Below are 53,472 nucleotides of genomic sequence, written 5' to 3' on the forward strand. Positions count from 1 at the left end.
CTTATCTTTAGATGCAGTCTCATGCCTGAAATGCAAACTGATGAGTGAACAGATGTGACAAATAACGGGTGTATAATTGGTGTAACTTGTCAGAGGCATTCTGCTGCGCTCCTGCTTGTGTGTGCTGCAGTCATGCTGCATTTTAGACTACCCTGATCTCTGACTTCTGTCTCTGTAGAATATACAGTGAGGATCTGAGCGCACGTCCGCATGCAACTGCATGGAGAAAGAGAGTGAGAGCTCACACTTGTCTTTCAGCTCCTAATCAGGATGTGCTATCCCCCTGCCAGCTGAAGTTTGGGACAACATGACAGAACGCACCCATACAACATCATTTAAAGGCATCCTGCTGAGTTTCGATTTGATGCCCACTGTTTGCTGGAATGTGATCCAATATTTGGTGTAAAGCTTGCAGATTAGATGCTATCCGAAAGCAAATGATTCACAATAGCTCCCTGAAAATCACTATTTAAAGTGGATCTGGGGAGGGAACACCAGTGCCTGCAGGGGTCTCCTGGTCCTTGAACCACACACCCAGCCCTGCCCAGGGCTCCCATCTCTCTCCTCTCTTTGGCACAAACCCATTACTGCCTGTGATATATTTTGGTCAACCTCAGGGAAGTTTTCCCCTTTGCCTTTATTTTACATTCTCTGCAGGATTTCACGAGCTTCAGAGTATTTGGCTTTTTTTCCCCTCTATGATGAGCTTTATGAGATTTTAATTATTATTGTTTATTATTATTGTGTTTTAATTGTCTGCTTGGGCCCCTCCAGGCCCTTGAGTGAGCAATTTATAAAGAGCATTATTTTTATTATTACTATTACTTGTACAGCTTTCTCACATCCTTCTCATCTCCCCTCTGCCCCTTTCCTCTTTTACAGTCCTAGATGACATCCCTTTACATCTCCTCATAAGTCAGACCTCCTGAACCCTCTTCTCTGTGTTCCCACAAGATTTTAATGCTCTTCTGTTCTTCTTTTAGGGAAGAGCTGCAGGGCCAGGCTGGACAAGGAGCAGAGCCCTGCACACAGGTGGGTGCACAGGCAGCACAAAGAAATTGGGAGCAGCTGTGGGTGATGAGTGAGTTGTGAGCAGAGGGGTCATCCTGGTGATAAATAGGAGCTTGAGGGCCTTTCTCCTCTTGGTTTGTTCTTGCTGCAGTTGTTGCTGAGTGACTCCAGGAGCAAGCAGAGCTGCCAGGTAGGGAAGGGGAGCAGGGTTGGGGGCACAAAGGGGGGATGTGCTGCTCTTTACAGAGGGTTGGTACTTACCAGGAGGTACTGAGCTTCTTGGCAGTGTGGTCAGGCTGCTTCAGAAACTTGTGGCTTGGTGGTGTAGAGCTGTGCTGCTCTGGTATCAGCATTCCCCAAGCTGGGCAACACATACAGTGTATGTTATGTGCTTTGCTCCTCTTCCTTGGGCTCTGTGAGAACAAATGTCCACCTACAGGTATGGTTCGGGTGCACCTTTGTGCTGGATGCTGTCTCAGGTGAGCAGTGCTATTGGATCCCTATGGCCAGAGGCTCTCCAGCCTGGGTTACAGCACTGTGAAATCACAGCTTTGTTTGCCCTAACTAAAAGAAGTACATTTGGAAAGGGTGCAAGGAGTCTATGGAGGTGCATGTGGGTTGATGTGCAGTAGGAGTGTGTGCATTTAACTGCCCTCTGGCTGGGGAGCAGCAGCCAGCAGAGCCTGAGTTCATTCCTCCTTTGTGCTCTCTCAATGAATATCTCTGCTAATGAGTTTGTTGGCAGGAACAACTGCATGGGCAGCAGTTCTGATGTCAGTGCCTGCTAGAAATGAATTTGAAGCTCAGAAAGGGAAAAGGGCTTTGACCACAGCTGGAGGTGCGCCCAGGAGTGCTGTGGTACCCACTGCTGAAATCCCCACCCAGGGTCAGCTGTGCCACCAATGGGGGCCAAACACACCAGGGAAAATGATCTAGTTTTGCTTACTGACAACTGGAAAAGGAAAATAGCAGGGGGAAAGCGCGCGTTATTGTTTGCTAGATATCGTTTGCTGAGCTCTACTTTTGTTCTTTTATCGGAGGGCTAACCTGTGATAAGCATGCACTCCCTCTGCTATCTCCAGCAGCCAGAGCAGATTCATTTCCCTCCAAGCACAGGGCTTGGTGCTGGTAGCTCTAATGAGGAGGAAGGCAAATCCAGCCGGGTGAGCAGGCATCTATTACACCTCTCTCAAAGAGAAGGTTTTTAGAGCTGGATTAAAAGGGTTTGGGGGAGGGGGTGGAAAAAGGAGGCTTTGGGATTGGAGCTATGAATGGCTTTTTGAGCAAAACAAAAGCATTCATTTCTAAACCCCAAACTGTTTCATTAAACATGTTTGGGCTTTGTTTGTTGGTGTCGCAAGCGAGAGGTTTGTATGGGCCTGAAAATTGGAAACTTTTAAGTGTTCCATCTTGGACTTCCAATGAAAAAGCAAATCCTATTCAAAGGTGATATGGAAGAATAAGAGCAATTAAACATTTATTTCCTCGGAGGAAAAAGAAATATTAGGACTATTGAAGATAGAAGTTCATGTGTATATTTGGAGGTAAACTCCTCTCTTCTTTCAAGGCTCAAGATCTCTTCTAGTCTGAATAGAATAGCACAGGGGTCCTCTTGTGCCATTTGAAGCTGGGGAGGGAAGTCTGTCTGGGGAAGGAGCAATGCTTTGCTAACTCCTGACATTTGAGGCAATCTGCCCTTTTCCAAAGGCAAACTCCTTAGAAGTATTTTCATGAGCGATAGAGATAATCAGGCTGAAATCCCAGCTCCCCTGAAATCAATGGACTCTCTTTCAGCGACCTTAATGGGGACAGTGCTTCTCTCCTAATCTCTGCCAGCAATGAATTAGCGGCAATGCAGGGCAGAGCTGCCAGGGGATGGGATCATGGCAATGCCACCGCTGTTTGTCCTCAGCCCATCTGCAAGGAGCATAAGGGGGAAAAGTGGGGAGAGGGGAAGTTGGGGATGGAACAGAACACACTGAGTTGTGTATAGATGATGGCTAACCACCTACATAGCTCTGTAGTTCTGTGGGGCTGCACTGTAGCCATGAATGCATGCAGGTGGATCTGCCTCCAGGGATGCTTACAGCTGCCTTATGTCCATCATTAATTAGGGACCCGAACCCTTGGTGTCCTGGCTGGACCTGGGGGGCTGGCAGTGCCCCCACCCAGCTGCAATGCTCTGCCTGGGGAGGGATGAGCCAGCATGCTCTGGCTGCTCACAGAGCCTTTGTAGCTGCCTGGTGGGGACGTGTAAGCAGAGAGCTCTCCTGTGGCCCATTCCTAGGGGGGGATTTTGAGCTCTGTTGATAAAAAAGCAAAGTCTTTCATCCACACAGGCAGTGATTATGCTCCAGCTGCTGAGAATCCCCTTGCCAAGGGGAGCAGGATCCCTGCCCCACTGCGGCCAGGCAGAAATCTTTCTTCTATGGCACATCCTCTGGTTTTCATCCCGTTTCCAAGGGACAATAGTCTGCAGAGCGTAAGGTCACTCTCAGCTCCCATTCAGAGAGGGATGAAGAGGAAATGTATAGTGGTGCTGTGCTTTGTTGTCCTCCAAGCCCAGGCTGGAGTCCAGGCTGCCTTGGCTGCTGCCATGTAAAGCCTGCAGCTACCGCTGCTTCCTGCACCCAGAGCTCAATGCAGCAGAGAGCAGTGCTGGGGTCTGGGGCCCAGTTTATGCAGCACGGCCAGAGTGTGCATTGATCCTGCTAACAAAGGGAACACATTTAGAGCAAGGCAAAACTAAGCAGCCCTTTGTAAAGCGAAAGCAGCTGGCTCAACTAATTAAATGTTAAAAATACCAGCAAGATGAGCACACCAGAAAATAAACAGGCGTTGCAGCCAGGACAGAAAGTGTTGGAAATGATCTATGTGTTTTGCTGTCCCTCTGTGTGCATGTTTATAGGGATGCTGGCACTGGTGTGGCCACGTGCTCGTGTGTCCGTGTTTGTGTGCATATGAGCTTCTGTATTGATCTCTGCAGGGTTGTGCATGTAGACTCAGAATGGTTTGAGTTGGAAGGGACCCTGAAAGGCCTCATGGTGCCACTCCGTGCAGTGCACAGGGACACCCACAGCTCCAGCAGTGCTCAGAGCCCCGTCCAGCCTGACCTTGGCTGTGTGCAGGGACGGGGCACCACCGCCTCTCTGGGCAACCTGTGCCAGTGCCTCATGTCATCTGATGTCTTCTGTGTCTCTGTTTGCTTATGCATCTGTCTATAGGGATGCACAGTGCTTGCTTCCTGAGCCCACTGTGGCTGCTGTGCCCCCCATGTGCCCTTGCTCATGGCACTGCTGCCCACAGGCACGTTTGTCCTGGCTGCATCTGCCAGAAGGCATTTCCATTAGGCTTTGTTTAATGGCCTGGAGTGAGGGGGGGGGTAAATATTTGCTGGCAGTGGTTTTGCAAATCGCCACTTTGCAGGGAGGAAATAAGAGCCATCCATTTGTGCTAGCACTATTAAAGATTTTCTATAAAGTGCCTACATTTCCAGTACAGCTGAATGGATTTCATTGCAGAAAACTGTTAGGGCAGAGAAGCACAGTGGAGGAAAATATCATATACAATGATTCACAAACACATAAAAATACCCTTCCCAGCTTGTCTGTTTCTCCACCACACAGCAAACACCTTATGACTCATTCTCAAACGTATGGGTGCATTTGGAAATGAAAGTTGGATTAGAACATTATTTGTTAAGACCTGGGATTAGTTCACTTGTCTACTTAGCTCCTAAAAGCCAGCATGCCAAGTCAGCCTAAAACACATTTTGAGGCTGTCTTGGTCACTAGACATCTCTTAACAGACATGATGTTTTTCAACCTCAATGTTTCAGTGTTCAGCTTGCAAATAAATAAAAGAAGCAAAGCTAAATTTCTTGTATTAGGTTTACCAGATACCTGAATGTTGATGGGGAGAGGAAGTCAATGTTGGTCTTGGCAGGCATGTTTAACTTCCAGGGTTATAGCTCTTCCTGCATGCAATGAGATGATAGTGTTTGGGTGTGGAAGTGAAGGGATGGAGGGTATCCATGGTGTGAATGCAGTGGGAATGCCATCAGCTGGGAATGGTGACCATCAAGGCATCAGAGCTATAACTCTAGGATGGTCTGCAACCAGGCACTGCTGTGGTCGTATAACCACATCACTCCCACCTTGGGAGGGTTGTTAATGGGAAGTTGTATCAGCTGTCACACATGAAGGCAATATTGTGTAATGATGGCTGCAAACCTGTAATGTAACTAATGTGTTAGTTGGACAGGAACGCACTGATCTGCCCCCATAGCAAGTCATTTTCAGCAAACTTTGAAGCTGGTTTTTCCCAAAGCTGGGGATTATGCAGTTGTTCGTGTTGCTGGATGCTCTTTAGCCCTTTCCTTGCAGTTGTAGCCTTGGCACTGTTAGGCTCAATCCCTGCCAGGAGCTGTGCTTGGATGCATGGGGGAGAGACACGGTGAGGTGGCACAAGGAGACCTGCATAGGGAACCAGCTCCAACAGATGCCATTTAATTCACAGCCTCAACATAAGTTCAGGAAAGCTTGCTAACTGGCACTGCAACTACGTGCGAGGCTGCAGCATCATTTCCTTGTGCTGCCAATGGGTAAAAGCAGCACAGCTGTGCTTACTGCTGCTCTTGTGTGTGTTTAGTCTCATTTAATGACAGTGTGGGGCATTTTAGTACAAACATATGGATGACGTGACCACGTTTCCATGATTACTCAGCTAACCAGTTGTTGTACTTAACGCAGCATGATGCCTGGAAATGCTGTCCTGGGCATCCAGGTATGGCTTCTATTAATGCTTTGATGCCCTCTGAGGTTGGTTTTGTCCCAGACCATAAGCAGAGATGGCAGGTAATGGAGGCACCTCTCTGGCATAACCAACAGCCAGCACTGCAATGCTGGGGGGTCAGAGAGAGCTGTAGGCCAGGGCAGCTCTTCCTCTGAATAATTTCACAGGACCTTTGTGAGAAGCACAAGCAGCTTGTGGGCAAAGAATCAAAATTCATAGAATAAATTATACGCGTTGAATTATTTGCCCAGCTTTGCTGATTATCTGCAGTTTAAAAAAAAAGTTGGAGAGAGCTGAACCTCCTCTGCGTATAAACAACATACGGGAGCCTTCAGTTGGATGAACCGCTTGGTTTTTGGAGGAGAGAAGCTGCAGCCCTGGGGAGATGGGCTTTGTTTGGGCCCCACAGGACGGGATCAGTCACGTGCTCCCTCCTCAGGCTGTAGTGTGTGTTCATAGGGGTGAAATCTTCCCCATCCCAACATTAAGGCTGAGTGCCGCCTTGTATATGTGAACATAAAGCTGTAGTTAACAGCTCAGTATGGTTTACCGTGACGTTATTTGTCTCTCTGAAAGTGTGGTGGTCTTTCCACGTGCAAAATGGATTTGCTGTTTGTTAAATGAATGAAATGAGGTTTATGATGCTATTTATACTGTTATGGAGCACTTAATGTCATAAATAGGGCTCAGCATCTGAGCAGGCACTCCAATCACTGAGTGCTGCCTTGCAGCCCCGATGACCAGCAGGTGTTGTTCCCAGCTCCATACGAGACACTTAATGTGCTTTGAGTCTGGATAGGAATGTGGCCAGGGTTTTCAGCCTTGTGATACCAAGAGATCAGGTGGTATTCGTCGTGTGTTTGAGCAAACTTTAACTCATACTGAAGAAGAGCAGCATGTGGTGGGTCAGCTTATTGAGGGTGTTTTATCGAACCTGGTGATGAATCGCAACTTGATGACTTCCTCTACATCAATGGAGCTGAACTGGCTTGGGGAAACTGTTTGATTTAAGAAGAATAGGCCTAATTTTGGAAGTGCTTCACACCCATCAATCTAAGTGAAATTCATTTGTCTGAGGCACAGCTGATATGTCTCCCATTTACATAGTATTAAGTGCCTCAAAGTCCTTGATATATTGGAACTCACAGCAGGAGAAAGGGCTAGCATTGCTATCCGCCTTTCACAGATGGAGAAGCGAATTCACAGTGTAATCAGATAAGTCACCAAGCAGGAGCCCACCCCAAACCCAAAGGGTTCACAGCGCAGCTCTGGAAGCTTTAACAGGGAAATCACACACGTGGAATCCTGAAAGATGTATTTGTGGAGAGCCCGAGCAGACAAAGCAGCTGAGCGTATGTGTGGGCACGGCATAGAGCAGGAGAATGGACAGAAGGAGGCCTGAAAGTATTTTCTGTCTCTGATTTAATGTGATTTTATGAAGTGCTTGGAATCGTGTCTGAAAGGCAGGGTTGGAAGGCAGACTGGGAATCACAGCGGTGTCTGATGGAAGAGATATTTAGAGGGAAGAGACATATGGCATCTTAAATAAAAAGAACCTACTCAGTGGTTAATCTCCACTTGAAAAACATCCAGGACAGACTCGTCCATCTAGCATCGCACACCCTGCCATGCAGCCTGCTGTCCAATGATGCAGGCACTGCAGTTAATGCCGTGGCTTTCCTCTGCCCCTTCTTGGCCAGCTCCTTCCATCGGATACACCGGTGTGAAGCCTCACTGCTGCTCTCTATATGCAGCAGGTTTTGGTCCAGCATGAGACAATGCTGTGGCTCAGTGGTGAGGTGGGGCTTGGATTTTACATTTCCCCCCACCAAAGAGCTGAAATATTGAGTGATGAGTATTGATGAATGTGCAGTGGGGGTCTGGGGGTGTTTGCTAATGGGGGTGAGCATGTTTGCTAATGGTGCCTGGGCTGTGAGCAGGAGGGGGCAGGAAGGCATGTACCCACAGGGAGCAGTGCTTGGGTAGAGGAAGAAGAAGGAGGTGATGAAGCAACAGCAGCGTTCTGGGGTTTGCAAAGCATTCTGACTTCTGACAAGCTGCTGTTTTGTAAAGATAAAGCAAGGTCACTGCAAGGAGGAATTCCTAGCTGGGCTTTGAGGAGCAGCGTTGGGGATCTTGTGAACTGGGGCTCCCTACCTCCCTCTGTTCTTGCAGAGAACCCATGGCAGGGGGTGAAAATGGGGAGGGGGATGCTCAGCCAACAACCTCAGCCTCCTTCACAGCCCTGAAAGCTGAAGTAGTCTGGAAAAGCAAGAGCCTCCTTCCCGCAACCCTCTGTGGGCACTTAGGACAATGATGAAATATTCTAGCAATCACTTAATGTTTATTTAATGCCAAAACTATCCCAGCCACTTTATAAACAAGCATGAGTAATGGGAGAGAGAGAAGGGAGCAGAAGTTTCTCGCTCTTCCTCTCAGATCTTCTGAGTATGCAGTTCTGCCTTGATTTATCCTTGTTGCAACCTTATTGACTTACTGGGGATGTAAATCAAGCAAACCAACACTTTACCCGGAATTCCAGTTATTTATACAGAGATTGAAAGGATATAATTACAGCTGCTAAATACAGCCAGGCAGAGAAGAGAGACACAGGTGTCCATCGTCTTGGAGATTAGGGATGGAAAAGTCCACTCTGGCACCCTGCCCGTCTCTGCGGATTAGAGCATCGCTTCTGCTCTGCAAGTGAGGATGTGGGAGCAGCCACCCTGGGCTGACAACAGAGCCTGGAAACATCAGAGCTTGGCAGTCCGTCCATCAGGCTTCTGGAAAGGGTCTCTATCGTTCTCCATCTTGTACGCTGAGTCGGCTCTGGGATGAGCTGAAGAGAGGCAAGAGATAACTCCTTCATGTGGCTCCTATCACCTCTCAGCTGGTGTTTCTTGTCTGGGATGTAAGCACCCTGCTCTTGCTATTGCTGTGTGTTGTGATATGCTGGCACTGATGGCTGCATGTCCTGTCAGTGAGGTGCTGGTGTTAAGCAAGACATTGCTGCTAATGCAGCACCTCTACAGCTCAGGGTCTGCCCCAGGTCACCTCACCTTAAGGTAACATGTCTGTAAATCCTGCTCCTCCTACACACATCCTCATGGCATTAAGTGGTGACAGATGATGGCATTGCCTCTCTGATGTGATCTCAGGTCACTGCAGGTTGCTCCTGTAGTGGGAGCAGGAAAGGAAAGGTGGGCCACAGTGATGATCAGAAGGCTGGAGCACCTCTCCTGTGAAGACAGGCTGAATGGGGCTGGGCTTGTTTTGTTTGGAGAAGGCTGCAGGGAGTGTGTTGTGGCATTCCAGTGCTTGAAGGGAGCTTATAAGCAGGAGGAAGACTAAATACATGGTCTGATAGTGACAGAACAAGAGAGAATGGATTTAAACTGCAAGAGGGGCGATGCTGATTGGATGTGAGGAGGCATTCTTTTCATCTAAGGGCGGTGAGGTGCTGGCACTGCTGCCCAGGGATCTGTGGGTGCCCCATCCCTGCAGGCACTCAAGGCCAGGTGGGATGGGGCCCTGGGCAGCCTGAGCTGGTGGGGGTGGCACTGTGTGATCCTTTAGATCCCCTCCAACCAGTCAATATCATATCAATGATATGATACAGTCTCACCTTCCAGAGGAGGATACGAGGAGTTAGGGATGTGGCAGCAGCTGTGGATGGGCCATTGGAGCGCCTGCAAGATCCATGGCATCATCTTCATTAGCTGATTCACTGTGGCCACCTGGGAACAGCTCCTGACAAGTGATTCAGGGCCCCAGTGAAAGCATGGCGTGGTCGGAGATGTCTCTGGCCACTGGCATCGTGCTGCCAGCAAACTTTCTTTGCTTCTCTTCGGGTGCTAAATTAGTCTCTCTCCACAGAACAGCAATCTGCTGTTAATTAAAGAATATCCACAGAGGTGACAACAGCAGCCTGGATGCAGAGTACAACACAGGAACGCTTCTCCCTTGTTGTGGCTCTCCCCAAGCAGAGCCAATGGTTGGGGCTGTGCAGGGACAAGCAGGCAGCCACGCATCCTGCCCACGCTGCTGCTGCCCACGTCACTAGGATGGCACATTAAAATAAAACTGTTACATGCTCGAAGGGATTTCAGCTATGGATGAGATGGTGGGAAAGAGATTAACGGCGCTCCTTCCCCCCCTGGTACCGGCTTGACTGGCAGCTTGGGTAAAGAAGAGCCCACTCTAAATGCTCCCAGGGGCCCCAGGAGGAACTCATTACGTCTAGACTGGCAGTGGCAGGCAGTTCTGCCTTGTGAGCTGTGAAACTAATGTTTATCCACCACTCAGTTAGTGCCATTTAAGGAGTTGGGGGGTATTAAGTGGGAGGTATGAGAAGGATCTGGCCCTGCATGCAGCTAAGGTGGACCTCTGGGTAGAGTGCAGAGTGGGACCTGTGTGAGCAGCAGTGGGGGGAGATGGGCTGGGACTGATGCCATCCATGCCCTTGCTGTGCCCCATGGCCCCTCTTACTACAACAAGGTTTGTCTGCCTCTGGTGATGCCCCTGTGCAACTTCACTGCTAAATTGGCCTTTGGTCAGGGCAGTCAGTGATGGTTTCATGTGTAAGTTGCCACCTACTTTAAGAACATCCTCCTGATCTCTTGGAATCTAGTCTTTTTTTTCCCCCCACCATTTCCAGTCATTTCTGTGTGTCTCTCTCTGGCAACTGCAGAGGCAGCAGCAGCCCTGTGCACCCCAAAGCATTGCAGTGGGGCTGAGCAGTGATCTGACAGAAGCTGAAGCCAAATCCCCGGGATGCAATGGGACATGTGGACACAGCATGAAGGGGATCTCATGGTGAGGTGAGCTGGGTGTGATTTCAGGGGGTACAATGTTCCCATATGCCATGACACAGACCTCCAAAATGCCCTTCAGAGACCCAAGGAGGAAAAACATCCAAAATTCATAAATGTCAAGAGGGAAAGGAAGTGAGGATAACTAAATAGAAAGAGCATAACATCACCTTTAAGGCTACAATGCAGGGTGCTGGATGCAGCCTGAAACTGTCCCATGGATATAACCTTCCCACTCCTCAAGGAGGACTCTGCAGCTGTGATTAATGGCTGTTAATGAGGCATCACCCTGCAGGGTGGGGGTTAGAGCAGGTTTCCAGAGGTGACTGCAGCTTGTGGGGATGGGAGCTGTGATGGGAAATGGCAGAAGAGCCAAGCTGTGCACCTGAGCATGGGATTTTAGGTTATATCTAAATGTTTTAAATAAGAATATATATATATATTGGCCCCCTACTGGCTTCTTTCTTAATCATCCTCAGCTGGCAAATACAAAGAGATGTTCCCGTTGTTACAGTTTTAGAAGCAGTAGGGAGAGGGTTGCTGCGTGCCATACATCCTGGGTAATTACAGGGGCTGGCTGGAAATCTTCCACCTAAACGTTTTCTCACTATAGAAAAGGGGTATCATCAAAAGTGCAAGTCTGCATGGGAAAGTAGAGGTGAACAAACCTGACATTTCCAAGACACAAATGTCTTCCCATTCCATTCCATGGGAAATGTCACTGCTTAGTTTTCCATTGTACTTCATAGGGGGAGGGGGAAAGATGGGGGGGGGAGGAGAAAAAAACCCAGATACTGAAATATCTGCATCTGCTATGGGAAGGAGATGCTGATTTTTCAAAAGGAAATTGCATTGCAGAAATAGCTTAAAACCAAAAATAAATCCAGGGTTGTCAGAGTCTTCAGTATCTGTTTTAATTATTACCCTAGTGGGATTTTCTCAGAGATTATATTTCCACAGCGGTAACTGCTCTCGCTTTATTTTATAGCCCGGGCTATTTGTTAGTTGTGAACGAGCAGGATCGTTGTCAAGAGGAGTTCCTGTGTTCAGAAGCAGAGATGCTGGCTTTCATCTGCCCCTTTGGGTCCTGCAAAACCCGTGGGTGTGCTGATGTCAGCAGCTCCTGTGCACAGCATAGAGGTGCTGGAGTGCTGTGCTGCAGCAGAGCATGCAGGCTGCAGGATTTGGCCCTTGTAAGTAACAACGCATGGACAGAGGGATGGAAATGGGATGGCAGGGAACTGCAACGCATCACCCGCGTCTCTCTGGCCCCATAATTTTTGTTGGGAAGTTTTATCTTTTTAATTTGTTGCGTATCATGCATCGTCTGATTAATTATTGCCTCTCTGCGGGGAGGACTAGAGTTTATAGAGCACTATAGCACCAGTGTTAGCTTTATACACCCTCAAAGCCCAGAGGATGTTCAGCAGAGTACTTAAGCGATGTTCTGTCGATAATAATGACTCAGCACTTGGCTGGTTTGGGGGTTTATCAGGGCTGCTACATGCACCGAGCACCAATGCAGTGTGTGTGGGGCAAGCTCAGATTGCCAACATGTCCTTCAGCACCGGGGATGCAGGAATAGCCACAATAAAATTCCCTTTACAGCCACATCTCTCAGTCAGCTGTGAGAGCCCTCTCCCTGAAGAAGTGTTCCCTTACAGCAAACGATATTAGGAAGGTTGTAGAAGTGATTGGGGAAGGTACTGCAGCAGGACTAACAGCAATGAAATGCAGTTGAACATTTCCAGCGCTGAGTAAACCATATGTCTTCATAATTTGATTGTGCCCCGGTCCCTTAGGTGCCTCCCAGCTCTATTGAACACCGATGGAGTTATTTAGAATCATAAATAATATTATCAAAGAGGGTCTACTGGGTAAACAGAGTCAGTGTATAAATTGTCGGAGTGTGCTATTGATTGCTCTTAGCTGACTAATGAATTATTCTGTTTAAGGACCCATGGAAATAATGTTCAACATTTTTGAGGCGAGGGCCCTTTGAAGCATTTCTTCCCAGTGCTGCTCAGCTTTGCTGCTTTGACCACTGCAGCCCTCCCAGTTGGCAGCCTAGGACTGCACTGAGCCCATGCAGTACTGTGGCCAGGGCTGGGGTAAGCAGGGAGATGTTTATTGGAGGTGGCAGCTTGTCCTGGGCAATTCACCAAAAGATTTCCTGACCTTTGATCATACTGCCTTCATCTTTTCCTCTTTGTTTTTCACCTGCATCCCTCCTCTGCTTCCCTCCATCTTGCTGTGCAAGTGTTGGTATACAGTGGTGCAGGAGACCCTCCCATGGGTGTTCACCTGGAGCTGCCTTTGGACATTGCTGTTGCACTGAGAGCCAAGCACAGGTCTCCTATAGAGGTGAGAGGGGCTGAGCTTGCTCCAGGAGCCTCCCTCCAACCTACAGGCATTGATAAAGTCCCCCCTGAGCCTCTTCTTCACCTGACTGGCTACCTGAGGTTCCACACTCCCTGCTAATATGGGCTTCCCCATTTACACTGAACCTGGGGACCTCTCCCACCTGTTGCTGTTCCCACAGTCTTGCAGCTATTTGCATGGCAGCAGACTGGAGCTCTTCCCCAGAGACACATTAGCTGCCTTAAGCCCTGCCCCAGAACCAGGTGAAAAGAGTTCTCCTTTTTAACAGAATTTCCATTTTTTCCCCCCACCTGCATAATACATTCTGGTAAATTTACAGTTTTTCAGTCCCTTTGATGTAAGGCACTCAGAAGGCTTCCCAGTTAATCTTCCACAGCGGTGCCTGAATTGCTAACAGCGATGGTTTGGAATATGGCAAGGAACCAGGAAACAATTATCAGCATTTTGAAGGGAGGGGCAGCATTAAGGAAGAGCTAATTTTAAAAGGAATTAAGCCATTAAAATGTTTTTCTTCCTTTTGTCTGCTTTTTCAGCGACAAACTCATCAGAAAAGAGGCTATGCTGGCGCATCCCTCCCTCTAGGTGAGCTGTCCTATATTGGAGAGAAGCGATCCTACCTGGGGAGAGAAACAGCTGCTTGTGGTTCCCTTGTATTCTTAAATACGATGTAATGCAAACTGTACCTCCATGGCTGACCACAGCACAGCGGTCCCCAACCCACGTTGGAGCCCATCTGAGCCCGTTGTGATGTGAGATGCCAGCATCCCTGCATCACAGAGCTCGGAATCCTACAGAGTTCCTTTTCTCACCTCCCCCCATCACTGTTTGATTGGTAGAAAATGAAAATATGACTTAAAAGTTTCTAATTTCGGGCAATTTTCCCTTTGTGTTTTTTTTCTCTGCGGTTTTAGAGCCTTTCAATTCTGTCTTCTCAGAAGCGCCTGTGAAATGACCACTCTGGCACACAAAGCTCCAATGTGGCTGATAGCTTTGGGGGCATAGTTTCCTTTATTTGGAAACAAGCCCTCTGCACTCCAGGACTGCACTTGTCTGCTAATCATACCGAATATTTGCACAGAGATTGACCCATTCAGCAGCTTGTAATGAAAACTTCCATCTCAACTTGCTTTTCCATTTAGGAACCGATAATTTACGCGTTTCAAACCTTGTTTCCATCTTATGTTTGGTATTGAAATGTCATAAGTTATTTAAAGTTGAAAGTAAAGCAAAGCAATACTGTAATTCTGACTGCCACAAATGCAAAGGTTGGGGGCTTTTGCTTGAGGAAAACGAGTGACACAAATGTGCATTATGTGCTGCCCCGTGCTGCAGAGCTCTTGGTGATGCGCTGCACCCTGAATGCATTGGGAGCTTACAAGTAGGCTTCACATAGAGCGTAATTTACTGCTATTAAAAAGCTGAACCACTGGGATAGCATTCCCTTGCACCATCCCTCCCCAGGTTAGTGCCTGGATCCGTGCTGTGTGGTTTGCTGTTATTTAGTGCCCACCCAGGGGCACTATGTGGGACGTGTGCCTTCCATGAGAGCCATGTGCTGCTGCTACCGGGGGACACGTTTGGGCTCCCATGATTGGTGCTGCTCTTATCACAGCACCATAGTTTCAGTGCATTGCTTTTCCTTCCCCCTGCCCTCTCCCAGCTATGCTTGCTTCTTTGCTTTATGAAGAAGGCAATGCTGTTTTCCTTCATTGCATCCATTTTCACAGCCCTTTTACAAGTCTGATAGGCACTACTGAATCTGCCTTTTTTCTCTGATACAACAGCACTTGTTTCTCCTCCTGCTTTTCCTTCCTTAGTAAAGTCCATGAGGATGCTTGGTCATAGCTACTGGTTGAGCATCAGTACAAGAAATCCGAGCATTAGCTTGAATTTGAGCACTATCAAGTCTTTACCAACAGACAGGGTCAGCCAGGGCCTCAGCTTGGTGTCTCAGAATTAGAGAGGGGGGTTGGTTTTTAGAGGCAATTTATTTAGTTTAGTTAATGGAAGGTCTTGGAGGTTCCTTGGGGCCGCTCCCCCACCACTCCTCATGGGGATGCTTGAGTGGTCCATGGGCTCAAGGACAGGAAGGGGTTAATCCAAGCCACCCAGGACCTTAATGTCCAGCATAATTCAGACCATTTAATTAGTGTCCCATGCTCGGCATGTTCGATAGTGTTTTCCCCCCAGGGAGAAGCGTACTGGCTCACATATATTGCCTGTTATCTTTCAAGTACTCAGAGCAGAATGCTTTTTCTGTAACCTCATCAAAGGATAAGCTCGGATTCAGATAAGCTTTTCAAGGAGGAAGTCAGGGTTATAATTTTCAGAGACTTCTGAATGTCACCTCCAATTTTCAGCTCCTTGATTGGAGCGGCCGTTTTGGGAAGGCACCCCGCTTCAGATATTGAAATGGGTGACCTGTGGGCTCGGGCCGTCTCAATTCCTGGTCATCCTCAGTCTGGCAGATCCAGAGTTGAAAGTGCTTGAGATTTCTGACTTTATAATAACACGGTTTCTCAGAAGTGCAAATTACAGAGGAATTGGTGCTAAACTCCCTATTAACTATCGAGTCCAAGAAATCCTCAGTGTCCCAAATTACCTGTCACTTTCTCTCTAACACGGCATAATTCTATCGCTTAGAAAAACAGCCATAATTTGAAATTTCAGTGAAATTTCTAATTGAAGCCGTGGTTGGCATTGCAGACATGCTGTTCCTGCTCAGCACGCCCGGGGTGGGCTCCCCCCCAATCTGGCCCCCAGCCCCCAGGGCCAGCAGCTCATCAGGAGGGGTTGGGAAGGTCAGGCCTTCTCAAAAGTCACTTATAAATATTTAGATCTGGGTAGAGGAAAACACAGAGCTGCCTCTGCTGCTGCTTTTCTTCTGTGAAAGCCTTCAAATGCAAGCCTTTCTGCACCGGCTTTTATTTTCCCTTTATAGACTCACTGCTTTGTGTTTGGCAGCAGGCACAGAGACAGGTCAGTGCCTATAGGAGTGAGGGAGGAAAGCATAGGTTGAAAGTTGGGCACCTAGATGCATAGACAGGCAGGGGATGCAATTAAAAGAAGAGTTTATAATGATGCGTGGGAGACACAGACCTCAGCTCCCAGTCAAGTGGCACTGGGGAATGGTTGTCCCATCTGGCATATCCCATCTCATCACCCTGCCCCCCTGTGAGATTGCATTTTTGCTCAGGATCATGTCACCCAGGAGAAAGTGACTTAATGTAAAGGGTTGGAATATGGGAAGACGAGCAGTTTTCCAGTCTTGAAGATACAGGCAATGACAGACTTGTAGGAAACTGGGTTCTGATGTTTGTGGGGAGACATTTTGTTGTGAGCAAGAAATGAGTTTTAGCAGCGCTTTCAAGAATGTGTTTTTGCTTGTGTCCAAATACAAAGACAAAAAGCAATGACCAAAATGATTTCTTCCTCAAAAAACGCCCACTGGAAGGAACAGCAAGTGTGTTAGTTTGCTTTAGATGTGGGATTTCAGCCTATTTTTGGTTTTATTTGCTCCTCTCTGTGTTCATCTCCAGCTGCCGCCGTCCTTTCCCTTCCTTCTATGTAATTCCCACAACTTTGAAACTGCTGCTTTGGACTTATCACAGCAGGGGAGGAAAACCAGGTTCCCTCCAGTCTGCTCACACACACACCACGACTTAAGTTTTTCTCCCCATGAATGGCATTGCTGCTCAGCTGCCTTGTCTGGTGGGCTTTCAGCCACGTGTAAGCACACCAGTCTGGTTCATACACACTTAAAAACACTCCTTCCACAGCGAGTGGCACTGCTCCCAAGCCTAATTGCTCTCTCTGGCCTTAACCCACCATTGATTTCCTATTTTCTGTTCCTCTCCTTTGCTGTCCAAAGCTGTTTCCCTGCCGGTGCCCCTAACACAGGTGTGCTCTGTTTGCTCCTTATCATGATGGGAATGGTATAAATGATGTTACCCAGCAGCTGAGCTGCTTGGTCCTGCTGCATGTGAGAGCTGCAATGGCGATGGGAATGCTGGCAAGGATGGAGGCAGCTTGGGTGAGTCATTTCTAATCTCATATCTTGTTGCGTGCAGGAGAGCTGGGGTGGTCGGTAAGGTAAAGTCTGAGGTGGGAATTCCTGGGGAAGGATACTGGCAGGAGCTGTGGTTTTTATTGAATTGTGTTATCTGGTTTCTGGCTGCTGAGGGGGCTGTGGAGAGAAGGGGGAAGTGACTCTATGCAGAGCGATGCTCCCTGTGAAGGAGATGGGCTCTGGCCTTTTGTGAGGTGTGCCACCTGTTGAGCTGGCTGCAAAGAAAAAGGCCTTCAAAAATTCTAAGCTAAAACTTCTGCAAGAATATCTGCCTGTATCCGCATGCGTGTGCTCTGCCCTCCCCTGAGAGCTGACTGGGTTCACAACAGCAGCTCTGTGCCTTTCTTTCCCCTCTCCTTTCTTTCTATTTTTTCCCCCTCTTGGCCGAATCAATAATTAAGTGTATTCTAAGTACTGCAGTTTTGCTTGAATTTTTCCATTTGGCTTGTGCATTAGTTGGGAATGAAATATTCAGAGGACAGAATATAGTAATAAAGCCAAGACACGTTTTCTGCCGGTATATTTTATTTATTTTGTTTAATAATGAGGTTCTGTATCCATCTCTACCCCCTTTCTGTATCAGTGGCTTTTCCCTCTTCCTCTTTCCTTTGGAGGCAAGAGATAATATCCCCCTTTTAAAAAAATAATAAAGTCAGGCTTGTCTGACAAATCAGGTCCTGTGCTCTGATGTTGTAAGTGTTCAAAGGAGCTTCCCAGAAGGCTCAGGGAGAGCATTTAACCCAGTATCTCCCACTAACCAGTGACTTGTTTGCAAGGGGAGAGCGATAGGGGCAATACCGATCCCCACAGCCCCTCCTTTATTGCTGCTGCCCTATGAAGGTGTGATTAAATGTGGAATAAAATGCCTCCAACCTTCTGTTTCAGGTGTGAAAGAGCTCGGGATAACTAATTATTTGCACAGCTTGCCTCTCGATTTCTCCTATGCTTCAGATAAGCACTCTGTATGCGTTTGAACATGGAAAGGAGGAGGGAAAAAAGGAGTCGTACTGTGTTGGTCTGTTCTGGGTCTGGCTGTGTTTGAGAAGTCGGTGCCGTCGTCTCTAGCAAAGTGAAGGTGCCAAACACTGACCTTTGTCTGCTACTTGTTCAGCCCGTTGCCTGTTGCTGCATACTTGGCAGAGGAAAGGCTTCCACTGGCTTTTAGATGTGCTTGGCTTGGTGGCTCTGGAGCACACAGTGTAGTGCATGTATTGCAAATGCTTGTAGGGCCCAGTTCTCGCATAGCTCAAAGCAGGGGTGGTGGGGACAATGCTGGTGAATCAATGTCCATCACCATTCCAGTTATTGCTTGGGTTTTGCATGGATCATAGTCAGAAGCATCTTGAAATCAGCTGGGCTGTTGCTTGGAGCTGTTCCCATTAGGTCTTGGGGGCTTAATGCCTCCGTACCCTCCTGGCTTTGGGGCAGCAAAGGGATGCTCACAGGGGATGCTGTGCTGAGTACACTTGAGTGATGCTTGCTTGCAGAAGCACTGCCTATACCTGTCCACACACTGTGCATCCCCCTGCTCCTGTGGATGCAGCAAGGGCTCAAAGCCCAGCACTGAGCTGGGGGCAGCCCTGGGATCTCCCCACCCTCTTCTTGGTTCTGCACTGCCACGTGTGGAACATGGAAGGGACCAGTGGAGCATCAGGCTGCTTCTGGAGCATGCCTGCGGTCCCTGGCAGCCTTAGCTTGTAATTTCCTTGTATCTGCTGGCTTGAATCTTGATCCTATTCTGAGCAGCACAGGGGGAGCTTGTTTCCCTTCTATTACCAATACCACGGACAAAAGCATCGCTGTTAACTCTCCGAGCAAGTTCGGAGGCAATGCTGAGTTAAGCAAGGCTGAGGATAGAAGCAGGGCTTGGCGCTAATAGGTCTCACTGGCAGGCAGGAGGAACTCCTCCTCGTCGGCTCTTTGTAGTTAATTCTTGATAATAGTCCTCCCATTGTTAATATTGTTGTTAAACTCCTGCATTCTCGCCGAGTGAAAGCTAATTATAATAATTAACAGGGAACTCGTGAACTTGTCAAACTGGTAATTATAAACCACGGGGACTTTTATCATTAAGAGATGCCATTCAGGAGTCGGGAGGGGGAGGGAAGGAATGGTGATTCTGTTTGTGCCCAAGATGAGTCACAGCGCTACCCAGCTCTATGCAGGCCAACATTGCTGTCCTCTAGAGATGACCCATCCCGTGCCCTGGCTGAGCAGGGATTTGATGTAGCAGCTCCAAAATAACCAAATATTGAAGGCAATTGCTGCCCTGCAGATCTGCCAGCACCCCGGGGCGACTGCTGTCCCTTTGGCACTCCCTGCACAGTGCTTTGCCCATATAGCTGCCTCCGCTCTTTCCACCCCTCTATCCCACCTCCCACTGTAACCACAGGTTCTTCCTGAGGGTCCAGAGTGCATCATTCAGTAACAGAAGCCATTTGCTTGGAGGGAGTGTTTATAGAGTTGCCAGAATAAATTATATGTTTCACTCTGCACACACTATATTTTAGCTATGCGTGCACATTCATATGTGTACAGTTTCAAATGGAACAAGAATAAGAGAGCATTCTTGCTTTGACTCGATCCGAGCACAAAGGCTTGGAGCAGAGCAGAGCTCAGGAGGCCTGGCTCACCCCAGGACGTGGCTGCAGCAGAGCCTGCAGTTTGGGGACAGGCAGGGAGGAAGGTAGGAGCTGATTTCCATATTAACCCACATGCCTCTGCCAGGCTGTGCTGAGGGCTGGATACTTCTCACTAGCAGCAGTGTGGGCACTAGGGGAGAAGTATCCATCATCTTGCAGATTGTAGTGGTGCCCATCTTCAGGCTGAGCAAAACTGGTGAGAAAGCAGACAGATACTTGAACCATTCAGCTCACAGTTAGGCACGTTTGGGCTGGCTTTTCTTTGAGAGATGCTTACTACAGGATCTCCTGCTTCTTCCTTGCTGGGCACTCACATGGGATGCCCATGGGGTGCTCAGATGTGTTTCTGGGAGCTGCCCATGCTGTGTTTGCTAGGGAAGCATCCCCTCTTGTGCTGAGCCTGGGTTCCAGCCCTGCCCTGCTTGGCAGCATTACTTCTTGCCCTCCAGCATTGCAGCTCACTTGGCAAGTTTTTGCTCCGTTATTCTCCAAGTTTCCTCTCGTGTCTATTGTGATTTTTCTCTCCTGGACAGTAAACAACAAATGGTCCTTTTCACCCAAGAGATAAGATTGTTCATCTTCCAAAGTCACCGGCACTTGTGCGTCGGGTCTAGAGCAGTTTGAATAATGAGCCTTCGGGAGAACTCGTGTTTCTCTCCGTGTCCTTTTCTTAACAAAGACCTGAGACTCCCCAGGCAGCGGTGGCTCCGCCAGGCGCAGAATGCGACAGGAGCTGCTTCTGAAGGGCACAAGTTACAGAGAAGATTTTCTTCTTTTCTCCTCCACTTCTCCAATTGTACTTTTGTCAGGCGCAGTCACCAAACAATTGCTCCTTTACAGAGAAATTCCCACCAGGAGCGACGCCAACGTTGCTGAGCGGATCCCCCTCCTCCCTTACAAGCTGCTATCTCGCAGTGCCTCAAGTTTACTTTTCAATCAGAAAGAAAAAGCAAAGCAGACCTTTCTTGTGTCCTGACAGCCTTGCTTTTGTGGCTTTTCAATGTTGCGTTTCCTCATCTGTTTTTTAGCATGTCCCAGCTTTTGCACCCTGCTCCATTCCCCTCAGCAACGCTTGTTGCTGCACTCCTGCATCCTCTCACAGCATCCCAGGGAAAGGATGCTTTTCTCTCCTGTCTCAGTGAAGGCCCTAAAAGAGGTCTTTATGACCAGACAAACCCTGTGGCAGGCAGAAGGGTGGCTGTTAGCAGCCACTCCATCACTTTCCCTTACTGTGTTGAGAGCCCATTGACATACTGCAAGCACAGTAACCTAGCACCATGCTGGGAGCAGTGGTTGTTGGGAAAGCACTTCTATTCATGCTTAAGATCATCCACTGCCGGGCTCTGTTTAAGCACCTGCTTAAACATCCACACTTCCGTGGCTGATAAGATGTGCTGTAAGTCTCACCTCACCTCCACCAGTTCTGGCTCCGTGCAGACATTTGCAGTATTACAGTGTGGTGGCCTTTGCCAGGAGCAGGACAATGAGCTGCTTTCCTGATTGCAAAACTTCCCTGGCTTGGCTGAAAAGACGGCTGGAAAAAAAACCCCCTCTGAGAGTTACAGCTGCCTGCAACTGGAGCCCTGAAAATAGTCACAAAATATGGAGGTTATAAAATAACAGAAGGCTCTTGCTCAGAAGTAAAGTAGTAAGAATGCAATTCATTCTCCCTACTTTGGGGTGCAGCCACAGAAAAAGGAAGAAGTGTTTTGTTTCCTGGCTGCTGAATGGGCAAAGATGGATCTGAAGAATCAAGATGGGTTTTTCTTCCATGTATGTCCTTTGGAGCCTGTGAACCTGCTGATCATCCCCATTCCTTGTGCAGTGCAGCCTGAGCTGAGATCCCTGCACTGTCCATGGCAGTGCTGAAAGGATGCAGCAATGCAAGAAGGCATTGGGTGCCATGCAGCATTGGAGTCATGGGACAGACAGACTGGAGGAGGAAAGGAGCCTGCTCACATCATTGGATTCCTGTGTCCACAAAAGCTGCTGCAGGAACCCTTCCCTGGCTGAAGTGCAGCACAGTGGCCTGATGCAGAGCCATTGGAACAGCGCATTTGAGCATTTAAAATACATTAAAGGAGCACTCCCTTTGAAGTGGGGAACTATTTCTATTTAATCAGAGAGAAACAACTTCTCAAAAGACTTTTTTCCCCCTCTTCTTTACCTTCAACTGTCTGGCTTCTCCTGTGGATAGTACCATGAATAAAACATGCATATCCCAATTAAATCTTGATTTAATTTCCCTTCTTTGCAAAGCTGATGAACTCCAGCGCTTTCATAAAGACGTGAACATTAGCATTCTTTTGTGATATGCAAGCCAGTCAGAGAAACAAGGGACTCCAATCATCACTCCCATCTCTTGGCCTTGCCGGGCTCTGTGCTGACTTAGGGAAGAAGCCCTCATCTGGAATAATCCTTGGAACAGTGGCCATGCCCAGTCCAAAGACTGGGCACTCATTACTTCTCTGAGTGCCTGAGAAGGTGCAGTGAAACAAACCCACTTGTTCTTCCTTGAGATTTTTGTTGTTTTCATTCTGGCAGATAAGAAATAGCTTCCAAATGTTCGCTTCGCTGCTGCAATGGGGCAGGAGCTGTTATTTAGTGCATTCCTGAAGGCTCCTCAGTTTAAAAGCAGAGAACAAAGGCTGCTCTAATATTTTTACACACGCACACAAAAGTGGCCATAAAAATGCATGAGTCCGAACAGGCTGTTGTTAATGAAAGCCTCTCATACAGAGCAGCTTTAAAAGCTGGAAGCACAGCTGGACAGCATCACGCCCCTCCTGGAGCCTTGCGCACAGCCCTGCACTATGTGATGCCTGTAAAGAGGGACAGTGTGACACCACCAAACTGATTCCAAGTGTGTGTGTGTGTGTGTGTGTGTGTGCTGCTCCATTCCAGTTGGCCCAAAACGGTTTATCTTTCCATGTATGCAACCTCTGAAAGAAATAATGCTGTTTGTGCTGATGGATTTCTACCCATCGTTGGAGTCTCTTGGTGCTAATCAATGCTTTCAAATGTTGGTAGATTTGATACAAAGCTGCAAGTTGACTATCTTGATGGTATGGTGCATTCATGCTTTTCCCTGCTGTCTTTAAGTTGATGATATGAAAATACCCCGATGTTTACTCTTCTATGCCAGAAGCACTTCTGTAGCATCCAGTGACCTCAGATTGCAGCCAAACGTGCAATGATTCTCATGGGAGAACATGGTTTCAATATGAGTTCAACAGAGTTGCATTTCTGCAAGCCATGGGTGCACTAAAAGTCACTTCTGCAGCAGAGACTGTGCTTCCATTAAAGAATAACCCAAAGAAAAGAAACTCTTAAAAACAAAACACTTCAAACTTTCTTTGCTTGGAACAAAAGAAAAAGAAAATAAAAAAGAAAAGCAAAGAACCCTCTCAGAACAAATTTCAACCAGAAAATAGTTTTTGTCATTTCATTTTTAATAGGGATTTTTAAAATTCATTTCCCGCATAGCTCTATACGGAGCTGCTGAAATGTCACCATGGTGACTGTCCTCGTGACATTTCCATTCAGGACTCGAGGCAGGGGGAAACAAACAGGGCTGTGGGGCTGCTGGGTGCTGCTTGGAGCTGCGCTGGTGTTGTGGAGCTCAGCGGATCCTGTGCTTGTGCTTTGGTTTCCCCTTCTTGTGCTGCAGTCGGGTGGGCAGCACGGCTCCCTCGGGTCGCACTCCTGATGGAAAGCAATAGCCCTGCTGCAGCCAAGAGAAAGGCACGCTCAGTGGGAAGCTGTGTGACATGGCCGTTTTCATGGGTCGTTGCAGGAGATTATGGGTTCTGCTTCGACCCATCGTGACTGTGTTCTGGGAGCTGCATGAGCCTGGGGTTGTGCTTTATGAACTTCCCATCCGGCCGTCGGTGCAGCCAATGTCACAGCCAGTATGTGTGTTTTTTGAAACTAGAGAGGAACTAAATTAGAAACAAATCCTTTCTGCTTGCTTTGATTCCTCATCCGTCTCCTGCCAGCTTCCTGGGAGCGCTCCCCGGCTCCTGGCTGTGCTGATTTACCCACCCGTGATCGATGAGTGTACCGGGCACCTAATTTATTTTGTAAAAATAGTGATTGATTTATACAAAAGAAAAAGAAAAAAAAGTTGTGCTAGGAGTTTCTCCTGATTTACGGAGGTGCTGTTGTGTATATATGGCCTTGTAAATATTCAGTTTATCGGCAAAGCTTGCAGGGCTGCTCTGGAGCCCATGAGCTCCGGCCTTGGAGCGTTTTCTGATGCAGTGAGTGGTTCTTGGCTGTGATGGGGGTCTGGAGGCTCCTCTTATTGTAGGATCATAGAATAGTGTGGGTTGCAAAAGTCCACAGTGCTCACCCAGTTCCAACCCCCTGCTGTGTGCAGGGTCACCAACCATCAGACCAGGCTGCCCAGAGCCACATCCAGCCTGGCCTTGAATGCCCGCAGGGATGGGGCATCCACAGCCTCCTTGGGCAACCTGTTCCAGTGCGTCACCACCCTCTGGGTGAAAAACTTCCTCCTAAGATCCAACCCAAACCTCCCCTGTCTCAGTTTAAAACCGTTCCCCCTTTCCAGGATCTTCTCTTTTCTAAGCTAAACAAGCCCAGTTCCCTCAACCTTTCTTCATAGGAGAGGTGCTCCAGTCTTCTTATCGTCTTAGTGGCCCTCTTCATCTTCTGTGCTATAGAACAAGACTCTGAGCAGCCATGTAGTGTCCTACACCCATCTTATCTTCAGCAGCACCCTTTCCTCCTCTTTCACTGTGCAGGAATGCAGCAGGAGGTGGCCATAAGCATTGCTTGCTGAAAAACAAAAAGGTGCAGAGTGTGGCACCATGCTCCCTCGTTAATTGCCAAGCAAAGGTGTTGCGTGCAGGGGGGGGAAGGCAAGGAATAAAGTGCTTTTACCTGCTCAGCTGGATAATTAAAATCTGCCTGAAGCACTGCTAACCCTTTTTCATCACGGCATCATTCATTATAAAGCCAGAAAGAATTAACTATGCTGCATTATCAGATAGAGAAAAATATTAATAGCAAAAAAGGGAAAGGGAAAGGAGGAATTTTGGGTAAGTTAATTAAACTGTGCATCCTCAATGACTTATTAAGTAGCTGGACAGGCTTACGTGGGTTTAGCGTGTCCCCAAGAGTGCGAGATGCTATCTTTGATGAGGAGACATAGCTTGAGCAACTTTTCTGTCTCATGCCCAGTTTGCATATGGCCTTTGTGGTTCTAGAGGTGGCTCTTGTCCTGGAAAGCTCTTATCTGTCTTATGGCTTACTGTGCTCCAGAGCCATCTCCTTGCATGGCTCTGTCTTCTGTGTTGTTACATCTCAGTGCTTTTGTTGGGTTTGGGGACAAGACAGAGCCATGCACTGACCAAAACTTGGCTGCCCTCTGAGTTCTGCCAACATCCCTTTGCTGGCTGGGCTTTGAGCAAACTCATGTGCAGATATTGTTGTGCGCTGTCAGCCTGTGCTCCCACTCTGGGTCTCTACTCACTGTTCCCTCAGCTTGACAGCTACATCCCATAAACAAAAACTGATGAGTTCTGCAGCTCCTCCTCACTCTGCAATGGTACAATTTCATATCCAGCCCTGCTGACTAAAAATGGGGACATTTCTCCCCGTGACAACTGAGCTCTCAAGCCATGATAAATCACGTTGCACAGATATTGGCTCTCAAACTAACCTTTGGGTACGTGTGTAAGTGATGGTAAAACACTCTGCAGCCTGCATGGGGTTAATTAAGAGAGGCACCCTTGTGCTAAGTTGCAGGGCAAAGCTCAATTAAGTTGGGAACTGAAATGGATAATTCCATTAAAATGGATTTATTCACTGTGCTGCTGCTGATATGCGTCATGCTGAGGAATATTTTCAATGAAAGTTTATATTTTACCAACTTTGCTTGTCTGCCTTTATCATCACTGAATGATGGCAGGAAGTGGGGAGACCATCATACAACAGTGGGGCCATTGGTGCAGCTTCTCAGAGTATGGAGGTGGCTGCAGGAACAGGAGGTGTGAGTATAGGAAATGTGGGCTCAGAGTGGGGGCTTTGCAGCCAGGCAGGAGCCAAAGCCAACCCAACTGTGCTGCTTCCTACCCACATTCGTACCCATGCATATGTTGCATTGGTCATCCTCATGTGTGTGTGATAACTCAAGGTTATCAAGGCACATATATGAGTGCCGGAGCCCTGCCCAGCATCCTGCATGGCATGTGGGCAGCAACAGTGTGGTGCTGGCCCAGGCCCTGCTGCCCACCCAGTGGTAATTAATGGGCAATCACAGAGTTAACCAAATGCAGACTGACAGCAGCCCTGCTCGCTGTAACCTGCACCTTCGCTAGCATGAGTTCTCCAGATAGACCTGCTGTCTGTTGACATGTTGCTTCTCCTCATTAATAAATAACTGCCTGAAACAATTATACAGCTAGAACCCAGCCTTATTATTTTTTTTTTACCTCTTCATTTATTTGTTTAGCCTGTAAGAAGTTGATGGGAAAAGAAAAGCCCCAGGATACCTCTGTGTGCAGGAGCCTTTCTATGACCCTTTTGTCCCAGGTACAACTCCAGACAATGCCTAGAAATTCTATTTTAGGACTTAATGTACAAATTCCCCCCCTCTGCCCTCCTGCCCAGCTCCCAACTCAGTGCAGAGCAGATCTGAAGGGTTTGCAAACAGCGCCATGGGGATGAGTCCCAACCCCCAACTCTGCTCTGGGAGCACGTCCACCTCTCCAAGCAGCACCCTACTGCTGAGAAGGGAACAGCAAAACAACCCTCAAACATTCAAGAACCGAGATTGTTTCCTTCTTTCCGAAGGTCAGTTGCTTTAAAGTCGGTTCAAGCCACTGGGGCGCCTTTTGGTTTCATTTCTTCTGTTTAATTCTCGCCAGTTCATTAAAGTCTGACCTTCCGTGCTCTTGGCAACTGCTCACGATGGCCGACGAGAGACAGCCCATTCTGTTTTCAAGGCTGTTAAACTGCCAGGGATATTTTAGGTTCCTTTCTTAATATTTTTGATAGCAACTCATAAGTCACTATCAGAAACCTTAGCGCGCAGCACAGAGTAGAAAAGCGAGAGATAATGTGAAAGAATAGAAGAATGAAACCTCTGAATAGTATTTTTTTTGGTGAGCTGAGGAAAGGTCAGGCGAGATTCTGGACAGTTATCTCATTGTGCTCGCTGATAAAGCGGAGGAGAGCTCATAGCCACCAGCGGCTGCCTTCAAACAAAGGGATATTTAATTAAACACCACAAAAAGACAAGGAAGGATAAGTGCTCTGGAGAGCTCCTCCAGCCTTTGCCAAAGCCTCAGCACGCTTTGTATGGGAAGGGGCACCGAGAACTGAGAGTATTTAGACATCAGGCTGTGTTTGTTCCCCTAATTAAAACAGAGGCAGAAGTGGCTCTGCCCTGCCTGGATGTCCAGTGCCGTTTTGCAGGAGGTGTGCGGTGTGTTGGGTCCCATAAGGGCTGCAGTTAAAAACACCGGTGTGATTTATCATCCCCTGTGCTAAGGGAGCAGCATCTCTCTCTCTTTCTCCACGTGAAAAAAAAAAAACACCCTCTGAATCTGTTCTTCTAATTTGCATAGGTAATGGTCATATCATTAACAGCTCATTAGGAAGAGAGCGGTGTGACACAACAAAAATTCAGCAGCACGGAGCTGGAGAGGTGCGCATTCCCGTGCCTCGCTATTTAAAACAGAGGGTTAAAAACGTGAAAGCAGCGTCCGGGAGACAGTAAAATATAAAGGGAAGAATCACGGGTCATTTAGATCTTATGAAATGTAACGTATGAGGAGAGGTTTGCTGAATGAAGGTTAATGTCGCCTTGTTGTGGCTATTGAGAGCCTAAACTGCTTGTTACTGGGGAGCACGCTTGTTGCCTTCAAGGTGAAATGGATGGGGGTAATTGAATTCCAGTGGAGAGTGGAAGGAATGGGGCACAGTGGTCCCCCCAGTGCTGCTATGGGGCTGAGGGCAGGTTGTCCCCAGTTGTGTCCCACTAGGGCGCTGTTGGTGCCTCACTCAACAACACACCCTATGAATTACTTTAGTAATTTCAAGAGTGGGGGAAAAGTAATAAGCTGAATACGAGGCGGTCCTGTCCAGCAGGTGCTTTAGTTGAGAGAGAAAGCCCTGGAGCCCTTGGATGAAGGAGAGAAAAAAACAGATGGAAAGGAAAAAAAAAAAAAAAACCAACTGGATAACATATAAATTAAAAAAAGAATAGGGCTGGTTTCAATCAATAACCCTTGAATTATTGACTGCTTGTATCATTACAGCCTCATACCCTGGTAATCTTATGGGGGACTCCAGGCAGAGCGCAGGCGGGGAGGCGAGATGGTCATTGTCAGCTGCCGTAATTCATTCCAGCTCCGAGTGATAGGCACAGCATGTGGTTTTGTTGTTTTTTTTTCTTCCAGAAGTGATCCAGTGTCATTGCGAATAATGTGACATCATTATATCGAAGCCATATTAAATATTATCAAAAGAGCTATCTCACATGCCTGGCAAGCTGTCACTGCAGACAGGAGAACTTGTTTGAGCAGGGACGTTTGCTTTCCCTTTTGTCAGCTCATGTTAGACAGCTTTCTGTCTTTCCAAACTTGCCAAGGCACTGAAGTGATTTTTTTTTCTGTTGCTTGAAAAGTGTGTTAAGAGAACAGAATGCATTTGGATTAAAAAAGAAAAAAAAAAACCACTTTTCCAATGAGTGATATGTAGTAAATTACACGTTCTGTGTTGAGGTGCTTTGGAATTGTGCTCCCCTACAAAGGGCCTCTGTGCTCACCAAAGCAGCCTGTGGTATTGATCAGGAAATTCATCTTTCTGCTCATAAAAAGTGAGAAAAACCTTGGTTTGGAAAGAGTGTTTTGGAAAGGGTGTGTGTATCTGTCTATCTCTCCATCCATATCTATATGTATGGGTTTTCTTGGTATTTTTTCTCCCAAATCCTAATGAAGAGATATTTGGGTTTAAATAAAACTAAATAGAAATGATAAAAGATAGGAAGTACACTCTAGCTGCTTTTTATGGGGGATTTCTCTCCATTTCATAGAGGCACGTGCATCTGGTCGTTAATATGTTTGGTCATTGCTGCCTTAGGAGAGATGCAAACTTGTGAGATGCCAGTAAAAGCTTCTGTCCTGTAATTTGTAAAGAAAACAGTGATTTTGAGAGTCTCTGGTTTTTGGATGGCCAAATGGGAGCGCTTCAGAAGCAGTAATTTTCAGAAAGGATTGATCCACCACTCCCTTGGAGATGGGAAGAGGAAGAAAAACATCTTCCTGCTGCATTTCATCCTCAAAATGTACAGGAGAGAGGGATGGTGAAGGGGAAGGTGCCCCATTGCTCTGGGTTCCAGTTCTCTGTATGCCACTGTAACACACAGGTCCATAAATCCCTGACAGCAGTGGGGCCCCCATGTCCCTGTGGCATCCTTGCAATGTTCTTCTCTCTAAAACTGCATTTGATTTTTGGAGCAGAGAGGGAAGAAAAGGACGAGAGCGCTGGGGAAGGCATACAGTACGTGGCTTTCTCTAGGGCATTGTGTCCAAATAGAAAAGCAAAGGTCCGCTGATTTTTATTATTAAGATTTACAGCTAGGAGTTATTTTCCTTGGCAGTACTGTCCGCTGCCTTTATGAACAGCAATTACAAAGCATTTGGTATCTTGGTAAGCAACAGGCTCGAAAGAAACTCTCGGAGTGCAGCGCTCTGAGGAGCAAATGTGGTTGGTAATAGATGTCTGAGATCGTTAGGGTGCAGCCCTTCCTTGGATCACAGAATAGAACCATTAAGGTTGGAAAAGGCTTCTCAGATCCCCGAGTCCATCCCCACTGTGTCCCCTAATGCCACATCTCTGTGTTTCTTGAACCCCTGCAGGGATGATGACCTCACCACCTCCCTGGGCAGCCCTTGCCAGTGCCTGACAGCCCATTTGGAGAAGAGATTTCTCCCTAACACACAACCTCTGTGAGTCCTTCTGGCCCTGCAGTTGTGACATGGGGCTGTGGGCTGTCACCTCTCTTTTTGGGACACCATACTTCTTCCCAAAGCAGCCCTGAGCATCTCGCAGTGTCTTCTTGGGAGTGAGCTAAAGGGAAGCTCTCCCCATCACTTGCCTGGCCCTATGTGGTGGCTGCTCTGCCCTCAGGCATAACAGTATCCCGGGGCTTCCTCTACCAGAAACCTGACCCTGATGCTGCTCATTTTGAAAAGAAAGGGAGACCGTGCCTTAAAATAATGACAGACAGAGGCAGTTCTAGAAAGTCAAGGAGTTATTGTAGGAATGCAATATTGATGATCAAGACTGCCATTATTTTTAAAGTGGTCATCCCAAAAGCAGCTGTTCCTATTGCCACGCTGGTCTCCCAGAGCGTTTTATTAAGGTAATACTTTACCATGAATTCTGGTAGCCGAGGGGCTGCTTTCTTAATGGATTGTCTAAAGATTTCTCCTATTTATAAGCAATAATTCCTTTCCTTCACTGAACCACAGGCAGAGCCGGGAAAATAATCAACAAAGTCAGAAGCAACATGTTTGTTATGTCTTTTACAAATGAAAAAAGGAATTAGACTGAGAAATAAAAGATCTTGGGAGCCCTGTAATTTTTAAAGCTTGTATTTAAAAATAACCCTGTCAGCGTGCTGCTGCTGTCATTGCTCCTCTGTATGGAGCATTTGCTTCAGCCTCCACACAACTCAATATTTATACACGAGGAAGTAAATGTTCAGAAGATAAAAAATAAATCAGGTTAAAGTCCTGCTGTGGTAGCAGAGGGAGTGAGCTGTGGAGCAGTGCTGGGGAGGATGAGGGTGAAATGGAACCTCTGGCATGTGGAAGAGGAGAGACCTGAGATTTCTCCATTGCTTTCATGAACTCATTCTTTTCCATTCTCCCCCTCTCCAAATTTTTAAGCCCAGCATCCACGGCCACGTTCCTGTGCAGGATCCTGAAGTGATGCCTCAACTCCTTGAGAGCTCTCTCATCCCACAGTACCCCCCTTGCTACCCACATGCATCTTCCCCATGAGGAGCCAGAGTTCAGACCCAGGGGCTGAGACAACCTCGCTCATCCCAACTGCTTGGATGTGGCTGAGAGAGGTCTTTCTGTTGCTTGTTTCCACCAGATCTGAAACAGAAATGAGCTATAATTCTTCTTGATGGTTGTTTATGCTGGAGAAAAATAATAGACATGCTTTGCCTATCCCCTTTTCTCCACATTCAACCCTGTGTAGAGCCAGGATTTGGGCTGTGATCTTTGTGTATCCCTTCCAACATGAGATACTCCATCATTCTATGCTAGGAAGGCACTAGGAACACCACACTGGCTGTGTCTCTTAGGAGGATAAGCAGAGCTGGCGTCTGACTTGCAAAACGCTCACGGATCCTTTGGGAAGAAAGGCTGAACATAAATGCAGAGCTCGGTGTTTATTATCTCCCCGTCCCCCTGCCTGGGAGCGAGTGCTTGCAGCCCTGTTTGTTTTGCTGCGGCGGGAGCGCCTGCCTGTAACCAACAGCAATTCACAGCAGCCGCCAGTTTGGTTCACCCTATTCCGCTCTCCTAAATTAATCTCCCAGGATTAGACTCTGTGCGCTGGTAACACTCCTGGGGCACTTTATTTACACATTAATAATAATAAGAATAATAAGAAGAGAAAAACGGGACAAGTTCTGGCAACTTCCAATAACGGTCTGAAATAAAAGCAGGAGGCAGCTCCTCGGTGTCTGGAGGTAATTCTGTCCACTCGTGTCGGGGTTCAGCCTCTCCTTTCCCAGGTACTTTTCGAGACACCATTTTCTTACTTTAAAGCAATGTCACCCAGGAGGATGTCTGGCTGAGCAACCTGTGTCGATGCTTTGATTTACTTCTGTTTGTTGTCACTACTGCTACTCTTTTCTTTAATTGTTGTGTTATTTTAGGACAGAAGTGCAGTTGGGGGATTTATTATTTATTGCTGTGTTGCCTATCAGGCAATTCTCTCAAGCTGTTAAGCGTAAACCCAATTCTATGTTGAGGAGATATGTTGCAAACGTAATATTGAGCTGCTATGCTGTCAAAATTGAATTGCTCCCCAGTCCTTGCCCCATAAAATTGGAGACATTGCCTCACTCTGCTCTTCCTCCCAGGGACAGGCGAGGGACTTGCTTCTGCAGTATGCCCTGGGAATCTGCTGGGGATTTATGCTCTTGCATTGGTACAAGGGTTGAATGTTTTTCAATATCCTGGGCTGTGTCTAATGAATCAAATTGAGTCCATTGGGAGCCATCTTTTGGAGCACCATGGAGATGGGCAATGATGCCCTGTGTGCCGTGCCCCATAGAAGGGCTGAGTCAGAGCGTGGTGGAACCCAGGGAAGTCACCATCAGCACTGGAGAGGTCTGTCTTTGATGATGAAATCTGCATCAGGTGGGCAAACCCCAGCGTGGGGATTTTCAGCTGGTTGGTACCTATATGGTGCATGGCTCCCCGGTCTCTCTGTCCTCCTCCTGGAGCCCTTCTGCTTCCTCATAGGCAAAGAAGGCGGCACCATTGGCACTGAGTGATGCACTCAAACAACCAGCAAAACACTGACAGCTGCCACCACCATTTGGAAGTGTTTGGGAGATCTGGCAGTGGCAAACAGGTGCCCAGCCAACATCTTTGTTTGTTCTTTCTGCATGTGTGTATTTCCTCCCAGAGCGGGAACATTTGAACATCTCCAAATGCAGAGGAATAATGAAAGGCAGGGAAGTCGTACTCCATTGACTGGGTTGCATAAAAACCCAGGACTATTAATGCTAAGCTTCAGCCTGTGGAACACAGAAAATGGTATTAAAGGATTTGCTTTTCATGACCATAATTCAGAGTTAATGTACATTTGATGTTTAATGTATGAACCACAGGTGATTTCAAACTGGAACGGCCTTTTCTAAATAGTGTTTTAATCTCAGGGTGATTTTTTTTTCCAGTTTTTTAAGGTTCAGATACTCAGCCTGTCAGACAAGAGGAGGAAAAAAATAAGGCAAAGCTAGGTATGAGAATCCAATGTGGGCAAAGGCTTTTGTTCAGTCTTTTATTGAGGTTTTACCTCTAATCTCTGCCTTTTTGATGCAATTTAAGATTAAGGAAATGAAAGGCAAGGCTGTCTGTGAATGGTTATACAAACAGGACAGCTGAGGGGCGCTTAGAAGTCAGTTTTGTAAGAGGCTTTGGGTTGCTTTCCCTGGGAAAGGGGAAGCCGGAGGCTTGGCTTGCTTGGGGGAGAAGTGGGTAGGAGGTTACAAGTAGGTGCTGGGACAGGGCTTATGGCAGGATGGGGAACAGGAAGGAGAGCTGGGAGTGATCATTGAATCATAGAATGGCTTGAGTTGGAAGGGGCCTTGAAGACCATTCAGTTCCAATCTGGGACGTTAGTTCAGTGCATGCATCCTGCAGTGGCAACTGGGTGGGTGCTGAGGCTGCTCAGTTGTCTGGACAGGCTAGAGAAATACCCACATTTGCAGGCATGAGTCCAGCACATGTGGGCAGCGATTGTATTTGTAGCCACAGAAGATGAATCCCTTGAAACACTTGGAAAATGGGGAAAAACAAGTTCCTGCCAGGAAAAACATCTCAGATAATCAACCCCCTTCACATGGCGCTGGTGATGAATTGGCAATACTTATCCTGACGAGCTGAAAGGTCAAGAACAGACCTTACAAAATAATTATTAAATAACTTTGCCATTTGTTCAGGATCAGTTGCAACCTCATTACTGGGATGGAGAGATGATATCTCTGCATCCTGGGCATGGATCCAAAGAGGTCATTAGTAACAATTGTCCCAAATTTTGCAAGGAGAGGAAAGATTTATCTTCAATTAACACATGTAACTTTCCAGGCTTTTGTCTTTCTGGTAAACAATATGTGAGGAGTCTGGAGATGCATCTTTTACTGTTATATATATTTCAGTAGCCTTGAAGGGGGCGAAGGGCAGAGTTGGAAAGAAATGTTCTGTCATTGCAAAGCTTTAAGCTCAGCAAAGAATAAAGAGCCATCAATTAAAACCTCCTTGGTCCGTAGGACTGCTAGTGAAGTGCATTGATCAGGGATGCTCATTTATACCCACATCAGGTCTTTGGGTTCATGTAACTGCATCCCATGGAGCCAAGCTGCACTGCTGCTCTTCTATTTCATGATCTGCAGCTCCTTGGGGTTACCATGAGGATTGAGGTGTCCCTGGTGCCATTGAGTGTTATCAGCCAAAGACAGAATATTTCTTTCAACTTAAAATGAGTTTGTTGATCAGAAATTGGCAAATGGGAACAAGGGTGAGTTGCTGCAAGTTAAACAAAGATTTCTACACCCAAGTTGTTGAACGTTTCCAGTCAAATTAAACACTATTTGAGTTTTTGGCACAAAAATAGGCAGAACTTTGATCAAGGCTGTCCCCCAGCATGTCAACTACCCCTAATTATTCAGGCAACCACGGGTAAAACCCAACAGGTTCATCCTTTCTTCTTGGCTGTACCTAGTCAGAATTAAGCGGACTGAGCCCTGCGCCCATGGGATGTTGCAGAACAGGATTTGTGCTTTTCTGAGCCGCTCTCCCACTGGCAGATTTCTCCAGTGCTCTGCTAGAATTACAGGCTTGCTGTCTGTAAACCATGCTGAATTAGCAACTTTAAAGAAATCTGTGAGTGATAAGCACACAAAGGCTGTAAGTTCAGGCTCCACTTAAAGGAGGATTCAGGGCTCAATGAGTGAGTATTAATAATCAAGCGCGTGTGCTGCTCTGGGGCTGACTTTGAGCTCAATTCCCCTGACTTTATCAGGCCTCTCTGATGCTCCTTCATTGTCTTGGGTTTCGTTGTGTTCACCCGTCGGAGCCCCGGCAACCACATGGCACCAGCACTGGGAGTGGAGCGTAGTGTCGGAGTAATGGGATCAGCCAGCAAGATCCATTAGTTGAACAGTTTGCTTTTTGCTTTTGTTGTGTTGAAAATTTAATTGGCTGCTGATTCAAAGAAGAAAAACCCTTCCTCTTCACTTTAATCTAGCAGTCGCTTTTGTCCTCTCGAGATTTCAGCGCTGGCCACTGATTCCTTGAGGACCATCATAACGGACTTAGAGGAAAGATGAATTTCCAATGCTTTATGTGTCTGATTCAGTTTATTAGAAAGCATGTGTCATGCTACAGCTTGCAGACAGTGGGACTCGCGTCCCAGAGGAGTGAAGAACTGCTTTGTAACTCAGCATTAGAGTTGCTGGGGGTGAATTGCAAGCAGATGGGCAACATGCATTGCTGCAGCCAGCCTGAGCTCTGCCCAGTCAGGGCTGGAGGAACTCCTCCTCCTTCAGCTTCCTGGAAATCGGACCCCAAAGAGGGATAAGTAGTTAGGAGGGATGCAGGATGTGCCAAACCAGACATGTTCCATGTACCCGCCGCTGTTCTGGTGCCTGAAGGAGTAAGGGAGGGAGAAGGTGCTGCATCTGTCACTCTGTAGCATCAGGGTTCAGATCTGACCCAGCTCAAGGAACGGAGGGCATCTATTATTTAATGCCCATATGGTGTCCTGTGCAAAATATTTGGATGCCCTGAGTCTATTTCTCATATGAGAGTAATTGTAAGCAAGAAGATGCGTCTCCTCTCAGCAATTCTGGAGGAAACAAGAGTGGAATCACTCAGTTTAACACCAAGTTTTCAACCCATTCCCGAGTGCCCCAGGCTAATGCATCTCCCATCACTGCACCCTGACTGCATTCAGGATGGAGCTGCAACCAAAATGACATCACAAAAATACAGGGTTGGATGCTCTTCCCAAGGGGTCATCCGATCTGCCCCTGGGCTGCAGGGCATGACCAACCCACCTAAACTCCTTCTGACAGATGCTCCTCCAATCTGTTCCCCAGAAAGGGAATTTTCCACGCTGTCCTCAGGCCATCCATCCCAAGACTTAACTAACCACGCCACTAGAGGCGTGAACTGGGTGCTTGCTCCTTTCAAAGCTTTTACTAGCTGTGCCATTAGAAGTGTGTTTCTGATGTCTAACATGAATGCTCCTTGCTGCAGTTTATGTTTATCTTGTCATCCTCGTAGCAAACATGAAAAACTGTTTATTCTCTTCCTTTTCAGAGCTTTCCTTTAAATGTTTGAAGTTTTCATGTCTCCCCTCATCTTCTACAGAATAAGCAAACCAAATTTTTTCTCACCTTTCATCGTGTATCAGTGTTTTAAAATCTCTGATTGCTCTTGTTGCTATTCCCTGAACCTTCTCCAGCTGGCTCACACCTCCCCTGACGTGTGAAGCCTGAAATTGGACACAGTGTTTGTAGCTGAGCTTGAACAGAAGCACGGCTTCGTGTGCCTTGCAGGAAGCTCTCCTGCGCACGCAGGCAGCACCAATCCCTTAATGCTCTCCTTCCAAAGCCGGGATGGCGGGGCAGGTGGTGGACATGGTTGCTGAGCTGCTGCTCTCACCCAGGCAGCGCTAATCCGCGGCCTTTCCTCGCTTTTCTGCTCTCCTTCAGCCACCCCGTGAGCTGGAGCAGGACAGGGAAGTTTCCGCATACCCTGAGCCCTGCCAGCAGCACGCAGCACTCACGCTGACTGTGCCTTTCTATTTTTTCGCCTAATTGACAGAAAAAGCAGCGGTGGCCCCTCCTTTTTGTTCATGTCAACAGCCACACGGCAATGGTTTATCGCGCTTTCCTTGCAAAGCTGCTTGCCTCGCAAGCTGGAGGGGAACGTGAAGTCGTGGGTAGGAAAGCAAATGAAACCTCTCCCAATCGTTGGCAATAGGGGAGAAAAGCTGATGTTTAACTTTCTGGTGCTTTTCCCCTGGAGCAGCTCAGCATGTGAGCAGAGAGAAGGTGGGAGCGGGGAGGAAGAGTGAGAGATGCAGAGAAGTGGCAGAAGCAACACGCCACCAGAGCTTTCATTTAAACAAAGAGCAAAGTAACACTGTGCTCCATTGATTACGCAGTTTTTTTCTGACTGTTGTGACATTTGCAGGAAGGCTAATTTATTCAAGCATGGAAATCTTTAAAAACTTAATTAAGTTATTTCTGCTATTTCCCGTGCCTTATTGTTTCGACTTCACATTTAACTTTTATTTCTGGGTTGTTGGTTTTTTTTTTGTCGTAGTTGTTTTGGTTGGAAAGAAAGAAGGAAATGAAATAGGAGGAAAGAGATCCAGCAGTAACCCTGCTTTGTGCTTTTGCTGTGTGCTTTAGGGGGGCATGTCCTGCAGGAGAGGAGCTCTGGCTTTGGTGGTGTGCAGATGGGTGTCTGATTTAAGGGATGCTGTTTGAAATGGGGTGTGGCGAGCAGTGTGTCCCATATCCCAGCTCTCCAAAATGCCCCAGATAGGCAAGTGCTCACCCAACCCTTTAGCTTCCATTGGGACAGGAGTGGGAGCTGCTGCTGCCATCTGCTCCTTGCTGCCATGGGCAGGAGCGATGTCACCCCAGGCATGCTGTCTGCAGCCCTTCAGTAGCTCTAGGAGGGCGTGGGACACTGCCAGCAAACCCCACTGCTGCATTAATGAAGTTTCTGTCAGTAAATCCACTAATTAAGACTCGCAGATGGAGCTGTAATAAATGCTTGCGGTGAAACCCAGGAAGTGTGAAATTTGCCCACTTCTGGAGGCACACAGCGGGTCTGTAAAAAAGATGGGGGGAAAACCTTCAGGAGTTTGGTTGAGCATCGCTTGCATCTCAGGACTGGGGTGAGAGCAAAGGTCAGGTGGGACTTGCTGGCAGTGCTATTGCTCCTCATTGAACTGGTGCCTGGCCAGGAGATACAGATGTGATCTCAGAGGGGAGCTACGGAGGAGCAAGGCTTGAACCAAGGCCTGTTTTTGAGGCTTCAGGTTAGAACCCTAATCACCAGGTCTCCTTGTCCATGACAGCAAGGCTGTATGCAAGGAGGAATTGCTATTGCTATTAAAAACACCAGAGCCATAAAGATCTCCAGCTGTAAAAGACAAAGTACTATAAAGCATCCCAGCAGCAGCTACTGGGGCTTTGGGAACAGAGTGATCCCCTTACTGTCCAACGTTTGCCAGGTATTAGCCTAATTTCCCTGGGGCTTGCAGATGAGACATTCCGTATTCTTGCTATACCTCTGTGTATTATTTTTAAGCCATTAATAGCAGCCTGATATTCTGTCTCAAGAACCTCTGCGGGAGAAATATATGGCATGCCTTCTGTAGCAATGCAGCAGCTCCTGGCAGTGCTGGCTGCCCAATGGGTGTTGCTTCAATCTGTGTTTTTTCTCATGCATTCTGGCGGGCATTAGTGAGAGGCTGGTTAGGGAGATGTGCATGTCCCTTATGCCCATGGATGCTGTGTGCTTTTGGGACAGCCAGGAGGGACAGGTTCCCCAGTGCACATGGCACAGCCCTGCATCCCAGCGCTGCAGAGATCTCTCTTGCAGGCCAAGGGGAGCCACAGGTTGCAGGGAGCTGTGCTGCACTCAGCAGGAAGCAAATCTACTTTCTTCTCTGCCGTAGCATTTCTTTATTTCCTCCCTCTGTAGCTAAGGCAACATTTGTATTTGTCAGCCTATGGCTATCCTTTGCATATGGAATACATTTGCTTTGGGTGTTTGCCATTAACATTTTCATTTCTGTTTAGTGTCAGGAGTTTTCGATTACTGGCTGTGCGGAGCAGCGAGCTTTTTGTTTTCATGCTCTCTTTGTTTTCATTTCCACGTACTATCCGAGTAAATTACAGGACAGGAGCCCTGCCCTGGGGAACGAGGGGAGAAATCGAGTTACCCAACTATATTTGGATTTGGCTGTTCTCAGGCGGTCGCTGGCTTATAGGATCTGTGTTTGTCCAGACCCATTTCATACCAAGCACAAAAGCAGAGAATGGAGAAACGTCCTGTCCCATGTGTCACCCTGTACTCCTCTCCTTGGTGGCCTGGGAGGCTGAGAGCTACACCATGCTTGGAAGTTGGGCACTACAGGCAACTCCAGGTCAGGGCCTTCTCCTCTTCTTTATTCCAGTCCTACTCTACCTCTCCTTTGCTTTATGTCTTCGCTTTATAACTTAACTCCATGAAGTCGAGTACAGATAAAATTGCTTTATCCAGTAAAGAAATGAGGGCCGAGTAAATGCACATCCTGAGCGAAACAGCAAGCTCCATATTTCTGAAGTGCTGCTTCCCTAAAATATAATTAAGCCATAATGTTTAGAAGCGAGCAGTTGAAAGAGCAATAAATGGCTGCCAGGTCAGGTAAACACTGGAGCAAAAGCAAAGTGTTTAGCAAAGCTGAAAGCCCTTTATTGTGCGTGGAAGATGTGCTCCTGAGCATTATTGCATTACTCAGGCTGTCACCAGAAAGCCAGCAGTGAACAGGGGGGAGTGAAGGTCTCTGGGGTGTAGGGCTGGTGATGCATAGGGGTTGATGGAGCAGCAAGAGGGTGATGCAGTGATGGGTGCTGGCAAGAAGGCACAGGGCATGGCTGCTGCAGTGCCCCCATGGGTGGCACATCTGTTCATTCCCTGCCCATCACTTTGCCTTAGTGTTTCTCCTACTTAACCCTCTCCCTGAGGAGTAGGTATCCTCGTTAATAACTCACTTGGAGCACGTAACCCATAGGCAAAACCTTCACGCTGCTTTAGTGGAGTTATGAAATTAATTTGTCTCAGCGCAGCACCCCAATGCAGAACCTCAGAGCCTGAGAGTGTTTACCCACAGGGTTGGGCTTCCTCGGGGATTAAGGATGGGGAAAACCATGTCTGAAAACGGGCTTTGTGCTCTGAAACACCACGCTTTGAAAAACACGCTGGTAATAATCACCAGCTGCAGGAATGTGCGCTGCGGTTGCGTTGGTAGCTTACAGCCCTCCAACCGTGCTGCTGAGGTCGGGGCAGCACCTCTAGAAAGCACAGGGGGAAGGCACAGGGCCTGAGGGAGGGATAGATAAGCTCGGAATGTTTAGAGAGCTCTCCTGGTCATCGTGCAGTAATTAATTCCCCCGTGATCAAGGAGGCTTTTTCCTTTCCCCTTTCCCTTCCTCATTGTGCCACTTCTAACCAGCAGCTCTCAATGCCTGCCAGCCCCCTCCAGCTCTGTCCGTGTCGCATGCCCCTGTGCCTGCAGTGCATCTGCAGTGCAAGGTCTGAAGTGCAGTTTGTGGTGTTAAGGATGCAAAAATGAACAGAGTGTCAGAATCTGCTCTGAGAAAGGGTTTAATTGATTGGGAGCCGGTCTGTATCCGACAGAATATATTAAAGTACATCATTGATTTCGAATGACTGGTTTCATATAGGGCTAAATATTTTCTAAGTAATGCAACATCTCTTTTTAAATCAGCGTGACAAGCATTTTATAGCATACGTAATACAGGCGTGAGGAAATATACTGTCCTTTCTTGGAGCTAAATTTCAGAAGGCGCTGGGCAAACTCCAGCTCAGCCATGAGAAATGAGGCGGATAAATTCTGTAGCAGCTGAATAACTGCACACACCTCTCCTGGAACAGGTGGACAGCTTGATACCAGTGCTGCCCTTCCTCTGTGGGGTAGTCCCATAGCCAGCACTCGTGTGCCCAGCCCCATGCCCAACACCTTAGCACTCTGTATGCTACCAAGAGTATTTGTGCACCTTGCTCTCACCTACAGAGCATCCCTCCATTCCAAGCACATGGCATGCCAGCAGGACTAAGCAACCTATAAGGGTCCCTTCCAACTCCAAGTGATCCTTAGCATACCCCAGGTCACAGTAATGGGGTGAGGAGTGGGCAGGGTCTTCTCAGGAGCCATATTACCAAGGCATAAAGGTCATCCAGTGGTGATTCTAAGCACACGCAGCACAAGGAAGAACTTGCAAAGTCGCAATACTGTCAAGTTTTGCAGCTATACCAAGTGCTGTTAACCTCTGATTTAAAGTCTGGGTTTCCTCTGATTTAAAATGATTTTAAAGGTTTCTGCACTCTGGCAATCTAATTACCCAAAAGATTTCTGTTAGACTTTTTTTTCCCCTGCCCCTTTATTTCTAAAGAGGTCTTTCTAAGAATGCCACTGGGTTAGAGTCATTATGGCACATAATGCAAACAGGGCCATTTATTGTATTTTTATGAGGGTTGCACTGCACCATCTAATAAATTTTACAGGAAGGGCTCAATACAGAAAATGCTGAGATTCAGCCACAGCAGGGTCAGCCAATGTGAGCTCTAATTTCAGATGAAAGTAGTTAAGGGAGGAAAATATGTATTATTTTTTTCTTCTTCACTCTTACGTGTTGGAAATGGTAGGGAACAATGGAAGCTAACGGTAAGAAAAAAAAAAACAAGAGGAAATAGTAAGTTGAAAGAGCAGATATAAATGGACTGGCTCAAACAGAATGAGAAAGTCCCAAGCTGCCAGTACAAATGCGGTGTCTTAATGGGTTTTGAAAACATTTGCTTTTCTCCTTCATCAGTTGAATTTCTTTATAAAGTCTGAAAACAGCAGCTTGTGTTTGGCCATGGGATAGGGACCTTCTGCCAAGAAGAAATGTATGCTTGGTGGTGGGGAGATGCAAGAATCCCCTTGAAAGCCATGGGAAACCTGCTCCGTGGCCACAGGACTCCTTGGGGTGCCCTGGGAGCCCACACCACCCCAGCACTCTTGTGCACCACTCCCCAAGGGATCCATGCTGCCTTTCTGCCCTCTGGGTAGAGCCGGGCCGATTTGCACTTGGTTTTGCAGCTGTGTTTCTCTTAATCAGTTCATTACAGCAAGTGAGGGAATCAATGAAAACAGGTTATTGATCAGAAATTCATAAGTTAAAATTGTGTTGCTAGTACCAGTCCATTTCTCAATGGCAGAGACAAATCTATATCTCCCCTTCTCTGGAAAAAACCTCAGCCAGCACAATTTCTAATAGCTTTTCTTGGAGGCTGTGAGCACACCCCTGCAATAAGGCAGTGCTGGAGGCAGCCTCAATCTGCAGCCTGTGGGCTCTGAGCTGGGCAGTCCCATGCACGAGGGCTGCCGTTGAGCTCAGTGTCTGCATGCAGGCAGCATCACACATGTGGGCCCACAGGCTTTGGAACCCAAAGACTTTCTCACAGCCAAGACCAAAATTCCCTGTAAATGACCACTTTCATGGGCTGCTTCCTCTGCTGTCGATACCAGAATTGAGAGCTGTCATCACCGTCCCTTCCCATGAAAGAAATAGTTCAATTATTTCTTGCTGCCTCTTAGAGAACTAATTGTACCGCTAATTGTTTTTTTCCTAGGAGCAAAGTTACGTGTGTGGGGTTGTTTTTTTTCTATTCTTCACAGCTTTAGGCTGTTTCAGGGTTTTATAAAGAGTATTTCATCAAACGTGATTCAAGAATGAACTCGCCGCGATGACATTTCCTTTCCAATTTTCTGTTTATATTATCAAAGTGGGGATTGCTGGAAGCCCAGGGCTGTGGCTGCCAACCTGATTCATTCCATACGCACAGACGGGGCTGAACGCAGATGAATTTTGCCAGATTGGCTGGTGTTCATATGTAATGATAACAATAATACGTTTTATCTATCTCCTGTCGAACCGGAGAGGAGTCTTCTCAGTAAGTTTGACAGAAAGAGGATCAAGTTGCCACTTAAATTCTTGCTGGAGAGAACCTCTGATTACTCTTCTTCCCCCATTTCAGGCTCTCTGAGAGCTGAGGGCAGTGTTCTGCTCTTATTTCTCAAATCCATTTCTGCGCATGCTGCAGGGGTGGGAGCAGTAGCGGGACCCCCGAGTTCTGGAAGTATCTTATGCTTTTCTCTCTGAGCTTGAAGCAGTTGTGCTGCTACATGCATGTTCTGTTCTGCAGAGGTCTGTGTGGGTTAGGGCCAGCTTTCCATGTGGGATAGATGTGCTCATGACCTTCATGGCAGAGCTGGTGCAGGATGAGCTCAGTGTTGGAAATGGGGCAGGAGGTGAACGCGGCCCTGGGGTGAGCGTGCAGAGGGATTGCAGCGGGGGATGGTTTTACCACAAGGCTTCCTGCAAGTTGAAAGGAAAGCTAAATTAGAGGGCTTTATTCTTCATGTCTTTTTAACTATTTTGCTCGTGCTACCAGACAGAGAACAAAGGAGCAAGCTGCTGACAGCCTGATCGGCACAGAAAAACCGGCTGCAGTCCTCTTGGCAACAGGGCTCTTGCTCGCCGTGCAGTGAGCAGCATTTCTAAGGCAGAATATAGCCGGCCCCAGTGCAGCTGGGGGCTGTGAGGCATCCTGTAGGGAGAGCTGGGGCTGTGTGTGCAAATGGGGAACACCAAGGAGCCTCTGCTTTGCTTCCCTATGTGCTTCATCCCCACTTATCCTGCACCAGCCTTCCCCTTCTGCCTGGGGCTTTGCCTGTCCAGATGCCCCCAGTGCAAAGCTACCAGTTTCTTTAGCCTGGAAAAGAATGAGGTATGAGGTTCTGCCCTCATTTCCCCGATATCAGGAGCAGAGTGGGAGATTGTGTCAGGCCAATTCTCTTTCCTGATTCTTTACAGTGAAATGCAGCAACAAGGGAAACATAATACTTCATTACGCTACAATACTGCGAGCAATTTACATGCTGCTCCTTTCTTCTTTTAATGGTGCCAGTGCACCTGAAGATTGAAATGAGCTGTAAAAATAAACAAACACATACTTATCCCCAAGTCCTTCTGTTCTGCAGCACCGCAGTTGGTATCTGCATCCCAACTTCTGCTGGGAACCAAACGTGGCTATGGAGCAGGATGAGCCCCAGTGCTCTACCAAGGGCAGCAGGGTGAGGAGAGAGCATTGGGTTGGGCAAAATATGACCCCAGGATCACGTTCTACACCCTGATTCTCTTCTACCCCTTCCTTTCAGTTGGATGCTCCAGTTTGAGCCTGCTGTCTGCTCCTTTCAAGGATAAGACCACGGCCAGTGATGCTACACCAGCAATGTGATTGCCAATCTTGCCATAAATCAATGAAGCTTCCTTGCAATGACAAACCCTCACCACTTAAGCAGATGAGAAACAGGTACAAATGAATGCTGCAGGATCCTCCCTACTGTGAAGCATAAATCTCGAGAGAACAGCGGTAGAAAAGTGAAATAAAGTACCAGGAATGCAGGACAGGAGTCGGGATTTGTTTGGAGCTTCTCTTGTATACATGACTGGAAAAACGATAGCAGCCTTCTTCCTGCCAAGGGTTTGCAATTAGCGCGGCAGCAGGAAAAGGTAATTTAATGGTAAGCTTGGCAAAGACCTCACTACACGTGTCTTGATACCGCACAGCTCTTCTAAAGACAAGGATGTATAAAATCATCTTTGACAACACTTTGCACCCCAGTGATCCTTCAGAGCGCTCTTTGCTTAGGTAAAAGCCAGGCAAGGGTTTGGCTGTGGGAAATAAGGGTGGCGAGGTACTGGCACAGGTTGTCCAGAGAGGTGGTGGTGTCCCATCCCTGCACACAGCCAAGGTCAGGCTGGACGGGGCTCTGAGCACTGCTGGAGCTGTGGGTGTCCCTGTGCACTGCATGGAGTGGCACCAGGCGGCCTTTGATCTCTCTTCCAACCCAATCCATTCCATGTTTGTACAGTCCTATGGAAAGCTGCTGCTGCATGTACTGCTCAGCGAGGAACGCGTGCCACACCAATAAAAAGTTTGTAAGCATTCTTGTGACAGTATAAAAATGGTTGGAGGGCATCAGATGCTAGGATAATGAGCATGGTATAATTAGCCTTGATGGATAGGTAATGAGATAGTGAAGTATAAATGGGAATTAATAGATTAAACAGCCAGATTAACTACTACTATTTAAGTGGCGACTTCGCAGCCCTCCAGCTGCGATGGATCTGCCTCAGCTCGCTCTGCTATAGAGCTGCAAGGCAGTGCACGCAGCCCTTTGCCTGTAAGTTGGTTGTCTTGCTGGAAAAAGGAATGCTGAAGTCATTATGTCCCCTTCCCTCCCGTTCTGAGGGGAGCCAGGCTGTGCTGCTGTGAGTAGAAATGTCATTTCTGAAATGTAATTTGGCTGGAGCACACTGCAGGACAGCAGCAGCTGTAGAGGCAAATCCAAATAATGCTCAGCACTATAATTGCATATGTAAAAAGAAAAAGAAAGGAAAGAGAGAGAGAGAAAGTGGCCTCCTCTCCTCTGCTGGGTATTACAGATGTAGCTGTCATCCTATTTCCTTTGCTGAGTGGTTGTAGGTGTTCGGTACTGATACTCCGCTGGGTGTTGTACAGAGACTGGAATGTAATTTCCAATGCATGGAGGTCAAGCCGCGGGACCATGTGGGCACATTGTGGCTCTGACATGGCTTTAGTGAGCTCAGAGCTGACCCCATGTCTCTCTGCGATGCTGGCGGGGCTCACCAGCCTTGGAGATGCTCTAATCAGCCCCATTTTCTTCCCCAAAGGGAGAAGCAGGTGTGTGTGCAGACCCATATTCAGGTCTGTACTCCCCACCTCTGCCATACAGAGCAGTGACAGCTTCTTGCTGTACGATAACACTCTTAAGTTAAATCCCTTAAGGTGCTATGCAGAAGAAATAGAATATTGTTTTACTGTGCCCTAAATTAGATGGTATGCTTTATATAGACATTAATCAATACGTGAAAGAGACGCCATTAGGGAAGACAGAGTTCTTAGCTTTCAAATGAATTCTTTTGCTGTGTTACATCCCAGATAGTGAAAATTGAAATCAATTCATCAATCTAATTTTCTTTTCACAATTTATGCTTTTATTTTTCAATTCACTCTAATTCCAGGCGGCAGAGCTAAAGAGAGCAGCAGCTTTCTGCACACAGTCAATGTCCTTTTCCAGGTTTTCCTTGAATTCACACTAGGCTGCTCCTACGTGTGGCTGAGGATGCACTCCATTAGATGGGATATAAAGCTGATGTTCCCTTGTGCTGTGTGATGATCGGAGTCCTTGTGTTATCTTTGTTGCAATGATGAGTTTACCCAATCTGGTTACATCCTAAATTATTCATCTCCTCCTATGGGCTATGGGAGTCTTCTGCTTCCTCTCCTCCATTTCTTTGCAGCAATTCAACAGTGGCTGTGGAAGCTGCTGCATTTCAGCAGCACAGGAATGTGCCCATACATCTCATCCTTCATGGGAGGGATTGCAGGTTTATTTATTTTGTGCATGAGAAGCAGCCCCTCTGAATGGTGGCATCACTCTGATAGTATCAGACTGAATATTTTCCAGGTAAACCTTGATGGTGTTTTGCCATTCTGCGCTATTCCAACTTTTGGTTTCTTCAGGTAGTAAATGTCTCCTGTTTCTAACAAGCTGGGAAGCTGATGGAAGTATAGAGAAAACAACCAAGCAGCAGCAGAGACAAACTGTGCAGAAAGCCGTATATTGCTCCTATAGGGTATCTTCAACTTTGCCTCGTAATGAGCCGGCAGCTGTGAATCTATACAAACTAGCAATGTTCCAAAGGGCTGTAATTATTAATCTGCTAACGCAGACACAATACTCTCAACCCTCCTCTCATTCTCTCCCAGGAACGGAAAATAATGCTGTAGTGGCAATTACCTTAATGCAATTATCTCAGATGTGAAATTTCATAACAACGCTCCATGTCCTGGCTTTTAGACAACATTGAGGAAGCAGCAGCTCTCCCAGCACCGCTGTGCCATTTGCCAGGCATTGCCTTGCATTGCCATCCCACGTCCTTGTTCCCCATTGCTGCAGAGGTACGGACCCCTGGGCAATCCTCATCCCACCCAGCATTGCCTCTGCTCCTGTGCAATGCCCAATGTGATGGATGTCATTCCCTTCTCTACACAGGTGCTGGGGCCTCCATGTCTCTATTGCAGCGAGGGAAGCAAAGCTGAACACAGCATTCGAGGTGCAGCATCACCAGAGCTGAGAACAGAGGGATGATCACTTCCCTGCTCCTGCTGGCAACACTATTTCTTATACAAGCCAGGAATCATCCTTATGATAATCCCTGGGTTAATGGTAAGCATTAACGAAGTGATTCCTTCAGCCTGCAGAACCCATAGCAACCAGTCATTAAGGACACTCAGCGTGAAGATCTGAGCTAAAGAAAGAAAGTTCCTTGAAACACTTGTGCACGCACATACCAATCAGACAGGAAAATGTTCTGCAATTTGTTCGAGACAGACTTGAAGACTATTTCAGTGGCCCCATCCCCGAGGAAGGAAGGAACTAATGGCAAAAGGGTTTTTAAAAGAAAGATTGCCGCTCACCCAAAACAGTAAATGGATTTTACTTCCTCAGCTCTGATAAATATTTAATTATCAAATGTTAATGCGAGGCCTGGGTTTTGTTCTTGGCTGTTGTTTTCGCTTGTTTTTACACGGGCATTTATTTCTTTATATTCCACACTTCCATTGCGACTGACGCCCTTGCGTGGCATCTTCAAGCTGATCTCTCTTGTAATTAGATGGCGTTGTCCTTTCCTACCACTGATCTGCACTAATTACCCTGCAGACATTGAGCTCCCCACCATCAGGACCATGCCCTGGCACCCAGCTCTTCTCTCTTGTGGCCTCCCCCAAGTTTCCTTCTTGCTTTCTGCCCTCTTCTTAACATTTCGTTTTTAAGAATCTCATCCTGTGGATGTAATTGCTCGAAAACATTTATTTACTTTAGGGACTCTTTATGGAAAACTCCAGGCTCTTGACTACTAATATCATACATTTACGTAATTGTGTAATTAGAAATCAAATGACAAATGTTTATTTAGGCTCCATATTTCACTCTTGCCTCCAGTCCTCCCTGTTCCACTGCTCCGGGCTGGTTCTGTTCTTCTGTGCTCTTGAGCACATGGCCTTTCACGATATCACCCCCTCTCCAGCTCAGCAACCTTGCAAATGCCCACACTTAATTCTTCCCTGGCCTCTACTCAAGGCTGATGAATTATTACTCATGCAAAATCTCATTAAAATCATTGAGAATTTGCACAAATGAAGCACCCCAGGATCTGGCAGAACAACCCTACTCCGTTGCCTTGCAGAGTCAATATTAGAGCCGCATCCTCAGCCAACCTACATCACCATCGACGTTCAATGCTGGCTCTGACTGACGAACCCCTATTCCATCCCACATAAACTGCAGTCTTCCTGTATCTCATTTCGTGCAACAGAATTTTTCCCAGCAGGATTGATAACAATATAGCCTCGTAAATAATGTTCCCCAATGGGATGCTGTATTGGTGTCTGGCTATTAATGGTTGTGTATTTTTCTTCATAATGTTCAACTGCCTTATTTATGATTAATGGGACTCGCTGACTTTCTAAGGAGTAGTTGAATGGTTATTACTGGTTGGATTGCTGCTTTTAATATATACCTTTTAATTGAAGTGTTTGTTACTGTTAAAACCCCTCTACTGCTAACGGTATCCTTAAAGAATAATGGGAACATCTGTTTTCCAGGCTCTGGCCACATGTGGCACTCCATGTATACAACTTGTTCCAGTGAAGGTCCCCATGTGCCTACCACATCCCCAGTGCTCCCCACTCAAACAAAATATCCTCAACTGTTTTGGTATTGGGATGCCATAAAGCTGCAGCCTCAGCTCCAGCCGGCTCTGCTTCTTGCTGCATGAAGGTCTCTGTGTCTGGCATTTGACGGCCCCAGCCTCATAAGGAGCCGTAAAAATGGAAGGGCAACTACACCTTAAGGTATTGTTTCCACATCATCTCTCTTTGATACATGCGAGCACGTTGCTGAGCATTATCAGCCAGTCCTGGCTGGGGATAAATGATGAGCATCACTCACAGTGAGAGTGACTGAGGGGAGATTTAAAGGTCTTCCCACCCTCACTCTTTATTAGAAGCTATTTTGATGAGCACTGTTGATTACATCGTGCAGAGCATTGGGGCTGGAGTCTTAACAGCTGCAGGCTGTAGTTCTTGGTCCTGTGGAAAGGGAAAAAGGAGCCCCAAATACCTGCAGCCCCCACTGAGCCCTCCCAAGGATGCTTGAGCTGGTGGGTCTGCTTGGCGTCAGCTGTCATCATTTCATGAGTCCCACTGAAACTTCTTCCATCAGTTAGAGACTCTGAAAGTGCAGGGGAATAAAACTCCTCGTTTATAATGGCCTCAAAAATGCCTTTTGGCAGCTTTATTGCCTGGCATGTACAGGAAAAAGAGCAGATGCGATTTAAGCTTCTGCTGTGCACAGAAACCATTCTGATAATCCCTTTGATAACTACCAAAGGGGCGGCCCTATTTTCATCAGGACAGTGGAAACGTTGCATGCTGCTGGACCTTTCTGGAGGGGTGCAGGAATCCCCTCCTTGGCTTTTGATGGAGCTTGGTGAGCAGGAGGAGGTGTCTGCCTGCAAGTTAATCTATGCATGTCCATGGTGGAAACCTTGAGAGGTTGTGTGTTGATGGCAGAAGGGATGGCACAACTCTGTAGGCAATGTATCCCGACCAGCATGGGCATGGGGGGCTTGGTGTTTGCTTAATCCTCATCTCCACCAGCCTGGTCTTGGCTTAGGAAGCTTCCAGTAGGAAGTGCTGGTGACTATTCTACTATTAAAATAACAAAATAACCCCAGCAAAACCAATGGCAGCCCTACCAGCATCCCAGTGCTGTGTCCTGCTGCCCGGCTGTGCCAGCAGATGGGTCCCTGCTGCCCAGATGTTGTCACCATGAAGTCCTGTCAGGGGTTGCTGGCCGGGTCTCGTTCTCGCCTGTCAGACTTGACATCTTCAGCGTATAATTAAATGCCAGGACGCGAGCAGTAGAGCAGGTGCATGCTAATGAGGAGATCAATTTTAATTATGATTTTAATTAAACACCCAATCCGGTAGGAAATATGACAAGCAGGCTAGAAATGCAAAATTTCTAATGGGGAAAAAGAACGGCAAGAGAAAGGGGAGATGGCAACAAGGGGCATGAACCAGCAGGGTGCTAGGGATGCAGATTTGTTAATGCAGTTAATGGGTAGGGAAGGATGTCCTCAAGCAGGACAGACTGGAGCTCTGCTGGAAGTGGGATGGATGAAACCCCTCCAGGTCATCATTTTCCCTTTGCAAAGCATTCATGCTGACCCAATTCCTATCTAAATGTTGGTTTGCCCTAAGTGCAAAATACGTGCAAGATGAAGGATGGCTTGGTGGTGAGAAGCCAGGGCTGACATTTGGGGGCATATCAGTCCATTCCCTCCTTAGCCAAGTCTGCTCTGCACTCGAGCAGCGCCGGGTTTACTGCTGGCTCTGAGCCCTTCAGTGCTGGTTGTGGCTGTGAGCGAACGCTCTGCTCTGCAGGATGCTCTCAGCACAATCAGAAGACAGAAAGAAGCTGGAAACATCTTATTGCTGCTGCAGTGAGGGAAACCTGATGCTCAAAAAAAAAAAAGAAAAAAACAACCAAAACCCAAACGTGAGATATTTCACTATTGTTTTCCCACCCTCCTTTTCTGTAGGTCCTACCCAAACATGGCAAGGGCAGCTCCATGGAGGCTGCAGGAGTTGGACTTGCAGCGCTGGAAGTGAGGATGATGGGACTGCGCTTCTCTTTAAAAACAGATGTGTCGATTTAGGCTCTGTGGCAGAGCACAGGAGGAGGGGGAAATCAGCTCGATGGCAGCCAGCTGAGAGAGAATGGAACGGAGAAGAGCCAGGGACTTGTGTGCTCGGATAAACAATGGGGTGTGCAGCCACACGGCAAAAAAAAAGCTATAAAGGGAATTACCACTAAATGGAGGTCTTTGGCAAGAGGCTTCACAGAGGGCCATGTGGCTGGGGGCTGCGGTTTTGGATCATGGATCAGAGGGAGCGTTTAGGATCCCTCAGCGCACAATCCGTAATCGCAACTGCTCTGGATTAACTCCTGTGCGACCCAGGGCATGCTGCAAGAGAGCAAATCTGTCCCTGATTTCACGTCTCCCCGGAGCAGGGAATCCCCCGCTGTTCCTGTGGTTGATAATTTTCACTGCGCTGCTCATCCACATCCATCTGGCTCCAGCTCTCAACATGTTGTCTTTGCAGCAGCGCGCCTTTAACCCGCACATTTGTGAGCCACTTAAATCAGGTTTTTTCTCTCCCCAGCATGGGTGCAGGTAGAGCCGCTGAGCTGCCGTCTCATCCACACCGATGGAGCTGTGTGGCATAGAGGAGTGGTGGCACGCAGTGGCAGGGGCATGCGGTGACAGTGGCATGCCAGCCTGGTCCCATGGAAGGACAAGGAGCTCCACTCGCTCATGGCCCTGGGAGAGGAGAGGCAGCAGTAAGTGCTGACTGTCTTGCTGGCTAATCAGGATGGAACGCTCCCGATTATGTATTTAACATGGGTACAGATGCTGTGAGCAGAGTTTTTAAGCTCATCAGTTATCAGAACTCACCCCTGGGCCCTGTTCCTCCCCTGGTCTCCCCCTAACTCTGCAGAGATATTGATTCGGCTGTTTTTCACTATTACATATTATAAATTGACTTCAGCAACCCTTTTCCCTAACTAATGAGGCCATTAGCGATGGGGCGTGGGCAGACACACGGCCGACCCGAGATCAATCAGATGAGGGGATCAGTTCTGTCTGCTGGGAGAGCAGATCCACAGCACTGCAATGCCCAATGACACCGTGTCCCTTGGTGGCTGGGGACACAGCACTGTGTTAACTTCAGCTGCTGCATCTCTATGCCCCATGGGATGCTGCAGGATGAGGGCAGGGAGCCCAGAGCCTTGGTGAGATGGGGCAGGAACTGTAGAGCTCTATGGGTGAATGGGTAATATGGGATGGTCATCCAGGAGTGTGCCATTTCCTGGTGCCATTTGGCTCCCAGCCTTGGGGTCTGAATTAGGGTGAATGACAAGGAGCTGTGAATGGAGCCATTTGGCTGTGGCAAGACACACTCCCAACCATTCCCCAAACCATTCCCCAGTGGGGAGAAGCCTTTATCCACACACAGCCCCGACAGCCATTCCCCATTGGGCACTGCTTTTATTGGCTGGCTTGGAGCTCACTTTGTACCTCTCTCCCTCCCATTTAATTAGCTGCTTTCAGAGCTCAAGCAGAAACCAAAAAGCACTGCCCAATGTTTTCTACATAGCCTCCCTGCATTTTTACCTTTCACCCTCTGGAAATGTCAGAGCTGCAGGGAATCCACACTGCTTTGTTGCCTGTACTGTTTTAATAACTTTAGGGCTCTCAGTCCTCTGGCGGCTGTTCTGCCCACCTCCTCCCGAAGAGGAGAGCACGTGGGGAGATAAGAGCCCATCTGATGTAGAAGAGGCAGGGAACAAGAGAACCACATCTATCTTTAACCCTGCACGTTGGGAGGGTCATTTCATTTAGGCAGGAAGGTATTTTCTGCCACCCGAGCAGCAGAGTCCCATGCACTTTCACACGCTGGCCCAGTAAATCATTCTGGCCAGATAAAAATGAAAGGGATGGTTGGTTACTGAGCCAGGCTGCATTGAAAAACCCGCGGTTAGTGGGGGTGGGGGGTGGGCATGCAGGAGGAGGGGCTGGTGGTGGGGGCACCTCGTCTCACCTCTGGCAGTGGGTGGTTGTTAGCGCTGAGCCACCTCTGCTGCAGGAAGCAATTTGTCTCCGTGAGGCTGACAGGGGCTCCTTTCTTCTCCACTTACTCCTTGCTCAGAAATAAAAGGGGCATCCGCTCAGATGAAAAGCAGGGAAGGCTCCAGGTTTCCCTTGTGAGGTCTCTCCCAAGCTGGCACGAACTGGCAATTTGTACAAATGACACTTCCCTGGGAGGAAAAAAAAGGGGGGAAAAAAGGGAAAAAAAAAAAAAGAAGAAAGACCCACCCAAGCTTCCAATTTGTGCCTCATCAGTCGGTTCCAGCTCCTCTTCTCCTGACTTTCAACCTAATTTGTGATACTCAGGGTCTGTTCTCCATCTCCCCGGTGCCTGCTGCTGTTATAACGGAACAGCCCTTCCCCAGTGAGGATGGGGACAAGCAGGGATATCTGACTGATGGTTTATCCATCTGACAGTGGTTTATTTGGCCAACAGTGGTTTATCTGCCCAGTTTATCTGGCTGCTGGAGGTAGTTTATTTGGTCAGTGCTGAATTCTGTACTCCACTGCGGCCATGGCCATGGAATCACAGAATGGTTTGAGTTGGAAGGGACCCTGCAAGGCCGCCCGGTGCCACTCCGTGCAGTGCACAGGGACACCCACAGCTCCAGCAGTGCTCAGAGCCCCGTCCAGCCTGACCTTGGCTGTGTGCAGGGACGGGGCACCACCGCCTCTCTGGGCAACCTGTGCCAGTGCCTCACCGCCCTCAGTGCCAAACCTTCTTCCTTATCTCCAGTCTCAGTCTCCCCTCTTGTAGTCTGAAGCCATTTCCCCTTCTCCTCTCGCACAGAACCAGCTAAAGACTGTGTCCCCTTCCTTTTCACAGCCCCTTTAGGTACTGAGAGGGCCCAGCCCTTGCATCAGCACTTCTCCATGCAGGAACACCCAAGCCAATGAATCCCCATTAGCTCTCGAAGCGGATTAGCTAAACCCTAGCAAACTCCTTTGTGGGTGTTTTTATTCAGTATTAGAGTGGTTCTAATTCGATTTATCTTAATTCATTTACAATTTGCTTATAATTAAACTACAGTGAACCAAGGGATCTGATTTACCCAGCACAGTGAAATCTGATGAGGACTGTGAATCAGCCATCTCAGTTCACTGCACAGTGTATTAATATAAATTGAAATCAATGGTGTTTTACATTAACGCTTTCTTGAAGGTCCATATACGTGCATGTCTGAGAGAGAGCACAAGAGGCATTTGTCTTTAGGGGAAAACAGCAGCTCCTCTGCTTTGTGCTCATGCACAGTACCCAGGGTCAGCTCTTGGGTTTCCTATCCATTCCCCGCATCCCTCCATACCTCTGTGTTATCT

General features: G+C 47.6%; 1 long non-coding RNA gene across 3 annotated transcripts; it reads left to right on the forward strand.

The window, feature by feature from the left end:
- Window positions 1-981: 981 nt before the first annotated feature.
- Window positions 982-52,992, forward strand: LOC107324312 (uncharacterized). Of its 3 annotated transcripts, XR_014938224.1 has the most exons (8): window positions 982-1,032; window positions 10,496-10,625; window positions 11,605-11,809; window positions 43,503-43,868; window positions 46,142-46,333; window positions 46,428-46,601; window positions 48,041-48,289; window positions 50,044-52,114. It is a non-coding gene; the product is annotated as an uncharacterized LOC107324312 (long non-coding RNA). The 3 variants fall into 3 exon arrangements; XR_014938225.1 differs by lacking the exons at window positions 10,496-10,625; window positions 11,605-11,809; XR_004309587.2 differs by lacking the exons at window positions 10,496-10,625; window positions 11,605-11,809; window positions 46,142-46,333 and having other exon boundaries at window positions 43,503-43,857; window positions 50,044-52,992.
- The last annotated feature ends 480 nt before the right edge of the window (window positions 52,993-53,472 follow it).

This window comes from Coturnix japonica, chromosome 34 (genome assembly GCF_054131305.1).
Source record: "Coturnix japonica strain WE chromosome 34, WE-NBRP24, whole genome shotgun sequence".
Lineage (NCBI taxonomy): Eukaryota > Metazoa > Chordata > Aves > Galliformes > Phasianidae > Coturnix > Coturnix japonica.